The 60,948-nt window shown below is 64.4% G+C and overlaps 1 protein-coding gene across 2 annotated transcripts; it reads right to left on the bottom strand.

The window, feature by feature from the left end:
* Nucleotides 1–12,941: 12,941 nt before the first annotated feature.
* On the bottom strand, nt 12,942–15,819 carry FADD (Fas associated via death domain). 2 transcript variants are annotated; one of them, XM_089307046.1, is made up of 3 exons: nt 15,446–15,819; nt 14,472–14,605; nt 12,942–13,241 (listed from the first exon to the last, which is right to left on the bottom strand). In XM_089307046.1, exons 1-3 carry the CDS (start codon nt 15,729–15,731, stop codon nt 13,092–13,094), a joined length of 570 nt encoding a protein of 189 aa, XP_089163172.1. In that variant the 5' UTR covers nt 15,732–15,819; the 3' UTR covers nt 12,942–13,091. The 2 variants fall into 2 exon arrangements, with proteins under 2 accessions (XP_089163172.1, XP_069918063.1); XM_070061962.2 differs by lacking the exon at nt 12,942–13,241 and having other exon boundaries at nt 14,146–14,605; nt 15,446–15,818.
* Nucleotides 15,820–60,948: the final 45,129 nt, after the last annotated feature.

Genomic DNA, 60,948 nt, shown 5'->3' with positions numbered 1-60,948 from the left:
GGGATGACGAGCTGACGGCTCACAGGCTGCCCGGGGAACCCAGTCCTTGCGCCTGCAGCCTGGCGTCTGAGAACCCGCTCGCTGAGATCCAGAACAAAGCCGGGGAAGTGGAGCCAGGCTCTCGGGGTGGGGGTGGGGACTCCCTCTCGGCCTCTTGCCCGAGTGAAATGTTTCATTCTGAGTAAGCGGCCCCTGAGCCGGGAGGGCGGCACCCGTGGTGCAGATGGAGCCGAGCAGGCCCTGGGCCGGGCGGCCGGAGAGAGTTCCCAGAAGCAGAGCCCTGAGTGGACTCGCTGAGCTCCCGGAAGAAGGGAAACCCACATCACGCCAAAGCCGGCGGCCACCCCCTGCGAGGAAGCCGCGCCCGGGGCCGGGAGGCGCTGCCACAGCAGGTTTCCAAGAACTGCGTCCCAAAGAGAAGCCTGGCAGGGCTCCCAGCCCCGGCTCCGGGAATGCACAGGGTCGGGGGCTCCTTGTCGCCCTGGAAGAGGCGGCTCCTGGCAGGAGCCTGCCCGCATCCACTCCCGGCATGCCGTGGTCCTGGCCCTCACAGCGCACCGCCTGGGGGTCTTCCCGGGACCCTCTGACTTTACCACGGCGGTGATGCTAACAGGTGCTCACCCACGTGTGAGGAGCTCGGAGAGGCTTTAACCAGCGCGGTGACAAAGCAGGTCAGGGCAGGGCCCTGGGGTCAGGAGGCAGGGTCCTCACCCCAGCCGCGAGCAGGGCGTGGACAGCTGTCTGTCTGTCCATCTGTCTCGCTCTCTGGCACAGACCAGTGCTGTCATCGTCTGTAGAGCAGCTGCTGCCCCGGGGACCTCCGACGTAAGAGGCGGCCAGGCTGTGAGTCGCCCGACGCCAGGAGCTGGGAGCAGGTCCTGCAGCCGCGCCCCAGCCCACCCCGCAGGCTCCTTGGGAGGGTCTGCATCAGCCAGGTGCACCCACTCATTAGATCAGGAGGACCTCTTGGTGGCCAGCCTCGAGGACCTGGGCAGGCAGGGTCGGGGCAGGTAAGCCTGAAGCAAGTGTCGCACCTGCCGTGTCTTTAATCACACGGTGAAACACACCCCACCAGACAAGCCCGGGGTGCCGGGAGAGGCGACAGCCAAGGCAGACCACACTGGAAAGCTAGTCTGACAGGGGAGGGCTGTGGGCAAAAACGGGCTCTGAGCTCAGCAGTGCGGTGGCGGGGAGACCTGGCCACCCCCTGCACACTCGGCAGCGTCCCAGTGCCCCGCACAGCACCCTGGACAATGTTTCCCGCAGCAGGGGGCCAGCCAGAGGCCTTAGGCATGGCCCTGCCCTGGCTCTCCCATCATTGAGTAAATTGTGGGTATGGGACGCCGGCACTGTGGCCTAGCAGGTTAAGCTGCAGCCTGCGGCACCGGCATCCCAAATGGGCCCCGGTTCTAGTCCACTTCCACCTGGGAAAGCAGCAGAGGATGGCCCGAGTGCTTGGGCCCCTGCACCCACTGGCAGAAGCTCCTGGCTCCTGGCTTCAGCCTGGCCCAGCCCACACCATTGCAGCCATTTGGGAAGTGAACCAGCGGATGTAACTGTGCCTTTCAAATAAATAAAAATAAGTCTCTGAAAAAAATTGTGGGTAAGGCTCCCAAAAGCCAGGCACGGATCCCCGCCCTTGGCACCCACGCACCTGACCCTGTGAGCCTTTGCAAATGCAGTAAGGGTCTCGGGGTGAAACCACCCTGGGCTCGGGGGGACCCCAGATGTAGGGACGGGGCCCTTACGAGGCAAAGGGCAGACGCAGAGGCACACGGAGGGAAAGGCCCTGGGTAGACAGAAGCGGGGACTGCGGGGTGCGTGCCCAGGGCTGCCAGCCGCCAGCAGAGGTGGCCGGGAAGCCTGGCTCGGGTCTGCCTCGCAGCCTCCAGGGGAACCACCCTGCCCACGCCTGCGCTGCGGACCTGGGGCCTGGGGAGCGCGGGGAGGGGGTCCCTGCAGGGGATTCCCCAGGTGAACGCACCGTGCGCTCTGGGAAATCGCGAGGCAGGGGAGCTGGGGCCAGGGCAAGACGTGGTCCCGGTGGCCTCGGGGCGGGCCGCGGCTGCCGTGAGTCAGGAGCGGGAGGGGAGGCTGGTCCGGGCACATTGCATTTCTCAAGGGGCAGCGGCGCGTGGGCGGCCGTGCTATGCGGCCCCGACCGGCAGCTGGCAGAACATCACCTCCATTGTTGTGTGTGAATGAAGTAGTTCACAATAAAAGGTTTGGTTTTGTTTTTTTAAAGGACCCAGGATGTGAAGTCAGGCGTTGGGTCCTTTGTGTGTGCGTGCGAGCCTGGGGCTGAAGTCGGTCCCCAATGCTGCCCGAGCCTTGGTCTCCTCCGGGACAGATCAGGGTGCCTGGCCGGGGTGGGTACACGGGGCAGTCCCTGGACAGCTGGGCGTGGAGCTGGCCCCGACGGGATGGCCCTTCTGCCTGCACTGCGGCCAGGGGGAGGCCTGCACGCTGCCCGGTGGACGGCTGGAGCCCAGGTCCCCGTGGCCCCGGCCTGGGTGCTGTCCCTCAGCCTCGGCTCACCACGCGGGGAGCTCACCAGGTCCAGTGCCTCCCCAGCTTCCGACACACCTGGACTAAGACCCACAGCTCATGCTGGCTGTCACTGTGGCCCTTTGCACCTGCTGCCCAAACACACTGGCCCGGTTCTGCACACGGCTGATGTCTTCCAGTCCTGGGTTCTCAGGCCATGGAGTCAGCACTCCCGGGAGCTGGCCCTCCGCGTCTCTCCTCCCTGGGCTCCCTGCTCTGTTTCTAGCTGGTGGGGGTCCCAGTGGGAAAGAAGAAGCCAGGAGCTGCAGGCAGTGAGGTGGCCGGCTTGGTCCTGGGAGGGGAAGGAGAGGAAGAGCCAGGTGGACATCTGGAGCAGGCACGGTAGACCTGGGCTGCCCCTGAGGTCGGTGCTGAGGGCACGGTGCCCGAGGAAGCCACATTCGGTGGTGAGGAAAACAGAAGGGCTGGGGCAGGGGTGGTGAGGTGTGTTAGAACCAGCTAGGCCGGGGGCAGCAGGGCGGTCTTCCTGGAAGAGGGTGCGGCAATGGGAAGAGTAAGAGTTAAGAGCGGGTCGCTGGAGCGGAGTGGACAGGGTCCCTGCAGAGGGGCAGGCGGGCGGGCAGACGCTGGGAGGCCAGGGTCCATCTGCCTCTGCCCGCAGGTCTCTGGGGCTCAGACTTGCTCTGCCTCTGCCACAGGACTAGACGTTTGGCACAGGGAGAAGGAAATCCCCCTCTCTTCTTTTGGGAGCTGCCCGGGCCCCCCGGGGACTCCCAGAGACCAGCTTGCGGTGCCCCTGGCTGGGCTGGCAGCTTGGGGCGCCCCCACCCCCATTCCCACGGCCCACAGGCAGCATTAGCTCAGGCTGCATGGGCGCGGGGGAGAAGGTGCTGGCTGTGCCCGGCTCCCGCCCACCGGCCAAGCAGGGACTTGTCCTGGGATAATGGGCTTCAGTCGGTCGTGAGAAAGAGAAAGAAGACCTGTAGTAAAAACTAAAAAAAAAAAAAAAAAAAAAAAAAAAAAAACAAGCAAGCAAAACAGCAGCTCACCTGGATGGAGCAGGTGAGCCACCCACCCCACCCCCCACCGCGTGCTGTCCAGGGAGGGATGGAGGGGGTCCCCCAGGCCTGAGTCTCCGCTCTGGAGGGGCCTCGGCTGGGAGGCCCGGAGCTGGTCATCAGGGCCATGGAGAGTGGACGCTGCGAGCTTCATGTCTGCCCACAGCACTCGGCCCACAGCCCCGCTCGGTCCCGGGAAGCAGAGAGCAGTGCGCAGCCTGGTGCCGCGCACAGTGACGGCAGAGCCAGACGACTGCCGGAGCCTGGGCTGGGGACCCCGGCCGAGGGAGCCCCTCTGGTGACAGGCAGGCATCGTAGTGTCCAGCCTGGCCCCTGGCCACCCTGCTTCCTGTGCAGTGGGACTTCTCAGCCTTGGGCTCCTCACCGGCCACCCAGCAGCACCCCCATGGTGGTCTCCGTGTCACGGTGCCCGGGCACCCCTAGAGGTTTGCAGTAGGATTTGAGGACGGCACTGGCAGCAGGAAGGGGTCAAAGGTCTCAGCTGGGGCCGGCACTGTGGCGCCACCGCCTGTGTCAGCGGCATCCCATTTGAGCACCGGCTTGAGTCCCGACTGCTCTGCTTCCAATCCAGCTCCCTGCTGATGCACCTGGGAGAGCAGCAGAAGCGGCCCAGGTGCTTGGGCCCTGCACCCACGTGGGAGACCCGGAAGAAGCTCCTGGCTCCATTTGGGGAGTGAACCAGAGGATGTCTGTCTATCCCTCTCTGTATAACTGCCATTCAAATACATACATACATACATATATACATCTTTTGGAAAAATAGACGTCAGCTGGAACCGGCTCCTTTCTGGCCTGGAACGGGGTAAGGGTCCCTTTCTCAGCGCAGTGGTGGCCACCCTAGGGGAGACAGAGCCGGGCCCCTTGAGCTGGGAGGGCAGGTGCTCACCGGAGGCCCTGCTGGGGGCTGGGACCATCGCAGGGGCTGAACCCTGTGGAAGCCCCATGGGAGCCGCCGGGCGCATTAGCAGAACCGATCCTAAGGGGTCTGCTTCTTCCAGCACAGCGGCCTTCCGGAAGGCTACAGCGAGCGTGTCTGCGGCGGGAACAGAGCTGCACCCAGGCTGCTCCCCCCCACTCCCCCCGACACCCCGCGAGATCTGCCAAGCCCAGGTGTGACGGCGTCTCCACCCTGCGCAACAGTGGTCTCCGGAAGGGGGGCTCGGGACTCTCGTCTCACAACGGTGGTCTCCGGACGGGGGGCTCGGGACTCTCGTCTCACAACGGTGGTCTCCGGGCGGGGGGCTCGGGACTCTCGTCTCACAACGGTGGTCTCCAGTCGGGGGGCTCGGGATTCTCATGTCACAAGCCTGGAGGAGGACCGGTGTTGCTCATGTCATCCACTTACTTCCATATTTTCCTTATTTTATAGGAAGGGTGTGTGTGTGTGTGTGTGTGTGTGTGTGTGTGGATGGACGGTTGGATGAATGAGTCGATGGGTGGGCGGGTGGTGGGAGACGGACGGTCGGATGGATGGATGACTGGTTGGGTAGGTGGATGGGGGACGATGGGCAGTAGAGGGCTGGCTGGCTGGGTGGGTGGGCGGATGGATGAATGGAGGCGCGGGTGATGCATGGGTGAGTAGGTGGAGGTTGGCTGCATGGGCGGATCGTGGGCTGAGTGAGTGGGCGGGCGGGCAAGTGTATGGATAAGCTGGTGCCCCAGACGTGGCCGGCCTGCCCGGGGGAGCCGGGGGCAGCATGCTGGCGTCAGTGGTGACTTAGCGAGCACTTCCCCCTGCCGGGCACCGTCCTGGCCCCGCATCTTCACGGCAGCCGCCCGGAATGAGTCCCGTCCCCAAGTCTCCTTTTGTTGGTCTTTGCTGCTTTTATAAAATCAGGAAACAAGTGACCTCCACACGTGCTGTGGCATCCAAAAGGCACAGAAGGCAGACGGTTAACATAAACGAGTAAACACGCCTCACTTTGCGATGCCCAGGCTGCTGCTGGCAGGGCAGGGGCCCCGGGACAGCGAGGCTCGGACAGGCCCAGCCGGCTCACCGCAAGGCCCGGTTCACCGGACTCCAAGGCTGCCCAGCCCTCCAGGGGCGATGCGGGCCGAAGGAGCCTGGTCAGAGCAGGGGGTGCAGAGGAAGTTGGCACTGAGGCCAGCCTGGGGGAAGAGCCGGGCAGAGGTGCACGGGAGACCGGAGGCTGGGGCGCTCCCACACGGCGGGCAAACAAGCCAAGCGTGGGCCTGGATGGAGCCCCAGCCGGAGCGCTGCGCCGGGTCTACCTGCCGCTCCCCGCCCAGTGCTCATCAATCACCCCCCCCACACACACAAGCTGGCGGGAACGCACCGCTCTGCGCACGCGCTGCGGCGGCCCCGCCGGCCCCGCCTCCGGCACCTCCTGCGGGCAGACGCACGGCCTTAGGTGCAGACCGGCCTCGGTTCTCGTGGGCCCCGCCCCTGACCGTCACGGGCAGGGAGGGGTGCCATGACCTAGAGTCCGAGGCCTGGCCCCCGGTGCTGCCTCTCCGTAGTTCTGTGACCCGCAGCCGAGGCCTCGGGCGCTGAGCTCGGCCGGTCTGTCTGGACCGTAGACGATGCGCCCCGCGCGGGGGTTTCGGGGCCGGGCAGACGGGGGTAGGGGGTGGGGTGGGGTGGGGGTGCTGCGCCTCGCCCCTCTGCCCTCTGAGCTTTGAGTCCCGCCTGCCTGGCCTGGGCGGGACTGGAGCCCCCGCTGAGCCGAAGCCCGGGCTGCCCTGGGCGGATTTCTTTATTCTTAAGATTTATTTTATTGATTTGAAAGGCGGTTAGAGAGAGAGAGAGAGAAAGAGAGAGAGAGAGAGAGAGGTCTTCCATCTGCTGGTTCACTCCCCAGATGGCTACGACGACTAGGGCCGAGCCAGGTCCGAAACCAGGAGCGGGGAGCCGGGAGCTTCTTCCGGGTCTCCCACGCGGGTGCAGGGGCCCGAGGACTTGGGCCCTCCGCTGTTGCTAAACTCGCACACTGGGTGTGCTGAACACACACACACACACACAACCGGCCGCACAGTCACGCCTCTGTGAGCAAGGTCCCGCGTACAATTATGCGTTTATTTGAGAATAAACGCCCGCCCCCCGCCCCGTGTCCACGACAGCCGGGGCCGCACCGGGCACCTGAGCCAAGCTTCTTGGGAAAGGGGGTCTCACCAGGCATTCTCGGGTTCTGGGGCACAGGAGGGCGCGGGACGGGGGTGGGGGTGGCGCGACCGCGGGGGCTTGCCCGCCACGCCCCCCCCCGCCCGCGGCCGGTCCCGCGCCAGGTGGATCCCGGGATCCCGTTGCTCCACCCGCGGTGCCGTGGGCACAGGAGGCCGCGGGGATCTCAAGGCGCCCGGCGTGGATGAGGGGCCCCGAGCGTCCCCCGTGGGCGCGGCAGGCTCCCGGAGGCCCCTGGCCCCGGGCTCACACCACGAGCTGCTGTCTGCCCCACGGTCGGCCACTCCAAGCCCCAGAGGGTCGTCGGCGCTTCCTGCCTGTCCCGGGATTAGCGCCCCGGGCTGCGGTGGACGGGGAGAGCACTCGCCACTTCCTCCGTGTCCACGCCCATCGGGGCGGGCGCCAGCGCGTCAGGGACGGCGGGGCCACCTCTCCCGAGGCCCCGCCCCTTGAACCTGGGCGGGCTGGGGGCGGGAGCTCGCCTGCAGCCACCCCCTCCCCACCCCCGCCGCCTAGAGACAAGCGCCGGCCGGAGGCGTCTGAGGTCCCGGGTGGGCTGCACACAGACCCTTGCGGTGCAGGCTCCGGAGCCGCCCTGCCCAGCGCCGCCCTGGCCCTCGGCGTCCACAGGGCGTGTCCCCTTGTCCCTCCTCTCCTCCCCACCTGGGCTCGGAAGCCACAGGTGAGTTGAATACGGAACTCCCTGGCACCAGGGCCCCCGGCTCCCGAAGGCAGGCAGGTCAGTCACCCTCAACACTGTCCCACCAGGACAGCATGTCCCCGGGGACAGGGACAGCAGAGCCCTGTGGCCCCCCTGCCCCCCGCACTGCACCTGTGACAGTAACGGCCAGGTGTCCTGGGGGCGGATGGGGCTGGAGCACCTGTCACCCTCACCTACAACCTCAAGGAGCCGTGTTGGTGTCCACGGAGGTGGGGGGTGTGTGGCCCGAGGGAGGCCCAGGGAGGGGGTGCCCATCGTCGGCTGGGGGACACTGGGCGCTTGCTATGTGTGCCTGTGCTTGGCGCCAGGGAGAGGGGTGGCTGGGGGCCCAGGCTCCAGGCGGGGGCAGGTCTCAGTGGCCCTGGGCGCGCTGTGGGAGGGACCTGGCCCTGAGTGACAGTGAGGGGCGGGAGCACAGCTCTGCCTTCCCATGGATGGGAAGACCCCGCCTCCGGCCAGGTCCAGAGCCTTGAAGGGCAGCCGCGTCTGTGGAGAGCCTCAGGATAGCACATTCCCGGCAGCCACCCTCACAGCCAGGGACGCTGGGTCTCCGTCAGTCAGGGGCTGAATGTCCAGCACTGAATCCCCACGTCGCCTCGCCCAATCCATCCCGACAGAACCTCCCAGGACTGACTTGACTCGACATAGCTGCCAGTGTTCCAGCTATCACACTTACATTCCAGCCAGGAAGGTCACATCCCTCTGGCTCCTAGGATACGTCCAGGACATTCCACAGGCTGCTTCTGCTCTCCTGCAGAACTCGACGGGATGGACAAACGCGGCCCCACCGGACACCGGGGGTCTCACAGGACAGACACCGGGGAGGAGTGACGGGGCCGGGTGGGGCTCACTACAGAAGCCAGGTGGCCTCTTCCTCCCGGCAGGGACGCAGGCCAGGGTCTGAGCCTACGTGTTCTGGAAGCAGGAGCCTAGGCCGCGGGCCGGCGGCACGTCCGTGAGGCCAGGCTTGGAGCCGTGACCCAGCAGGGAGGGCCTGGCCCGCTGCCCTGCAGCTCCATCTGGCTGGAGCGAGGCCGTGCCCACAGCGGGAGCCCGAGGGCCGGCCGTGGGCTCCGGCCAGCAGCCAGGGTGCTCGCCAGCGCCGGCCAGGGCTCCACAGTGGCCGGGGGTTTCTGGCGCACAGGAGCCTCACCGTAGCGCCCAGGGCTGCTCCTGGGCCAGGCAGCCCTCCCCAGGAGCCCCCGGCCTGGCCGCTTGTGGGGTTTGTGGGTCTGGGAGAACTTCCCGGTGGTCAGCACTCTGACCTCTCCCTTGCGTTGGGTGGACACCATGGCAACCAGCACCCCCCACCCCCCGAGAGAATCAAGAAGCTGCCCTGGTCACGGCTCGGGGGGCAGGAGGATGAAGCACGGTGCTGGCTCTCAAAGGACCCTGGGGACAAGGCCAAACCCCAAACTCCAAACTGCTCCCCCACCAGCCCAGCTCCGGCACAGCCCAGCCACCAGCACCCTGGAGTCTTCCCCACTGACAAGGGGCTGCACTTCCCGTGCAGCCCCCTAGGGGGCGTGCCTGGACCACACAGAGCGTCATTGACCTGTTCCAGGTCCTGAGCGGGGTCCTCTGCTCTAGCAGACGGGACCCAGGTCCTCCCCTCACCTGCAGGCTGCAGGGGCGCTCCTGCACCTGCCGGGCCCAGCCTGCCCTGCGTGCACCCTGGAGAACTCCTACTCACCCTGCAACACCCAACTTGAGACGCCCATCTCTGAAAAGGTAGTTTGGTCTCCTGGGGATGCCGGCAGGCCTCGCAGCCTGGGGCCCAAGTCCAGGCGCCACTGGTGGCTGGCAGGTCACTCCGGCCCCGGGTCTCACTCCCAGGGGCGACGGGGTGGTCTTTCCTCTCAGGAGCCAGGTGTTACTTTTCTCCAAGTCCCCGTGCCCAGAGCAGCTGCCAGCTGGGTTGATGAGGCCTCAGGCCAGCAGCCAAGGCTGGACCCCCGACTGCAAAGCCATGCTCTGCACCGGCCTCGTCCTACGCAGCCGCGGAGGGCCCGGGGCTGGGGGTGGTGGTGCCGGGGAGCAGTCAGGGCCCCTCTGCCATCGAGGGCCAGGGCTGTGGCGTCTGGCTGCGAGGGAGGCCGTGGGGGCACCGGGAACACACGGAGGCACACGCGTGCCCGTCCAGTGAGCCTGGAGCCCGTGTGACCCCGTGTGGGACAGGACTTGGCCTGTCGCCTCCCAGGTGAGTCTGGAGACAAAGCAGGAAGCCCAACCCACGGCTCGCCTCACGCTGAGGTCATGCCTCTGGGGTGGGCGGCTGGGAGAGCAGGGCTCAGTGCCCTGCGGCAGGGGCGGGAGGCCCAGACCCGGGGCCTCCTGAGATGGAAGGGAGCGAAGGCAGTTCCAGACGGCCCTGCGCTCCTGCTGGGGAGGCAGACGGAGCCAGGGCAGGGGGCAGTGCCCCGACCCGGCGCCTGCGCTGTGGACGCACCGCCTGCTGGGACTCTGCCAGGCCTGCTTTGAGCGTGTGGTCGCAGCAGGGGCGCGGTGCGACTCCGGCACCACCTCTGCCAGCCCCGATGCCCTGGGCACCCACTTCTCCGTGCCCTCTCCTTCCAGGACGGGACCCCACCTGTTCAGTTCTCCCTGGCCGGCTCAGCCCTGGGCTCACGGAAGCCCCGCCCCGCGGGAGCTAGGAGGGCATCGGCAGGGGCAGGAGACCTAAACCTTCACCCTGCTCTGTGAACCCGTGCCCCACCCCAGGCCCGCCCCTTCCCACTTCTCCGCCCCATGAGAACCCCGAGCCCCTCCTTCCGCTGCCGCCTCCAGCCTGGACCATCCACTGGCCTCCTGCCATGGCGTCCCTTGTCCCCTCTTGTTCCCCGGGGCCCAGCCTGTGGCCAGAGCTGTACCGGAAGTGTCCAGGCCTGACCTCCCTGGCTCTTAGAACAAGACTCAGAAAACAAAAGCCGCCCTCCGGACACCGGACGTCGCTGCTGCCCGCTGAGCGCACCGGTGTCCCCAGCTTCTGACCCGGGGCCCTCCTGGGTCCTGGCGCCTGCACCCTGGGCGGGAACCTCTTAGCCACGCAAGTGTGCTCTTCGCCCGCTGTGCCAGCCCTGCCCAGCCTCCCACACACCCCGCCCAGCTCGGCCCCGGGTTCTTCAGTCCCTGGGCCACTCCTGCCCCCTGCAGGCTCTGGCTGGGCACTTCCGGCGCCCCGGGAGGTGAGTGCCGGCTGTCACCGTGCTGCAGCCCCACCGGGAAGCTTCCCTGGAGAAGCCGTGTCCAGTCTCCCGGCTAGCCCGCGGACGCTGCTCTGTGCGCATCTGTGTGCTGGTCACGGGGTCCCTGTCTCCCGCTGAGAAGGAAACAGCAGGGAGACGGGGGGGGGGGCCCTCACTAAACGCCTGTTGCAAGTGGGCGCCTTTGCCCACACCGTGCAGAGTGGACACGCATCTTTCACACGTGATCGTCTTTGAGGCTCCTTTTAAGGCATGACTTTTTATTCATCTTTAAATAAATAGGCAGATTGATCCGGGTTTCATTTCACAGCCGCCTTCTCCCATTGGCGATTGTCAAGAGACTCTTCCAGGTTGGCTGCCACCTCCCCGCCCCCACCCAGGGACCCGAACCCTGGCAGGTGCCCCCGCCCTGAATCAGCCTCCTCCATTCTGGGTCCTTTGCCTCCACAAGGCCCCTGCTCCCCCCACCCGTTTTGTTGGCCACTTGAATTCTGATCAGGGCCACACTCCCTGCGGCTCCTGGTGCGGGGTCCAAGCCCCCGGCATCCGTGGAGCCCTGACAACGAGGGGCGTCGGGGCTCAGGAGCGGAGCTGGCTTTTAAACCAATTAAGTCACTCAGACGTGAACTGGCTACATGCACCACGTGTCTCAGCTGCTCCGCCCCGCCCTGCGCCTCATGCCCGTGTACTCTCTCTGGAAGCCAAGACCCTGACTCACAGGCCCACCACCTGCAAGTCCAGCATCAGCCCTGCCTGGGGAGAGCCACTCCCTGGGGTACCTGCATGGACCCCGGCTGTGGGGGCATAGTGTGTGGGGCGCAGGTGCACGGAGGGGCAGGCACCCCCGACCCTAGCTACCGCAGCTCCTTGCCTGGAGTGGGGTGGGGGAAATGCAAGCCCAAGGGAACCCTCCCCCACCCCCCCGCATTTGTTTTCCCACGGTCCAGGCACAGGGGCCTCCGCCACACTGCAGACAGGAGCCGGGGGCAGGCGCAGGGGGCGGCCCTCGGGAGCTGAGCGGGGTGGGACCAGGGGGCAGGCGGCTGGGCAGAGCGAGGCGGGTGTGGGGCAGGGCTGTGGGGAGGGCGGCTGCCCACCGCCGAGCGCCTGGTCCTGCATCTCACGGTGTCCTGAGAATCCCGCTGGAAGGGGCGGTGCCGACCCGGGCCTCCAGGCCCGGCCGGGCTTTGATTTCTAACACAGGTGCCCATCAGACAGGTGCGAGGCTGGGAACTGCTGCTGAGCAGAGGGAGGGAAAGGCCCACGAAGCGAACGCGGCTCAGGCCAATCGCACCCTGAACGCGTGGTTTCTTTAACATGATCTTCCCAGCCACGGCAAAACAGGCAACACGGCAAAGCACGCGATGCGGCCATTCCAGCTGCGACTTCAGTGCACAGCTCAGGGCCACTGAGGACGTCCACAGTCGTCAGCATCCTGAAGCCACCCCCACAGGTCTCCCCCATCCCGAGCACAAGCTCTGTCCCAGGCACACACACGCGTGCACGCAGGATCATGTGTGCACACACACGGGGTCTCACACACACGGGACCACATGTACATACACAGGCACACATAGGCTCACACGTGCATGCAGGATCGTGCATGCGCACACGGGATCACACATGGGATCACATGTAAACATGCACACATAGGATCACATGTGTGCATGCAGGGTCATGTGTGCACACACAAGTACACAGACCACACGCATATACACAGGATCGCGTGTGCACACACATGCAAAGATCACATGCACACAGGATCACATGTGTGCATGCAGGGTCATGTGTGCACACACAAGTACACAGACCACACACACAGGATCACACGCTTATACACAGGATTGTGTGTGCACACACATGCAAAGATCACACGCACACAGGATCACATGTGTGCATCCAGGGTCATGTGTGCACACACAAGTACACAGACCACGTACACAGGATCACACGCATATACACAGGATCATGTGTGCACACACACGGGACCACATGTACATTCACATGCACACATAGGCTCACACGTGCATGCAGGGTCATGTGTGCACACACAAGTACACAGACCACACACACAGGACCACACGCATATACACAGGATCATGTGTGCACACACAAGTACACAGACCACACACAGGATCACATGCATATACACAGGATCGTGTATGCACACACGTGCAAAGATCACATGCACACAGGATCACATGCGTGCATGCAGGGTCATGTGTGCACACGGGATCACAAGTGCACACAGGATTACACACATAACCACGCACACACACACAGGATCACACATGCATAGGATTGCAGTACATATACATGTACGCAAGATTATGCGTGCAGAGATCACAGGTGCACACACAGGATCACATGTCATGCACAATCACGTGAACAGGTGAGTCCACACACATATGTACACACGCTCATGCGTGCACACAGGATCACACATGCGCACACGTACCCAGGGCCCCAGGTGTGCCCACACGATCGCACCTGCCAGGCGGCCGTGAGGACCCAAATGGCCGCTGCCCTGGAAACGGCACTCGCCCAGGACCTGCTCCGCGTGCGCCCCACGCTGCTGCTGCTGCTCCCTGCGGGGGCCACGGAGCCGGGACACGGCGACTAAGGGGCGGGTTCAGGATGGCCAAGTCTGTGGGTCGCTTCTGGCTGCCGATGGGGGACAGGCTGCGGGGCTGGCTCGGAGGAGGGGAGCGGCAGGGGGCCTGTGGGGAACCAGGCGCAAGGCCTGGGCTCAGCTGCACCTGCCGGGGGCGGGGAAGCTGCCGGGCAGTGCCGCTCTGTGCTGTGCGCAGTGTGTGCGGGGGTCGGGCCCCAGACGGTCACCGCGGCCCAGCACCGCCAGGCCCTGTTCTTGGCCACCAGCGCCCGCCCCTCATGGGGTGCCTGGCACCTGCTGAAGGTGAGGAGGGGGGCCTCAGCCGGCCCACAGCTCACTGGGGACAGGGATCCCCATGACCCTGGCCCAGGCCTTGGCCAGCCAGAGTCAGGGTGACATGGCCCTCGGGCCAGGCACATCCCAAGGCTGGTGGTCACTCCCGAGCGCTCTGCCCGGGGCAGTTCCCGCCCTAAGGCACTTGCGTGGACAGGACGAGCTGGGGAGCCAGAGGATGGCCCCCCGACAGTCAGTAGAAAAATAGAGACTGATTCAGATTAGGAAACCACAGCACCACAGCGGCCGGTCCTCACGGGAACCGCCACGGCCAGAGCCACGGCCGGAGCCACGGCCGGAGCCACGGCCGAAGCGGGCGCCAACCCTGGCGAGCACGGCCCAGGAGCTGGACAGCTGCCGAGCCAGGCCCCCAGGTCTGTCCTGAGGGCTTCGCAGGAACCGGCGGGGGCAACAGCAGGACACCACGGGCTCAGCTGCCCGCTCTCATGTCTGCTCGGCCCCCCGCAGCCCCCGACCACCCTCCTCACGCCCATTCGCTCGGTCGCCCGCACCAAAGGAAGGCAATGGAAACGCTCTCCGGGGGCCGGAGCGGGACAGAGGCGCAAGCCTGCAGTGCCCGGACCCCGGCGGCACGGAGCGGGGCTCAGCAGGTGCAGCTCTGGTCCACCGGGGGCAGGCTCGGGCCGCCTCCTGGACAGAAGCCAGCGCCGACGCCACGTCAGGGTGCTCCGGAGTCCCACGACATCGGGGACACGGCCCCGCCCTGGTCCCGGGCGCCCCGGGCCTGCTGCTCCTCCTCCACCAGGTCGGCCACCAGGTTCATGCCGCAGCGCCTGAGCGCCTCCACGAGGCGGGCCACGGTGGCACCCTCCTTCTGCGCGTCCTTCCAGACTCTCAGCGCCGCCCTCACCCGCTCCGACAGGTTCCGGGGAAAGCGCTCCTCGATGCCGTCGATCTTGGCGTCCGAGACCTGGAGCTGCCGGGCCAGCCTCCGCCACTCCCTGCCCACGTTGTCGCACACGATGTCGAAGGCCACACGCAGGTCTGCGAGGCAAAGGACAACGGCTTTACTGGGGGCCCCCAGGAGACGGCGACCTCCGCGGTCTCTCAGTGCCCGGAAAGCCCCAGGACGGCCTCGGGTCCTGCTGCAGCCCCGGGCGGCCAGAGGGAGGGAAAGGGGGCTGCCCCCGACCCCGACGGCGTTCCGCAGGGCGGCGCTGCCCGGGTGCCGCGCCGGTCCAGTCTGGCTCCCTCCCCGCGCTGTGCCCGGTCCCACTGTTACCCCGGGAGCCCTGCAAGCCACAGCAGGCGGCGGGGGACCCCGCGGGGCAGCCGCACCCACACAGGGTGTGACGCTCGTCCGCGAGATGCACCTGACCGACTCCCCGAGAGTCATTTCACACAACGCTTTATTTAGAAATTCCGTTTATCCGAAAGGAGGAAGACAAGACATCTCCTATGTGCCGGGTCAGTCCCCAAATGCCAGCAACAGCAGGAGCTGGGCCAGGCCAAAGTCGGGACCCGGGGACTTGAGCCGTCACCTGCTGCCCCCCCCCCCCCGGGGGCTGGAAGTGGGGGCAGAGTCAGGACTCCAATCCCGGCACCCCAATGTGGGATGCTGGCGCCCCAGGGCCTTCGGGTCACAACCCGCACCCCCGTGCCCCCAGCCGCCCCGGCTCCCGCAGCGACCACCGCTCTGCTCTGCGGAAGGACCGCGGGAGGTCGGGCTCCCAGGGTCAAGGCGCGTCGGGGGCCGACGGCGGGCGGAGGCTGGCACCCAGCTCCGCCCGCCGCCCTCCGGGGCTCCCTCCTCTTCCGGGGGCGCCATCGAGGGGCCCAGCCCGTCCAGAGCGCGCCCGCCCCCCCCCCCCGGCCCCGGCCCACCTTCGGCCCCCGGCGCCGGCCCGCCCGCCGCCCCCGCCTCGAAGGCGTCCAGGCGCCGCAGCAGGTCGTGGCGCCGCAGCTCGGTCAGCAGCTCGCGCAGCAGCTCGGTGCGCTCGGGCTCCAGGTCGCTCTGCTCCAGCAGCACCGAGAAGAGGTCCAGGCCGCTCTGCACGCGCTCCAGCTTCCGCTTGCCCACGCGCCCGTGGCACAGGAACTTGAGCTCGGTCAGCTCGCTGCTCGACAGCCCGGACGACAGCGAGTGCAGCAGCCCCAGAAACGGATCCATGGCGGCGGGGCTCGCCGGCCGGGACCACCGCCGTCCAGGAGACGCCCAGCCGGGACGAACCGGAAGTGGCTGCGAGTCTCTCGCGAGAGCTCCGGGGCTGCGCGTGCGCCCTGAGCGCGGTCGTGGCCAGTTCCGCCCGGACGTCGGCGGCCATAGCGCCTGCGCCTGCGCCCGCGCCTGCGCCCAATGGATCCGCTCGCTTCCGGTGGGAAGATGTGCCCTCGGCGGTTCCAGACCGGCTTTTGCTACCGGCGAGGCCGCCTCCGCCTCTCCGGACTTTGCCCGTTAGCCAAAGGCGGTGGAGGCCGGCCATTCCTAGCTGGCGTGCTCCCCGGTTCGAGTCCCGGCTGGTCCACTTCCGATCCAGCGCTCTGCTGTGGCCTGGGAAAGCAGTGGAGGATGGCCCGTGTGCCTGGGCCCCTGCACCCGCGGGAGACCCGGAAGAGGCTCCTGGCTCCTGGCTTTGGACCTGGGCCAGCTCCGGCTGTCCTGGCCATTTGGGAAGTGAACCAACGGATGAAAGATCTCTCTAACTCTGCCTCTCAAATAAATAAATAATATATATTTATACACACACACACAAACACACACCCCTTTAGATCTGTGCTAACACACACCGCCTGGGTTTCCTGTCGTTATTCCTGAATAATGCAGGAATGTGTGTTCCATTTGCATTGTGTCAGGTGTTAGAAGCCCACGGGCCTCCTGCGGGTACGCGGGACGGCTGTGCTGCAGCCTGCACCTGCCAGAGCTCACCGCGGCTGGGGAGAGCTCCCGGCGATGGGCGTGGAGGGTGGGAGCGGCCTCGCCGCCAGAGGCGCGCAGGGGCGGTGGGGCCGGGCGCGCAGGTGAGGGTGGGAGGAAGCGCAGAGCCGAGGCGGAGGGGCCGGGCGCGCAGGTGTGGGTGGGAGGAAGCGCAGAGCCGGGGCGGAGGGGCCGGGCGCGCAGGTGTGGGTGGGAGGAAGCGCAGAGCCGGGGCGGAGGGGCCGGGCGCGCAGGTGTGGGTGGGAGGAAGCGCAGAGCCGAGGCGGAGGGCCGGGCGCGCAGGTGCGGGTGTGAGGAAGCGCAGAGCCGGGGCGGTGGGGCCGGGCGCGCAGGTGCGGGTGGGAGGAAGCGCAGAGCCGGGGCGGAGGGGCCGGGCGCGCAGGTGTGTGTGGGAGGAAGCCGCCAGGTGCGCGCAGAGGCGGTGGGGTCGGGCGCGCAGGTGTGGGTGGGAGGAAGCGCAGAGCCGAGGCGGTGGGGCCGGGCGCGCAGGTGCGGGTGGGAGGAAGCGCAGAGGCGGTGGGGCCGGGCGTGCAGGTGTGGGTGGGAGGAAGCGCAGAGGCGGTGGGGCCGGGCGCGCAGGTGCGGGTGGGAGGAAGCGCAGAGGCGGTGGGGCCGGGCGCGCAGGTGTGGGTGGGAGGAAGCGCAGAGCCAGGGCGGAGGGGCCGGGCGCGCAGGTGTGGGTGGGAGGAAGCGCAGAGGCGGTGGGGCCGGGCGCGCAGGTGTGGGTGGGAGGAAGCGCAGAGGCGGTGGGGCCGGGCGCGCAGGTGCGGGTGGGAGGAAGCGCAGAGCCGAGGCGGTGGGGCCGGGCGCGCAGGTGCGGGTGGGAGGAAGCGCAGAGCCGGGGCGGTGGGGCCGGGCGCGCAGGTGCGGGTGGGAGGAAGCGCAGAGCCGAGGCGGTGGGGCCGGGCGCGCAGGTGCGGGTGGGAGGAAGCGCAGAGCCGGGGCGGTGGGGCCGGGCGCGCAGGTGCGGGTGGGAGGAAGCGCAGAGGCGGGGCGGTGGGGCCGGGCGCGCAGGTGCGGGTGGGAGGAAGCGCAGAGCCGGGGCGGTGGGGCCGGGCGCGCAGGTGCGGGTGGGAGGAAGCGCAGAGCCGGGGCGGTGGGGCCGGGCGCGCAGGTGCGGGTGGGAGGAAGCGCAGAGCCGGGGCGGTGGGGCCGGGCGCGCAGGTGCGGGTGGGAGGAAGCGCAGAGCCGGGGCTCAGCCAGGTGAGTGCGGAGGCTCGGGTGTGAACCCGGCGACGAGGGAGAATGGGGCGAGGAAGGAGCTGGCGGCTGTGGCCTGCTTAATTGCAGAAAATGAGGAGAGGAGCAGGCGGCTGAGCGCTCAGACTGCGGTTTCACGGACGCCAGTGTGGGTCCCCGTGTCTTCTCCCTCCCCCTCTTCTGGGAAAGTCTGGGTGGGGGACTTTTGGATGTGGAAGTCCCCCAAACAACCCCTCCGGGCGACACTGGCTGTCAGGGGAAGCTTCGCCGGGGACCAGGGCTGGGGGGCCGCTGTGTCGCTCCCTCCGCACGGAGTTCCTCTCCTGAGCTCCCGGCAAGGACGCCGTGGGCTCGGGGAGTCCGACCGAGGCCGGCGCCTGCCTCGTTCGGGCCATTGCACATGCATCTCTTTTCTTTGAAACCCCCATTTTCTTCGGCCCCTCTTATGCACGTAGCTAACACCCACCTGGCTGTCTTCACCCGGGGGCAGCAAGACCAGTGGGTCAGCAGTGGGGGGGGCGTGGTCACACAGCCAGTGCAGAGGGGGGACACGTGACCTCTGCATTTTTTTAAAATTGAGATATATATCATACAATTCACCTTTTTTTTTTTTAATATTTATTTGAAAGGCAGCATTACAGAGAGGGAGAGAGAGTCAGAGAGATCTTCCAACTGCTTGTTCACTCCTCAAATGGCCACAATGGCTGGGGCTGGCCCTTGCTGGAGCCAGGAGCCAGGAGCTTCTTCCGGGTCTCCCATGCGGGTGCAGGGGCCCAAGGTGGGCCATCTTCTACTGTCTTCCCAGGTGCACTAGCAGGGATTTTTTTTTTTTAAGATTTATTTATTTATTTGAAAGTCAGCGTGACACAGAGAGAGGAGAGGCAGAGAGAGAGAGAGAAAGAGAGAGGTCTTCCATCCGCTGATTCACTCCCCAGTTGGCCTTAATGTCCGGGGCTGCGCTGATCCAAAGCCAGGAGCCAGAAGCTTCTTCTGGGTCTTCCACACGGGTGCAGGGGCCCAAGGACTTGGGCCATCTTCTACTGCTTTCCCAGGCCACAACAGAGAGCTGGATCGGAAGTGGAGCCACTGGGACTCCTACCGGCACCCATATGGGATGCTGGCCCTGCAGGCAGTGGCTTTACCCACTACGCCACAGCGCCAACCCCATTGCAGGGATTGTTGTATATTAATGTTAGCTGTCACAAAGCACACCGGACACCGGAGTAAGGGAAAGGATTTATTGGGGAACACCCTACAGACCGGAGTGAAGGGGCGGCGAAGGAAAAAGAGAGAAGGAGACTATAAGAGAGAGAGACAGAGAGGAGGAGAGGAGACAAGAGAGTGCAGGAGAGAAGGGCCAAGAGAAGAGCCAAGAGCCAAGAGACCGGAGGAGGAGGCTAGAGAGAGGAACCGAGAGAGAAGGACCAAGAGCCAAAGAGCACGTGTGCAGGAACAGGCCCTTTTAAAACTTCCCCTGAGGGCGGGCAGGGAAGCAGGAGCAGCGAATCCCATCAGGATGGGGGTGGAGCCTGTTCAGGTAGCGGGGCCATGCGGCCACCTGGCCACGACTATGCCAGTTTCCTAACAGGGATTCTTAAAACTTTTTTTCTTGTCTTTCTCTGTGTCTAACAAAGAAATCTATATATTTTTTTTTTTAAAAGGGGGCCAGTCTTGTGGTTCAGTGGGTTAAGCAGCTTCCAGGGACGCCAGCATCCGTGGCTCGAGTCCAGATGTCTCTGCTCCTGATCCGGCTCTCTGCTGTGGCCTGGGAAACCTGCGGAAGACGGCCCAGTGCTTGGGCCCCTGCACCCGCATGGGAGACCTGGCTGGAGCTTCCGGCTCCTGGCTTTGGCCTGGCCCGGATCTGGGGAGTGAAACAAGGGATGGAAAATCTTTCTTTCTGTCTCTCCCTCTCTCTAACTCTGCCTTTATTTTCCTTCATCCTTTTCTTAAAAAAAATCATTTATTTATTTGAAAGGCGGAGTTACAAAGACAGAGGGAGAGATGGAGAGTTTGCCTTTCAAACAAATATCTTTGGAAAAAAAAGTTTTTAAAATAAGATTGGGCATCTGAACAGGCAGACACAAGGTAATAGAGGGTGGAGCCTAATCCAGCAGGGGTGGGTGGGGGCACCCTCGGCAGGGGGTCCCTGGGGAGGGCTGAGAGGGGCCCTGGAAGGAGGGAGGGGAGGGGCAGCTCCTCCCCTGTGCAGGCTCAGTTGTGCTCGCGGGAGGCTGAGGCCATCGGGCGTGTGCGTGGGAGCCGGCGGCCTGCAGCCCAGGTGAGGCCGTGAGGCTGGGAGGCACTGGACTGGCTGAGGCCATCTCTCGGCTGACACTGAGGGCTTAGCCGCGGCCCTGTAGCTGGGAGGAAGGGGGATCTCTCTTGCCTGGGGAGTCCCCGCACTGGAAAAGCTTCCCTGGAGGAAGCTCCTGAGGCACTTCCCAAACCATGGCCTCACTGCCTCCCTCGGAAACATCCGGGACCTGGGAGCCTGGAACCTGCATGGCCGCTGCCTGCCAGCCTGCAGGCCTCCAGGCTGCGGACGTCACTCATCTGACCCCCAGGATTCGGGCAGGCCGAGGACCCAGGCCTGGGCCACGCCTCCCCGAGGGACAGCTCCACACCACGCCTCGCAGGAGACCTCAGTGTGGAAAGGCCCAATACAGGGGCAGGATCCACGGGAAACTCAGCAGCGCCCAGGCCACCTCGGTGACTCCCTGCAGGGCCTGGGTCTTGGGACTTTGTCATCGGGCAGGATGCAGATGGCCAGCAGGAGCTGGTGTCCCCGCTGGGCCCCCTGTGTCGGGAGCTCACGGTGTCTGCACCCGGCTCGCCCTGGCCTGCAGGCATCTGTTACTCTGTGTGTCCCAGAACGTTCTCCGAAGCCACTTTTCCTTGTAGCTTTTCAGAGGTGCTCCGAGGGTGACGTCACGTCCGGCTCCAGCCAGAGCCCGCGCAGCCCGGGTTCTGACCCGGGAGGATGAACGGCAACAGAGCTGGGGTCTGTTTTGGGGGGCACCCATTTTACTGTCAGATTTGGAAGACAGGGTCAGTGTGGGGAGCAACTGGGAGCAACTCGGACTAGACTAAGTTACTGGAATTAAGACTTATTCTATGCATCTGCTCTCCCACAATATGGCGCTGGGAGAGGAGGAAACAGCTTCTACACAGCTGCCTCCAGTTCAACCAATAAACTGTGGGACCTGCTCCTGATTGGAGGAGAGCAGCGTACTCGGCGTGTGGGTAGCAGAGTTGGGATTGGTGGAAGAGGACTATAAAGGAGGAGAGAGACAACATGCATAAGGAACATCTAAGGGGAACATCTATCTGAAGGAACACCTGTGCAGCCCCCGAGAGAGCTGGCCGGCGGTGTGCCGCTCCCCTGCGGAAGTGGGGAAAGTGGCAGGGGGAACCGCCCTTCCACGGAGGTGGAAGGGTCGGTAGCCAACCCAGGAAGAACCAGCAGCAAACCCGGGGAGGGCCGAGCAGACGAAAGAACAGCGCAGGGTCCTATGTCGTTCCTCCACGAAGACGGGGAGCGACAGGTCAGCACTCAGCACAAGGATGGGAAGACGAAGGGGGTGGGGTGGGCCCAGCACATCCACGTCCCCAGGTGGGGCCACAGCCCTCCTGCTCTGTGGCTTCGGCAGGCCAGGTGCGGCCAGGTGTGGCCAGGTGCTCAACTGACCTGCACACCTGGCAGGGAAGCCCCAGGTCCTGGGCCCACCCCTGCCCTCGACAGATCCCAGGCTGGGCGTGCCAGGCACGCAGCAGGTGAACCTCCCAGCCGCTCCCACCTACAGCTGTGGAGTCCATGCCTGGCCCATCCCCCACGCCATGATGTCAGCGTCCACGGTCCTCAGGGGTCTCGCTCTCCACTGACAATGCAGGGGACACTGGCGTGGACACTGAGCCCTGTTGCAAATGCATTGCTGTGGACCAGGAGACACCCGCGGGTGCACGTGCACCTGCACTGCTTTGAGCCTCTCCCACTGCCCTCCCTGCCTGGCCTCTGGGAGCCATCATTCCCTTCCCTGCTTCTGTGAGGGCAACCTCGAGGGACGCTCTGCACAGCTGAGACCAACAGCATCTGCGTCCACGGTGATCCACACGCTGCCCCCAGCTGAGTGCACACAGGGACCCCGCACACCACACTGGGCCCAGTCCATGCACGCAGCATTTGCAAAAGGAAATGGGAAAATGGGGCCTACAGCAGCTCGATTGCCACAGCAGGGCCGCTTCTCAGCTGTGGAGGCCAGGGCCCGTGGTAGGGGCCAGCACACCCCTACTGAGGATCCTCCTGGGACTCTCTGGGGGCCCGGGGGGCAGCTGGGGTCCCAGCCTCCCCAGGCTCCCTGGCTGGGACTGCTTCCGGCTGCGCATGGTTCCTACTGCTCCTGGTATTGGGGGCGGAGGAGGTAGCCACAGGGACTGGCTCCGGGAGGGGGCGTCTGGAGCCTGGGCCCCTCTCCTCCTGCAGTTGGCCAGGTGGGGGGAGTCAGGTGTGTGGGCTCCCCGGGGCTGGGGGGGGGGGCTCGGACTCGGGCTCCTGGAGTCCCCTGGGCGGCAGGGGCTGGGCGGCGGCAGGGACAGACCCACTGTGCGTTTGGATTGACACCACAGCAGTGGCGCCTTGTGAAGCCAGAGCAAGGCTTGGGCCAACCACAGCCCAGCCAAGGAACTGTCCATCACAGTGGCCAGAGCAGGAAATGGACCAATCACAGCTGCAGGTAACCCCTGGGGCTTTGCTCAGGGACCTCCCACTTAAATAAAAACGGGGCCCCAAAAGCTCTGGCTTAGCTTGATAGAGATTGGTGTTTGTATTCCCCAGAAAATAGAGCCCATGGGATGCTTTGATGACCCTTTGTTTTCCGGTTGCAAAAAGTGATAATAACTTCAGTCTTTGAAGACCTCCTCATGTCTGCGCTGAAGGTGTCCGGTCCTTTTCCTTTACCCTCTGAACATCAGGTCTCAACAGGATGGTGACCCGTGCTCCGCGCCCAGGGCGCCGTCAGGCCGCCACTCCCAGCTGCAGAGCTGGGCCGAGGGATCTTTGTCACCTCCCTCTCACATCATCAGCCGATTCCTGGAGCACCAGAGCGGGTGGGGCTGACACAGTCCAGCGGGGGAAGCTGTCACCTCCCTCTGTCCTCCGGGCAGTGAGGAGCATCGAGGTGTTTCGGATGTCTTAGGTTTCTCTGGACGGCTCCAGCAAAATACCTCGACCTGGGTAATTGAACAAGAACAGAAACCTGGCCGGCGCCGTGGCTCACTTGGCTAATCCTCCACCTGCAGCGCCGGTAGCCCGGGTTCTAGTCCCGGTTGGGGCTCTGGGTTCTGTCCGGTTGCCCCTCTTCCAGGCCAGCTCTCTGCTGTGGCCCGGGAAGGCAGTGGAGGATGGCCCAAGTGCTTGGGCCCTGCACCCCATGGGAGACCAGGAGAAGCACCTGGCTCCTGGCTTCCGATCGGTGCAGCGCTGGCCATAGCAGCCATTTGGGGGGTGAACCAACGGAAGGAAGACCTTTCTCTCTGTCTCTCTCCCACTGTCTAACTCTGCCTGTCAAAACAAGCAAACAAAACAAAAACCACAGAAACTTACTTCCCCGTGCCCTGGAGGCTGGGAAGCCGCACGGCCAAGGCACCAGCAGGCCGGATTTCTGGGAGGAGCTCACTCTGCTTCCAAGGAAGCGCCTTCTTCCCAGCACTGGGGGCGGGGACGGCTGGCGCGCTCGGCTGAGGCTGCGCGGGCTGCTGGAAGGTGCACTGAGCCGGTTACAAATGCGTGCGTTACACATCTTACCCCAAACTCCACGTCCTCAAAACCCGCACGTGGCTTAGTGGGCTGTCTCCGCCTGAGGTGCCAGCATCCCATATGGGAGTCAGTTCGTGTCCCGGCTGCTCCACTTCCTATCCAGCTCTCTGCTATGGCCTGGGAGAGCAATGGAAGATGGCCCAAGTCTTGGGTCCCTGCACCCATGTGGGAGACCCAGAAAAGCTCCTGGCTCCTGGCTTCAGATCGGCCCAGCTCCAGCCATTGTGGCCATCTGGGGAGTGAACCAGTGGATGGAAGACCTCTCTCTGTCTCTGTCTCTCTCTGTCTTTATCTCTGTCTTGCAAATAAATTTTTAAAAAAGTGTCATCTTGGGGTGCCCTCTAGTGGAGGGGGAGAGCGCACACCCCCTTCCAGCCCCTTCACGCTGTCAGCATCCTGGGGCCGGCACTGTGGCTCCGCCAGGTGAACCCCGCCATCAACCTGGCTTCCTGTGTGAGCCCCAGCTACAACCCTGGCTGCTCCACTTCCGATCCAGCACCCTGCTGATGCACCTGGGGTAGCAGTGGAGGATGCCCCAAGTGCCTGGGCCCCTGCACCCATGTGGGAGACCTGGAAGAAGCTCCTGGCTCCCAGCTTTGGCCTGGCCCAGCCCTGGCCTTTGCGGCCATCTGGGGAATGAACCAGCTGATGGAAGACCTCTCTCTCTCTCTCCCTCTCTCCCCCTCTGTAACTCTGCCTTCAAGTAAATAAATACACCTTAAAAAAAAAACAACAACAAGAAATAGTGTACAAGTGTCACATGCTGAAACCAGATTTAAAACATCCTTCAATGTTTTTTTTTTTTTACATTTATTTATTTATTTGAAAGGCAGAGTTATAGAGAGGCAGAGAGAGAGAGAGGGAGAGAGAGAGTCTTCCATCTGCTGGTTCACTCCCCAAATGGCTGCAACAGCTGGAGCTGCACCAATCCAAAGCCAGGAGCCAGGAGCTTCCTCCAGGTCTCCCACGCGGGTGCAGGGGCCCAAGGACTTGGCCATCTTCTGCTGCTCTCCCAGGCCACAGCAGAGAGCTGGATCAGAAATGGAGCAGCCGGGACGCGAACTGGTGCCCATGTGGGATGCCCACTAGGCCACAGTGCTGGCCCCTGTCCTGATATCTTTAACACAATCAGAATCCGTATTAAAATCAGAAAAGAAAACAGAAACAACATTTTGTGTTTAGCTTTTAATTTAGAAGCAAAACCATTTCCATAGAACACACCCCTGGCCCGGGGCGCTTCCCAGGGAACAACTGGGACCAGCACCCTTTCCAGGGTCACCGCAGAGTCAGAAAGGGGGTCTCCCCTTTCTGGGGTGCTTGGTGGCTCCCAGGGCCCCGCAGGGTGCTCAGTGGCTCCCAGGGCTTGTGATGAGCGTCTCCGTCCCCACATTCACCCAGCGCAGCTGTGGCAGGAGGGCCGCGGGCAGGTGGCCCAGGAAGAGCCGCCGGCACGGAGGAAGCCACCGCGGCGTGAGGACCTCAGAGGACGCTCTGGGCTGCCGGCCGCGGGGCTGCACCAGGTGAGGGGCTGCTCTCCAGGGAGTCAGCCTCCTCCTGCCCACGGCAGGTCCCGGGCGCGGGAGGCAGGCGGGCAGGGGCCCAGGGCAGCCGTGCCGCTCCCCTGTGCTCCGTGGCCTGCTGCCTGCTGGCGCTGGGCCCTCCGGCTCCGCTCACGCCTCTGCTGTGTCAGGCGCCGCCCTCACCCCTCCGAGCAGGAAACCCCCCCGCCACCCCACCCCCCCCGCGGACAGCGCAGCCCGGGCCCAGGCGCAGTGTGGCTGTCACTCTGGTCACAGCACTGCGGCCGCTGCTGCCATGGGCGCAGCAGGACATGGGCGGTGAATCTGTCTGCCATCGGCGTGGGGCCGGCGGTTGGTGCTCCCGCGGCTCTGCTCTCCGCTGGGAAAGACCTCCCCCTCCCGGCCGCCCCTCGCCCAGTCCCGGCCCCTCCTGGCCGCCCCTCGCCCAGTCCCGGCCCCTCCTGGCCGCCCCTCGCCCGGTCCCGGCCCCTCCTGGCCGCCCCTCGCCCGGTCCCGGCCCCTCCTGGCCGCCCCTCGCCCGGGCCGCCCCTCTCCCGGTCCCGGCCCCTCCCGGTCACCCCTCGCCCAGTCCCGGCCCCTCCCAGCCGCCCCTCGCCCAGTCCCGGCCCCTCCCGGCCGCCCCTCGCCCGGTCCCGGCCCCTCCCGGCCACCCCTCGCCCAGTCCCGGCCCCTCCCGGCCGCCCCTCGCCCGGTCCCGGCCCCTCCCGGCCGCCCCTCGCCCCGTCCCGGCCCCTCCTGGGCCATGGGGATGCTCTCCACGCCGGCCCCTGCAGCTACCCGGCAGCCAGCAGCTCCCGTGGGCTGGTCCGTTCTCCAGGTGCTTGGCCCCCTGCTGGGGGGTGGGCTGACCGCTGTTGCTCCCTGACCCCTGACCCCTGACCCCTGACCTCCAGAAGCCTGGGCCACGGGTGCTGCTGCTGGAGGCCGAGAGGGGGAGCAAGGAGCAGACACTGAAAGATGACATCCGGGGCCTGCGGGAAAGCTGACCCGCTGGGGAGGGGGAGGGGCAGGGAGGCCACCCAGACCAGGGAGGGGCTCCCGGAGTCACCCAGGAACCGTGAAGTCACCGCGCAAGCTGATTCCCAAGGACACGGGGCGGGGGGGGGGGGGCATGGCAGGTGCGGCGTGGGCGGTCCAGATTGGCTGGACTGGTCTGGACTGGTCTGGACTGGTCTGGATGGGTCAGCCTCCCCTCACTGTGAGGAAGGGCCTGAGGCCCTGGGGCTGGGCGCCGGCTCTAGCAGAGGTGGCCGGGGCTCGTGCAGGGAGCAGAGAGGGGGACAATGGAACAGCCTCTGCCGAGGGGCACCCACAGGGTCACACAGGGACCTCCTCCTGCAGGTGGCACCCCCAGGGCCCCCACACTGGGCCCTGCCTCCCCGCCGGCCACCCTGGGGACCACGCGTGCAGCCCACGGACCCCTGGGGGACCCAGGAACCATTTGCAAGGCACAGCCCCGTGTGCCCCGGCCGGAGCTGGGGGAGTCAGGTCAGGCAGTGAGCTCGCGGTGCCAGACTCAAGGGAGCTCGGCCAGGCGGCAGGGCCCACGGCCCGGCTCCCGCAGTGGGCGCTCCCACGCCGGCCCCAGCAGCAGACAGGCCCGCGGCCGGCCGTCTCCCCCGGCCTGGGGTCCGTCCCGGTGTGAGCAGGATCCTGGCTCTGAGCCGAGTCCCAGAGACAGGGGTTGGGGCAGGCGGGGGACAGTGGTCTCACAGGGCAGACCCCTCCCCACAGTGTCCCCCGGTGGATGGAGGATGGAGTGGGGAAGCTGCCCCAGTGGCCCCGCGCAGGCCCTGCAGGGTTCACAGGCCGCGGGCGGGCCAGGCGCGGGTCTTGGCTCAGGCTCGGCGCTGGGAGGTCACCGCCGGCCGCCCAGCGGCCTTCAGGTCCCCCCATGGCGGGCACACGTGCTTGGGGCCAGACCCTCCGCGGTGCTGGCGGCTCCGCGGGCGTGGGAGTGACGGGGTGGGGTGGGGAGCTGGGGCCCCGCACGGGGCCGTGGGAGTGACCAGGAGGAGCTGGGCCCTGCGCAGGGCCGTGGGAGTGACTGGGGGGAGCCGGGGTGGCACCGAGTGCCCCACGCGCAGCGGCGGGAAATGGGGGCGACCCCGCATCTGGGGGCCTGAGACCCTGTGAGGGCCCACGGGCGGCTCCCGGGACGCACGCAGGCTTATGCAGGCACGCACGTGCGTGCCCGCCGCCCCGCACGGGTCGCGGTGGTCGAGGCGCTGCTGCCTCAGGGCCCGGCTGCTGGGCGCGAGGACAGGTGCGGGGCGCGGGTGCAGAAGTCACGGAGCCCGTGCGGGGCAGCCCAAAGCCCAGGTGTGCCCCGAGCGGAGCCGGCGTCCGGACCTCGAATCCCGGCCCCGGAGTCCTGTCTGAGGGAGGAGGCTCGGGCCTGTCCTGCGGGAGCCCCCGTCTGAAGGGGGAGGCGGCCCATCCTCAGAACCTGGTGCGAAGGGGGTGGCAGCGCTGTCCCCTGGGAACCCTCCTCCAGGGTTTCACCCCAGGAGCTTGGACCCAGGGCCGATGTGGCCTCTGCCTGTCCTGGGGCTTGGAGCCCGCGGGCCCCATGGGAAGACGTCGCCATCTAGTGGGCGAGCTGGGAACTGGCCCGGCCCGGGGCGCCCATGGCAGGACGAGGCCCACGTGCAGGTTAGGGCGCCCTGGGCCGGGTGGGGTCCTCCCGTGGGGTGGACCTGGGGGGGTCGCAGAGCAGGAGGCATCGTGGGAGCCGCGAGGCTGCAGCGCCAGGCCCTGGGGGCCTCCTGCCCTGGGACCCTCGCTGCCCTCCCCTGGAGAGAGCCTCGTGACAAATGCGTGCCTCCGGGGGTCCAGAGAAATCCAGACCTCAGAAAGCAGTGGCGGCCCTGTGGCAGCGAGGGAGCCCTTACCCTTCCAGGACTTTCCTGAGCGTGTATGCGTGTGTCCGTGCGTGGAGGCGCGCACGTGGGCCCCTGGCCGAGTTCTGGGCACAGTGGAGTGAAAGCGAGTTGAAGGGCTGGCGTGGGGGCGGGGGCCAGGGCGGGTTCCACGCCCGGCTCCGGCTGCGGCTCCCCCAGCGCAGGCCCGGGCAGGAAGCTGCGTCCCTCCCGGCCGTGTGGGAGGCTGGATTGACCTCGGGCGTCTGGGTGTGACCCACGGATGAGAGAACTCCGGCCTCTCTGCCCCCTGCCTCAGATAAATAAGTTTTTCTTTTTTTTCAAAAACGTGTCATTTGCTACAAAAATTTGTATGTTTTTTCATAGTAGGCGTTTTCCATGAACTGTGCATGGATTTCAAAATTTTTGCCCCCAAACAACCTCCTTCTTTAATTCCGTTTTCCATGGTCATTTGAAAAAGCCGCTCTTCCGTGGGCACCGTTGACCCTCGCCATCCGAGGCCCCGCACGCACACTGCCCACCTGCTAGAGTGTGTGTGCCACGGTCCGCCCGGACCTGGCGAGGCCGCCGGCAGGCTCGTCGGGGAGGCGGGCGCCGAGCCAGCTGTGGGTCCCGCCGCAGGCTGGCCAGGCACGGCGCTGCCGTCCTGTGTTCCACACACGGCGCCGCGTCCCGACACCGAACACGCGGAGGCCGGAACGCAGGCCGCTGTCTCCGTGAGGCTCCCCGGCCCACACGGAGACCCCGCCGTAACCAGACTGCGAGACGTGGGCAGGACGGCCTCTAGGCGGTGTCTGCGCACCGACCGTGGTGCTGTCAGGAGCGGGTGAACGCGGCCTCTGAGGCTGCGGGGAGCTGCCGTGTCTGATGTGTGGTTTCCCGTGCACAGCGGTTTGTGTGTGTGTGTGTGTGTGTGTGTGTGTGTTTTTGACAGGCAGAGTGAACAGTGAGAGAGACAGACAGAGAGAAAGGTCTTCCTTTTGCCGTTGGTTCACCCTCCAATGGCTGCCGCGGCTGGCGCACCGCGATGATCCAATGGCAGGAGCCAGGAGCCAGGTACTTTTCCTGGTCTCCCATGGGGTGCAGGGCCCAAGCACTTGGGCCATCCTCCACTGCACTCCCGGGCCACAGCAGAGAGCTGGCCTGGAAGAGGGGCAACCGGGACAGAATCCGGTGCCCCAACCGGGACTAGAACCCGGTGTGCCGGCGCCGCTAGGCGGAGGATTAGCCTAGTGAGCTGCGGCGCTGGCCTACAGCGGTTTTTAAAAAAAAAAAATATTTATTTGTTCAAAAGAGAGAGAGACAGAGACAGAGAGAGAGGGGTCTTCCATCTGCTGGTTCACTCCCCAGATGGGTGCAACGTCTGGAACTGGACCAATCCGAAGCCGGGAGCGAGGAGCTTCTTCCAGGTCTCGCACGTGGGTGCAGGGGCCCAAGGACTTGGACCATCTTCCACTGCTTTCCCAGGCCACAGCAGAGAGCTGGATGGGAAGTGGAGCAGCTGGACTTGAACTGGCGCCCATATGAGACTTACCCACTGTATGTAGCACAGCGCCAGCCCCGTGTACAGCTGTTATTTAGAAGCCATTTGGAACTCTGAGAGCAGTGGCGACGCGGCAGTGTCTGGAACGTCACGGTGCCGTCTCCCCGCAGCGTTCCCGGGCCTGCTGCCCGTTTTCTGCGTGTGGATGTGTGGTTGGTGCCTCCCAGAGCTCACGCAAAGGAGTACAAAGGTCAGTTTATTTCCATGTGAAACATCCTGAAATCATTTATGTGAGAGGTCGTCACAAGGTGATCGAAACGCCTACTCTAAAGATCGATTCAGGGATTTCAGAATTTTTTTGCAACAAATATCTTTTGTTTTCAAAGATCTGTTTATTTATTTGCAAGGTGGAGTTAGAGGGAGAAGGGGAGAGAGAGAGAGAGAGAGAGAGAGAGAGAGAGAGAGAGAGGTCTTCCATGCACTGGTTCACTCTCCAAATGGCCACAATGGCTGTGGCTGGACCAAGCCGAAGCCAGGAGCCAGGAGCCTCTTCCAGGTCTCCCAAGCAGGTGCAGGGGCCCAAGGACTTGGGCATCCTCCACTGCTTTCCCAGGCCACAGCAGAGAGCTGGATTGGAAGAGGAGCAGCTGGGACTCGAACCGGAGCCCATATGGGATGCGGGCACCGCAGGTGGTGGCTTTACCTGCTATACCACAGCGCCAGCCCCACCAAAATACTGTTTTAAAAATGATTTATTGCAGAGAGACAGAGCATTCCTATGCGCTTGTCCACTCCCCCAAATGCCCATAATGGCCAGGGCTGGGCCGGGCTGGAGCTGAGGGCTGGGGGCTCCGTCCAGGTCTCCCACGTGGGTGGCAGGGACCCAGGCACCCGAGTCCTCACCGCTGCCTCCCAGGGGCTGCATTAGCGGGAGCCTGGAGTCAGGAGCCAGCAGCGAGGTCGGCACCCAGGCCCTCTGATGTGGGGCCCAGCGTCCTAACCGTGGAGAAGCTGCCGGCCTGGCCAGCTGGGCTCTTCCTGGGCCCCTCTCTGGAAATGCAGTTTTTAGACACAAAAGGCCAAGGCTGGGGAGCTGGGCCCCAGGGACCGCCCAGGACACGGGAGGGCGCGGGGGACCCGGTCTGCGTCCCGGGACAGATCCAGGCTGGACTCTCGGCACCCGCTCCCCAGCTGCTGCCACGCGGGGTGTCCGTGGCCCCTGCCTGGCCCAGCGGTGCAGCGTTCCGGGGGCTTCTGCACACAGACCCCCACCCTCTGTCTCTGCTGCATTGGCCCCTGGCACTGGCTTAGCCCAGTGCCCCGGCCGACGCGGCCCTGGCACAGGGTGCTGGGGACACGAGCCGCCCACTCACACGTGCCCACAGGGCCAGAGCCGCCCCGGCCGGCCATCCCCTCACCCTCATGTGACGGCCATGAAGAGGAGGGTGTGGTGTGGGAGGAAGGCCTGGCGGGGCAGAGGCCTAGGGAAGAGGAAGGGGGGACCGGCTGGGGCGCAGTGCCGGCCGGCGGTCGTCAGGACAGAGGGCTTGAGACCCGGGCCAGGCGGCGAAGGAGCCCGGGTCTCCTGGACGAGCCCCCCGAGCCCTCATCTGCCCAGGCCTGGGTGCTCAGGAGGTGCTGGGCGTGTCTGTGGGCGTGGTGCAGCAGGGTGTGGGCGTGGCAGGGGTGTAGGGGGTGTGAACACGGGGGTCCAGACTCTTCCAGACTTGAAATCCTTCCCGGGCAGCACAGAAAGAGGGTTGTGGACAAGGCTTGCTCACGGGTGCCCGATGGGTGGGTCAGCAAGGACGGGGCAGCAGCCCTCACTCACCCCGAGGCACGCGGGGACAAAGGCTCAGCCGGACTCGGAGGGAGTCGGGAGGCCAGCCCCGGCTCAGCCCGGCTTCCTCTGAGGCTGGGCCGGCCTCAGAGCAGCCTCTGCTTCCCGAGAGCTGGGGGCAGGGCTGGGTGCCGTCCGGGTCTGCTGTCCGGGTCTGCCTGCGGCTGCAGGGCCAGGCCCACCGGTGTGTGGATGCCTCTCTCTGCTCATCCTCAGTGGGTTCAGACACTGGGGGAGGGGCCTGCTGTGTAGGGAGCCCCCGGCCTCCCCTAGGAGCCCAGAATCAGCAGCTGAGGGGGCTTGTCCCAAGCCCTTGTCACAGTGAGTCACCCCCGAGAGAGAGGGAGGGGGACAGGGGCGGGACAGGTGGGAGGGGCCTGAAAGGCAGAGAGCCAGGGAGGAGGCTGGAGGCTCGGGAACTCAGGGGCTGAGGAGGGGGCTAGAGGCCCGGGGGCACGCAGAGGGTTTCAGCTCTCATCCTTGGCTGCAGGTGTGGCGGCCAGGGGGTCGCAGTGGCCGGCTGCAGGCTCCCGTCCCATGGCCTCCTGGCTTTGGGTTGTGTGTGACAAACGTGATCGCACTTAAACTGCGGCCACTTTCACAAGCTCAGGGTGGGGCCCGCGGTGGGGCCTGAGGGTCAGGACGGTGGAGCAGTCTACAGAGGCCACGCTTCGTGCCGCCGGCCGCCTGGCCGGTGCCTGCTCCTCGTCCCCTCTCTGCAGGGCCTGGCAGAGCCCAAGGTGTGCCGCCGGCATGCAGTACCGCTACAGAGCAGCAGGGGGAGCCAGAGGCGCTTGGCAGGCAGCCCCTTTCCTCTTGCAGATTTAGAGAGAAAGAAAACCTGTTTTCCGGTGGGGAGTGGGGGGTAGAATCCTTGGCGCAGATTTGGGGTTTCTGGGCTGCTGTCTGGTGATGGTCATGAGGTGGATTAACCCTTCCTTCTCACGCGGCTGCTGTCTCGGCCAGTACCAGGTGCGGCTGACCCCTGCTTGGCCGTAACCCCTACCAGCGGGGGCCTGGCGCAGTGCCGCCCCAGGTCTGTCTGTCACGCAGCTGCTGCACGTGGGCTCTGCACTGCAGGCCTGGCGTCAGGCCCGTGGACTGGCAGCTGGGAGCAGAAGGAGGTGGCTGGCCTCCATGATGGACACAGTGGGTTCCTGAGACGGTGAAGTGGGCCGAGTCCCCGGCCGCCGGGCCGCCAGAGCCCTGGGCCAGACTTAGGCAGGGTGGGTGCTGTGGCGCCACGGGCTGGGCCTCCGCGGGGACCGTGGTGTCCTGAGTCAGGGTGTCTGACAGGCAGAGGAAGCGGCCAGCAGATGCGGCTGGCCCTGCCCCCGGGCCTGCACAGCTCCCGGCGCAGCCGGCACGGAGCAGGACTCCCACAGCAGACCTGGCCCTCGTGGGCAGCGGCACCCCTACTGCTCAGGGCAGGAGGAGGTGGAAACAGCCCAGTGCCCGCTGGCCAGCCACGGGCCAGTCAGGGCCGCGTCTGCGTGCGGGGCCACATGCCCACAGCGGCGCACGGGGCTGAGGCCGCTTCGTCTACCGCCGGAAATCATGGCGTTCTGGGACGCCCTGGGCAGTGGTCGCCTCTGGGCTGAGGCCGGCCGGCAGGGCCCCATTCCACTGCCATGTTTGTTCCCTGAAGCAAAAGGGTGCCTCGCCGATGCCGCCGGCTCCTCTGTTACTCTGTTCTTGGTGGCATTGGGCTCGCTCACGATAAAAACAGAGCGGGGCCATCCCCCAGGGGCGCCTCGAGCCACGGTGGGCCGGCCGGGATGCAACCCACGTCCTTGCCTCTTCTACCTCTGCCAGGCCCCGTCGCTGTGTGGGTCCTTGGGGACCCCCCCCCGGCTCCCCCACACCAGGGACCCAAGGCCAGGGCTGAGCAGGGCGCACGGTGTGACTGGCTCTGAGACCCTCAGGATGCAGGCAGACCCCGGAGGGGGCCCCACCGAGGCTCGCTGGGTGAACTCCACCAGCCACCCCTGGGCCCACGGCCTGCTGAGCCCCTGCAGGGCGGAGGCCCCCCGGGACACAGGCGCACCCGTGGCCTCCGCAGAGCACACAGGGAGAAGCGCCACCTGCTGACCCTCCAGGGAGCTGCATGGCCGGAGGACATAGTGGGCATCGCATCCCTGTGGGGAGCGCTCGCCTGACGAGCTGGGGGTGCTGATGGCAAGGTCGTCGTGGGCCACGTGCTGGCCCCTCCTCACTGTTCTGCGGAGCCGCTGTGCGGGCGGTGAGCTCAGGTGACAGACGGCACGCGTGGGTGAAGGGACGAGGCTGCCCCTCACCTCTGTGCTCAGGGGACCCCACTCTGCCCAGCTGTCTTGGGGACGGTAGCAGTCCCCGGATGTGAGCCAGAGACCACTTGTCCTTGTCCCATTGGGCTCGAATGCCACGTCCAGCCTCAGTCCAACCTCAGTCAGGGCCTGTGCTTGGACCGTGGCCTCTCGCCTTTCCCTCCTGGCTGTCTCTAAGCCGGGAGAACGAGCCAAATCCACTTCCTGCCTGTGTTATCAGAAGTCTGCCACCCGAGCCCTTGAGTGACAGCCAGGGAGACCGTGGGGCTGTCACTGCGAGGGGTGGGGCCCTGCCGGGCTGCGGAAGGCAGAGGCCTCTTATCTTGGGGCTGCACTGGCCTGTCTCACGGGCCACGACACTGCGGCTTATCGCAGTCTTGGGGTTGGTGAGTCGCTTCCTGCGCAGGGGAGGGTGGCCCCTGCTGGCCAGGAACACCGAGTGTGGCTTGGCTCTGGCTCTGCAGGGTGAGTCGTGCCACTGCCACACCCCACAGCTCCTAGGGCCTCCCAGGGGGACAGAGACCCAAGGCCACTACCTAGACCTGACCCCTTGATCCAATCCTGGGACAGGACCAGAGGCCCTGCTGACCCCTGTGTCTGGGATGGAGCACTGTTGGCCTGTTCTGGCCCGCGGGACAGCCTGTGTGGCCACACTGAGAGAGCTGCTGGGGTGTCGAGGTCCCCTTCTGCCTGGCTGGCTGGCCAGGGTGGTGCACTGGCCAGTGCTGGGGCCCCTGGAGCCATAGGCAGGCTTTTCCCCTGAGTCTCTGCCTGCCAGGCTCCCAGGGGACCCTGCATGGCCGACCCCACCCTTTGTGCCCCCCTTTGTGCAGGGCCACTGGGACACACTGGGACACAGGCGCACCTGTGGCCTCCGCAGAGCACACAGGGAGAAGGCGCCATCTGCTGACCCTCCAGGGAGCTGCATGGCCGGAGGACCGAGTGGGCATCGCATCCCCGTGGGGAGCCCCCCACTACTCCCTCTGCTGTCCATGCTGGGATGCCCTCCTACCTCTGCCCAGGGAGCCTGGACTTGAGCCCCAGGATGTGTGGTGTGGTCCCCACACACTCCTGCCTTGTGCCAAGGCTGGAATCCCTCCCTCCCCAGGAAGGCAGAGGGGACAGGGCCTCTGGGGTGCAGGGGGTGCATGCTGCACCAGACACCATAGTCCCCCAGGAAGGCAGAGGAGACAGGGCCTCCGGGGTGCAGGGGGTGCGTCCTGCACCAGACACCATAGTCCCGGTGGGGCTGCCCATGAAATCAGGGTTCACACAAGACCCAGCCCCGGAACAGCCCGATGTGGCCAAACCGCAGGCGTCCTAGCCCTTCCTGCCCGGCTGTTATGGGCCCTGCTCCAGGCCACGGAGGCTCACCTGGTGCCAGAGAGGACTCTGTATCCCCTCCTGTGGCCACCTGTTTGCTGTCCCCGATAAAGCACATGAAAGCAGGCCGGCGCCGCGGCTCACTAGGCTAATCCTCCGCCTAGCGGCGCCGGCACACCGGGTTCTAGTCCCGGTCGGGGCGCCGGATTCTGTCCCGGTTGCCCCTCTTCCAGGCCAGCCCTCTGCTGTGGCCAGGGAGTGCAGTGGAGGATGGCCCAGGTGCTTGGGCCCTGCACCCCCATGGGAGACCAGGAAAAGCACCTGGATCCTGGCTCCTGCCATCGGATCAGCGCGGTGTGCCGGCTGCAGCACGCCGGCCGCGGCGGCCATTGGAGGGTGAACCAACGGCAAAAGAAGACCTTTCTCTCTGTCTCTCTCTCTCACTGTCCACTCTGCCTGTCAAAAAAAAAAAAAAAAAAAAAAAGCACATGAAAGCTCACCAGGAAACCCAGGGTTGGGCTGGACATGGCAGCCTCCAGGGCTCTCCCCAGGGTGGGAGTGGCTCTGCCTGTGGCTGGGCTGCCCATGTGGCTGTGCCGAGCTTGAGGCCCTGCAGCCCAACTCCAGCCCCTGCCTGCAGGGGCCCATGGGTGCCCTCAGACACATGGAGGTCACATCCTGGTGCCCAGACACTGAGAGGACCTTGAGGGCTGGACTCCAGGCCCGGGCCAGAGCCAGCAGCCTCAGGGTGCGGGGGTTGGATTCCTCCATAGCCCCTGTGGGGAACTCCAGTTCTGTCTTCCAGAGGGCCAGGTTGCCTTCTTGGATTTGGCTTCCTGTTTCGAGGGCCAGCCTGAGGCTTGCTAGGGTTGTCTTCTCACCCTTGGGTGATGTGTGCTTGGTGGTGTGTCAGGGTGGTTCCCTGGCATTTGACTGCCTCCTTGGAAGTCTTGGCATGACTCCATGGCGACCCCGGGCACCTCGGAGACCAGAGAGTAGTTAGTACTTCCTCGTGTGTGAGCAATAGTTCAGCTGGGTATAAAAATCCAGGTTCGAAGGTCTTTTCTTTCAGCTGTGGGGCAGGCATTTGGCTTAGTGGTTAAGACTCTGCTTGGGACACCTGTAGGGTTTTTCAAATGAGGAGACAGGACATGGGAGTGTCCATTCTAGGAGCGCACCCCTAGGTAGCTATGCACTTGCACTTTTATTTAGAGGGTACCAGCAAGTCTACAAGTCAGCAGGCACGTAGGCAGGGTTATACATCAACTTAAGGATTTGGGAAAAGGAATTTGGTCTGGTGGTCTGAGATAGGGATTAGAGCTGTGTTGTAAATCTTCAGAGAGAGGCCCATATAGATGCTTGTACAAATGTACAGATTCCTGAAAATATTTCTGGTACCATTTCATGTCCATTAGCCCCCTGCTGCTCCGGCTGCCACATTCCTTTGGGGTGGGTGTGCCCCTCCCCAGCGTGGGCAGAAACTGCAGCCGTGCCTCTAATTTCAGGCATGGCCGGAGGACATAGTGGGCATCGCGTCCCTGTGGGGAGCGCTCGCCTGACAAGCTGGGGGTGCTGATGGCAAGGTCGTCGTGGGCACACCCCCAGAAATGCTCCCCCCCCGGAGGCATTTATGCAGCCTCTGCACAGACACCTGCATTCCTTGTGGGAGTACCTGGGTTCGAGTCCCAGCTCCACTCCCCACTCCAGCTTCCTCTTAATGTGCATGCTGGCAATGATGGCTCCTGGAGTTGGGGCCTTGCCACCCACGTGGGAGATCTGGATGGAGCCCCTGGCTTCGGGCTGACCCAGTCGTGAGAGTGAGCCAGTGGATGAGGGAGCTCTCTGTCTCCACCTCTCTGTGTTTCTGTGTCTTGCGTAAATAAGAAGGAATCAGAACTCACGTCACCACTGTGCTGGGCAGACAGCTGAGGCTGTGGGATCCTTCTCGGAATCACAGGGCATCCTGCCCGCTCTCCTCAGCCGAGGCTGCACGTCTCAGCTGGGCCGGGTGTGCGCCCGTGCAGCCACCCACGGGGCAGGCCCCAGAGCCCTTTGCGCACCGGGAGGGTCCCGTCTCTCAGCTTCCCATCCGTGCCTCTCCCACCAGTGCGCTGGGAGGAGTCCATTCTTAGACTGCTGGGTTCACTGCTGTGTTTCTCTCTGCTCTACTGGCCACGGATGTCTCGGCTAGTCCCAGGGTCAGGGTCAGTTTCTGTGTCTCCATCTCTCTGTCTTGCTCCCTCCCCTTCCTGTGGATCTCAGTCTCTCTGTTTCTCTCCACTTCTCTGTCTCCCTCCCTCTGCCTCTCTGTCGACCCTGTCTCTCTGTTTCTGTCTCCCTCTCCTTCCAGGAGTCCGTCGGGCCCTGACTCCCCTCCCCCCTGCCTGCATGTTTGTATTGGGCGCCGCTCTGGCAGTGGTCCCTGTTGCGTTTCCACAGGAAGCAGAGGCCCGGTCCCCAGGGCAGGATGGGGCTGGGTGACTGCTGGGTGCCCCCAGCCGTCCTGGCCAGCACAGCTGTCCTGAGCGCCTGCCCAAGTCTGCAGCTGTGGCTTGCCCTCGGCTCTGCTGACCACCTGAGCTCCGGGCAGCTCTGCCTTTGACCCTGGCCCTCGTGGTCCCTGTGGCATCCAGCTCAGCCCTAGGGTCAAGTCCCCTGCTTCCCAGGAGCTCTGGTCTGGGCAGGCCTAGGTCTCCATGGTTTCCTCCCTGGCTCTTTACCCAGGCCACACGGGAAGTGGACGAGGCAGCCCCCTCCCGATTCCCAGGGATCTGGCCTGTGGTATGGGACGTGGCAGGATGTGCAGTGGGCACCGCTGTCTTCCTCGTGGCTCTCGGCCCTGGGCTCGGGAGGGGCTGGGATCTAGGGAGGCATCGGGAAAACCCCAGGACCGCAGGGCACTCCCAGCCCAAAATAGGGTGCTGACCATGACCGCGTCATAGACGGGGTTGAATTAAAGCCCCGTAAATCTCATAACCAAATAAGGCGGCTAGGCCAGCCCCATGTGCAAACACGGAGCCTGCTGCATGGTCGCGCCCACTGCGGGGAACCCAGGACCCCTCCTGTTCTCCCCTCCTTTCCCCTCCCCCAGCATCCCTCAGGGCCCAAGGTCTCGGCCTTATTTGGGGCGGGTGTGTGTGGCCAGGACCCTGGGGCTGCCACAGCCTTGCCCAGGCCCAGAGCAGGGCCTCGGCTGCTCCCTGTGGCCCCAGAGGGGGAAAGCGGGGCCAGCCTTGGGTGGGGACAGGACCCTCATCATGAACGCCTGCCCGTTCCCAGCCCCACTTCCTGTTGCTCGGACCCGACTGCCCACCCTCGCCTACTGGAGGCATCTGCAGTTGCCGTCTGACCTCTTGGGGCCGGCCTCCTGCCTGCCCTCCCGCCCTGTGCCCTCGCCTCCGGTCCGGCCCTGTCAGTGAGTCCCTGCCACGGAGGAGGGCAGGACGGTGCCCGTCTTTCACCCGGGTCTGGCGCATCAGGGCATCTGCAGGACGAGGGCCTGTTCACCTTGACGTCGCCGTGGGCAGCCAGGCAGAGCCATGTGACCTCAGGACTGGGGGTGCTCAGAGGAGGCTGAGGGTGGCGAGGTGGCCCCCAGCCTCATCGTAGGGGTGGCTGGGAGCAGCTCCTGCCGCTGTCGGAGCCTGCCGTCCAGAGGGGGAGGGGGGCGTCTGCCAGAGTGGGGTCCCCGGCCTCCCTGCCTGTCCCCCGGCTGAGGCCCCGGCCGGCTGGGTCTGGGGCAGCGTGGGCCCCCGGCAGCCAGTGCAGGCAGCCCGGGCGCTGGTATATACCAGGAAGGAGAGTTCCTGTCCTGAGAAGGTGTCTCTTGCTGGCACGGTGCCTGGGTGTGCGGCTCCCACGGCCCACCACCCGGAATCCTCCCGGGCTGCAGCCTGTCACTGCGGGCTGCAGAGAACCGGAGCCACCCAGCCAGACGCCCTCGCCTCTGTCACCTCTCTGTCACCCTGAGGCCCATCCCAAACTGCCTTCCGGGCAAGCAGTGGGAGGTTAGAGGAGCCGGCTGCGGGAGGACACCTCCTGAGGTCTGGAGGGAAGGGGCCGTCCACTGGGCGTGGGTCCCTTCCAGCGACAGGCAGTGTCCGACCAAGTCCTGGGGAGCACACGGCCTGGCAGGGCTGTCCCCGCCTCCCCTCACGCACCCTGCTGACCCCTTCTCTCCCCGGCACCGCATCCTCTTGTCCAGGCCATGGAGACGTGGCTCCCGTTCTGGCTGTGGACGCTCTGTGTCGCCTGGGCGCCAGGGTCCAGCACGGGCTCTGTCTGGGGCACACAGAGGGACGGGGTTCGGAGATGGACAGCAGATGCACTCTTGGCCCAGCGGTGCTAAAAGTTACGGCTCAGATGGAAACTTGCAACGTGGGTGCGTTTTCCTGATACAAAGCAGGATCTCTAGGGGAAGCGGGAGAAACTCCCCTGCACCGTCCAAGCGCCCGGCTCAGCGGCACGGAGCCCAGCCATGGCGCTGTGCAGCCGTCACCAATCCACCTCCGAGACGCTCACCTCTCTGCGTGCTGAGCCCGGCCCCTCCCCCCGCCCCGGCGCCCCTGCATTCCGCGTCCATCTCTCGGGTCTCTGCTTGTCTTTCATGCCGGGCGTGATGCCCGTGATGTCATCAAGGTCCACTCAACTGGGCCTGGCAGACAACCCCCTCCACCCTGTGTGAGGCAGAGAAAGGCACCCACGTGGACACTGCGCAGTGCCCCGTGTGTGTGTGTGTGCGCTGAGCAGTGCCCCGTGTGTGTGTGTGTGTACTGAGCAGTGTGTGTGTGTGTGTGTGTATACTGCGCAGTGCCCTGTGTGTGTGTGTGTATACTGCGCAGTGCCCCGTGTGTGTGTGTGTGCGCTGAGCAGTGCCCCGTGTGTGTGTACTGAGCAGTGTGTGTGTGTGTACTGAGCAGTGTGTGTGTGTGTGTACTGAGCAGTGCCCCGTGTGTGTGTGTGTGTGTACAGAGCAGTGCCCCCGTGTGTGTGTGTGTGTGTGCTGAGCAGTGCCCCGTCTGTGCGTGTGTACTGAGCAGTGTGTGTGTGTGTGTGTGTGTGTACAGAGCAGTGCCCCCGTGTGTGTATGTATGTGTGTGTGTACAGAGCAGTGCCCCCGTGTGTGTATGTATGTGTGTGTGTACTGAGCAGTGACCCGTGTGTGTGTGTGTGTGTACTGAGCACTGTCCCCGTGTGTGTGTGTGTACTGAGCAGTGTGTGTATGTATGTGTGTGTGTATACTGCGCAATGCCCCGTGTGTGTGTGTGTGTGTGTGTACTGAGCACAGTCCCCGTGTGTGTGTGTGTGTACTGAGCAGCGCCCCCCGTGTGTGTATGTATGTGTGTGTGTGTACTGAGCAGTGTGTGTGTGTGTACTGAGCACTGTCCCCGTGTGTGTGTGTGTACTGAGCACTGTCCCCGTGTGTGTGTGTGTACTGAGCAGTGTGTGTGTGTGTGTACTGAGCACTGTCCCCGTGTGTGTATGTATGTGTGAGGTGTGTACTGAGCACTGTCCCCGTGTGTGTGTGTGTGTGTGTGTACGGAGCACTGTCCCCGTGTGTGTGTGTATGTGTGTGTGTGTGTACTGAGCACTGTCCCCGTGTGTGTGTGTATGTGTGTGTGTGTACTGAGCACTGTCCCCGTGTGTGTATGTATGTGTGTGTACTGAGCACTGTCCCCGTGTGTGTATGTATGTGTGTGTGTGTGTACTGAGCACTGTCCCCGTGTGTGTGTGTGTGTGTGTGTACGGAGCACTGTCCCCGTGTGTGTGTGTATGCGTGTGTGTGTGTACTGAGCACTGTCCCCGTGTGTGTGTATGCGTGTGTGTGAGCACGGAGCAGTGCCCCCGTGTGTGTGTATGCGTGTGTGTGTGTACGGAGCAGTGCCCCCGTGTGTGTATGCGTGTGTGTGTGTACGGAGCAGTGCCCCCGTGTGTGTATGCGTGTGTGTGTGTACGGAGCAGTGCCCCCGTGTGTGTGTATGCGTGTGTGTGTGTACGGAGCAGTGCCCCCGTGTGTGTGTATGCGTGTGTGTGTGTACTGAGCAGTGTGTGTGTGTGTGTACGGAGCACTGTCCCCGTGTGTGTGTGCGTGTGTGTGAGCACGGAGCACTGCCCCCATGTGTGTGTGTGTGTGTGTGTGTGTACGGAGCACTGCCCCCGTGTGTGTGTGTGTGTGTGTGTGTGTACTGAGCACTGTCCCCGTGTGTGTGTGTGTGTGTGTGTACGGAGCAGTGCCCCCGTGTGTGTGTATGCGTGTGTGTGTGTACTGAGCAGTGTGTGTGTGTGTACGGAGCAGTGTGTGTGTGTGTGTACTGAGCAGTGTGTGTGTGTGTGTACGGAGCAGTGTGTGTGTGTGTGTACTGAGCAGTGTGTGTGTGTGTGTACGGAGCAGTGTGTGTGTGTGTGTACTGAGCAGTGTGTGTGTGTGTGTACGGAGCAGTGTGTGTGTGTGTGTACTGAGCAGTGTGTGTGTGTGTGTGTACTGAGCAGTGTGTGTGTGTGTGTACGGAGCAGTGTGTGTGTGTGTGTACTGAGCAGTGTGTGTGTGTGTGTACGGAGCAGTGTGTGTGTGTGTGTACTGAGCAGTGTGTGTGTGTGTGTGTACGGAGCAGTGTGTGTGTGTGTGTGTACTGAGCAGTGTGTGTGTGTGTGTACTGAGCACTGTCCCCGTGTGTGTGTGTGTGTGTGTGTACGGAGCACTGTCCCCGTGTGTGTGTGTATGCGTGTGTGTGTGTACTGAGCACTGTCCCCGTGTGTGTGTATGCGTGTGTGTGAGCACGGAGCAGTGCCCCCGTGTGTGTGTATGCGTGTGTGTGTGTACGGAGCAGTGCCCCCGTGTGTGTATGCGTGTGTGTGTGTACGGAGCAGTGCCCCCGTGTGTGTATGCGTGTGTGTGTGTACGGAGCAGTGCCCCCGTGTGTGTGTATGCGTGTGTGTGTGTACGGAGCAGTGCCCCCGTGTGTGTGTATGCGTGTGTGTGTGTACTGAGCAGTGTGTGTGTGTGTGTACGGAGCACTGTCCCCGTGTGTGTGTGCGTGTGTGTGAGCACGGAGCACTGCCCCCATGTGTGTGTGTGTGTGTGTGTGTGTGTGTACGGAGCACTGCCCCCGTGTGTGTGTGTGTGTGTGTGTGTACTGAGCACTGTCCCCGTGTGTGTGTGTGTGTGTGTACGGAGCAGTGCCCCCGTGTGTGTGTATGCGTGTGTGTGTGTACTGAGCAGTGTGTGTGTGTGTACGGAGCAGTGTGTGTGTGTGTGTACTGAGCAGTGTGTGTGTGTGTGTACGGAGCAGTGTGTGTGTGTGTGTACTGAGCAGTGTGTGTGTGTGTGTACGGAGCAGTGTGTGTGTGTGTGTACTGAGCAGTGTGTGTGTGTGTGTACGGAGCAGTGTGTGTGTGTGTGTACTGAGCAGTGTGTGTGTGTGTGTACGGAGCAGTGTGTGTGTGTGTGTACTGAGCAGTGTGTGTGTGTGTGTACGGAGCAGTGTGTGTGTGTGTGTACTGAGCAGTGTGTGTGTGTGTGTGTACGGAGCAGTGTGTGTGTGTGTGTACTGAGCAGTGTGTGTGTGTGTGTGTACGGAGCAGTGTGTGTGTGTGTGTGTACTGAGCAGTGTGTGTGTGTGTGTACGGAGCAGTGTGTGTGTGTGTGTGTATGGAGCAGTGTGTGTGTGTGTACTGAGCAGTGTGTGTGTGTGTGTACGGAGCAGCGCCCCCGTGTGTGTGTGTGTGTGTGTGTGTGTGTACGGAGCAGCGCCCCCGTGTGTGTGTGTGTGTGTGTGTGTGTACGGAGCAGCGCCCCCGTGTGTGTGTATGTGTGTGTGTGTGTGTACTGAGCAGTGTGTGTGTGTGTGTACGGAGCAGTGTGTGTGTGTGTGTACTGAGCAGTGTGTGTGTGTGTACGGAGCAGTGTGTGTGTGTGTGTACTGAGCAGTGTGTGTGTGTGTGTACGGAGCAGTGTGTGTGTGTGTGTACGGAGCAGTGTGTGTGTGTGTGTACTGAGCAGTGTGTGTGTGTGTGTACTGAGCAGTGTGTGTGTGTGTGTACGGAGCAGTGTGTGTGTGTGTGTACTGAGCAGTGTGTGTGTGTGTGTGTACTGAGCAGTGTGTGTGTGTGTGTACGGAGCAGTGTGTGTGTGTGTGTACTGAGCAGTGTGTGTGTGTGTGTACGGAGCAGTGTGTGTGTGTGTGTACTGAGCAGTGTGTGTGTGTGTGTACGGAGCAGTGTGTGTGTGTGTGTACTGAGCAGCGCCCCCGTGTGTGTGTGTGTGTGTGTGTGTACGGAGCAGCGCCCCCGTGTGTGTGTATGCGTGTGTGTGTGTACGGAGCAGCGCCCCCGTGTGTGTGTATGCGTGTGTGTGAGCACGGAGCAGCGCCCCCGTGTGTGTGTATGTATGTGTGAGCACGGAGCAGCGCCCCCGTGTGTGTGTATGTATGTGTGAGCACGGAGCAGCGCCCCCGTGGCCGGCAGCCCCTGGTCCCTCTGGAGGGCGCCGGCTGCCTGTCCTCTGTTCTCTGGACGATGCCGTGAGACGTGGCTTGCAGGGCGCTGCTTGTGTGGGAGGCAGCCCCCAAGGGTTCGGTGCTCCCACGGGAACAGGAAGGCGCTGGGGCAGGGGCTCAGTGGAGAGGGCTCCTGAGACCTCACTGGAATTCGGGGGCCCCTCGGCCAGGCTGCAGGGGCAGCAGACGGGGTTGCTGACCTGGCTCCTGTGTCTGCAGGAGCCGGCCCCAGCCGTGTTGTGTCCGCCTGCCGTCTTAGGACTGGGCGGCCGGGAGGCTTGTCCAGCAGGCCGGGCACTCCCCAGCAGAGTAGCTTCAGGGGGGGCCTGTCCGTGGGCTCTGCCGCCCGCTGCCGCCCTCCCCCCAGCCTCTGTCCCTCACCCTTCTCAGGCCTGCAGGCCTCCTGGTTCCCGCCTCGTGCCCAGCCCGGCCACATCCTGCACCCCTGGGCCGCTTGTCTGGACAGCAGGATGGGGACAGAGGCTCAGCCTGGACAGGGCGGGGCGGCTCCGAGGGTGGCCCCAGGCTGCACTGCCAGTGGCTAAGCGGGGTCTCGATCCAGGTGGCCCTCAGCCGGCTCTCTGCTGGGAGATGATGGGGAACTCCCTAGAACTCTCTGGGACGTCGGCTCGGCCTTTTAGGCTCCGCAGCAACAGAGCAGGTGTGGGGACTTCGCTCGCAGGCGGGGCTGGGCTGTGCCTGGGATGCACCTGGAGCCCACCCTGCCCTGCTCCTGTGAGGGTCTTCCCCCAGTTACCAGGGAGCTGCCCGAGGGGGTGACATTTCCCACCCCCAGGGGGCTCATGAGCGTTGTGGCGTGAACAAGTGAATGAGCGTGTGGGCGAATGAGTGAATGAAGATGAACGTGGAGGACGGATTTGTGGCTGGAGATGAATGAGTGAATGAGGAAATGAATGACAAACCACAGGTGCACGGCCGCCTCGGAGGCAGAGGCAGAGCCGTCTGCGGGGCCAGCCTGGCTCCTGTGCAGCCCCCGGGGAGACCCTACCTGCTCTGCTCACCAAGTGCCTGCCCTGATCACGTATGTACCTGCACCTGCTCCCTGTGTACCTGCACCTGCTCCCTGTGTACCTGTGCCTGCTCACGTATGTACCTGCACCTGCTCCCTGTGTACCTGCACCTGCTCCCTGTGTACCTGTGCCTACTCCCTGTGTACCTGTACCTGCTCCCTGTGTACCTGCTCCCTGTGTACCTGCACCTGCTCCCTGTGTACCTGTGCCTGCTCCCTGTGTACCTGTACCTGCTCCCTGTGTACCTGCACCTGCTCCCTGTGTACCTGCACCTGCTCCCTGTGTGCCTGCACCTGCTCCCTGTGTGCCTGCCCTGCTCACCTGTGTACCTGCGCCTGCTCCCTGTGTACCTGCGCCTGCTCCCTGTGTACCTGTGCCTGCTCCCTGTGTACCTGCGCCTGCTCCCTGTGTACCTGCACCTGCCCTGCTCCCTGTGTACCTGCGCCTGCTCCCTGTGTACCTGTTCCTGCCCTGCTCACCTGTGTACCTGCGCCTGCTCCCTGTGTACCTGCGCCTGCTCCCTGTGTACCTGTTCCTGCCCTGCTCACCTGTGTACCTGCACCTGCTCCCTGTGTACCTGCGCCTGCTCCCTGTGTGCCTGCACCTGCTCCCTGTGTACCTGTACCTGCTCCCTGTGTACCTGCACCTGCTCCCTGTGTACCTGTTCCTGCCCTGCTCACCTGTGTACCTGTGCCTGCTCCCTGTGTGCCTGCACCTGCTCCCTGTGTACCTGCACCTGCTCCCTGTGTACCTGCGCCTGCTCCCTGTGTACCTGCGCCTGCTCCCTGTGTACCTGTTCCTGCCCTGCTCACCTGTGTACCTGCGCCTGCTCCCTGTGTACCTGCGCCTGCTCCCTGTGTACCTGTTCCTGCCCTGCTCACCTGTGTACCTGCGCCTGCTCCCTGTGTACCTGCACCTGCTCCCTGTGTACCTGTACCTGCTCCCTGTGTACCTGCACCTGCTCCCTGTGTACCTGCGCCTGCTCCCTGTGTACCTGCACCTGCTCCCTGTGCACCTGCACCTGCTCCCTGTGTACCTGCACCTGCTCCCTGTGTACCTGCACCTGCTCCCTGTGTACCTGTTCCTGCCCTGCTCACCTGTGTGCCTGCAGCTGCTCCCTGTGTACCTGCACCTGCTCCCTGTGTACCTGCACCTGCTCCCTGTGTACCTGCTCCCTGTGTACCTGCACCTGCTCCCTGTGTACCTGTACCTGCTCCCTGTGTACCTGTACCTGCTCCCTGTGTACCTGTGCCTGCTCCCTGTGTACCTGCACCTGCTCCCTGTGTACCTGCACCTGCTCCCTGTGTACCTGCACCTGCTCCCTGTGTACCTGTTCCTGCCCTGCTCACCTGTGTGCCTGCAGCTGCTCCCTGTGTACCTGCACCTGCTCCCTGTGTACCTGCACCTGCTCCCTGTGTACCTGCGCCTGCTCCCTGTGTACCTGCACCTGCTCCCTGTGTACCTGCTCCCTGTGTACCTGCACCTGCTCCCTGTGTACCTGCACCTGCCCTGCTCCCTGTGTACCTGCACCTGCTCCCTGTGTACCTGCGCCTGCTCCCTGTGTACCTGCACCTGCTCCCTGTGTACCTGCACCTGCTCCCTGTGTACCTGTACCTGCTCCCTGTGTACCTGCACCTGCTCCCTGTGTACCTGTGCCTGCTCCCTGTGTACCTGCCCTGCTCACGTGTACCTGTGCCTGCTCCCTGTGTACCTGCGCCTGCTCACCTGTGTACCTGTACCTGCTCACGTGTACCTGCACCTGCTCCCTGTGTACCTGCGCCTGCTCCCTGTGTACCTGCGCCTGCTCCCTGTGTACCTGTACCTGCTCCCTGTGTACCTGCACCTGCTCCCTGTGTACCTGCTCCCTGTGTACCTGCGCCTGCTCCCTGTGTACCTGCACCTGCTCACGTGTACCTGCACCTGCTCCCTGTGTACCTGTGCCTGCTCCCTGTGTACCTGCACCTGCTCCCTGTGTACCTGTGCCTGCTCCCTGTGTACCTGTACCTGCTCCCTGTGTACCTGCACCTGCTCCCTGTGTACCTGTGCCTGCTCCCTGTGTGCCTGCACCTGCTCCCTGTGTACCTGCGCCTGCTCCCTGTGTACCTGCACCTGCTCCCTGTGTGCCTGCACCTGCTCCCTGTGTGCCTGCCCTGCTCACCTGTGTACCTGCGCCTGCTCCCTGTGTACCTGTACCTGCTCACCTGTGTACCTGCACCTGCTCCCTGTGTACCTGTACCTGCTCCCTGTGTACCTGCACCTGCTCCCTGTGTACCTGTGCCTGCTCCCTGTGTACCTGCCCTGCTCACGTGTACCTGTGCCTGCTCCCTGTGTACCTGCGCCTGCTCACCTGTGTACCTGCACCTGCTCCCTGTGTACCTGCGCCTGCTCCCTGTGTACCTGTGCCTGCTCCCTGTGTACCTGCGCCTGCTCCCTGTGTGCCTGCGCCTGCTCCCTGTGTACCTGTTCCTGCCCTGCTCACCTGTGTGCCTGCAGCTGCTCCCTGTGTACCTGCACCTGCTCCCTGTGTACCTGCACCTGCTCCCTGTGTACCTGCGCCTGCTCCCTGTGTACCTGCGCCTGCTCCCTGTGTACCTGTTCCTGCCCTGCTCCCTGTGTACCTGCGCCTGCTCCCTGTGTACCTGCACCTGCTCCCTGTGTACCTGCACCTGCTCCCTGTGTACCTGCGCCTGCTCCCTGTGTACCTGCGCCTGCTCCCTGTGTACCTGCGCCTGCTCCCTGTGTACCTGCACCTGCTCCCTGTGTCCTGCGCCTGCTCCCTGTGTACCTGCGCCTGCTCCCTGTGTCCTGCGCCTGCTCACTGTGTACCTGTGCCTGCACCTGCTCCCTGTGTACCTGCACCTGCTCCCTGTGTACCTGCGCCTGCTCCCTGTGTACCTGCGCCTGCTCCCTGTGTACCTGTACCTACACCTGCTCCCTGTGTACCTGTACCTACACCTGCTCCCTGTGTACCTGTACCTACACCTGCTCCCTGTGTACCTGCACCTGCCCTGCTCACCTGTGTGCCTGCACCTGCTCCCTTTTGCCTGTACCTGCTCATCTCTGTACCTGAGTGCCTGCACTTGCTCACCTGAGTCAGGGCTGGGCTCCCATGGGTGCTCTCAGGTGGGGGCATCTCAGGGGGCCCTTGTGCTGGACCCCAGGCCACTCTAGTCTGACCCAAACAAGCCCATGTGAGGGCAGCACTGGTCCTGGCTTGGAGTGGACAGTGTCCCACGGGGTGGGTGGGGTCCACCCTCTGCCCACCCTCTGCCCACCCTCTGCCCACCCTCTGCCCACGCCCCCTAGAGCAAGCCTCTGGTTCCAGGCTGGGGAGACAGCAGATAATGTGCCAAGGTCACTCTGTCCTTGAGATGAATCGCCAAGGGGCCGTGCTCTGGAGAGGGTGGGCCCACAGCCGGCCGCACCCCTCCCCCCACCGAGTGGCTCCAGAGTGCAAGCCGTGCCTCTGCCCCCCCAGCCTTCCCCGTCACCCAGGAGGACACTGACCAAGGTTGGGCAGCCCTGCTTGCCCCGACCACTTGGCTGAGGGTCTCAGGAGCCCCATGTGCCCCCATCCTGACTACGTGTGGGCTCTGCCAGGTGCATGGGGTCACGGGCCTGTCTAGAGCTTCTCACTGACCTGAGGCCCCGTGACCAGAAGCCCCTGAAGTAGCCACGTTGATTTCTCGCCAGCTGATGTCCCGTGTCCTGCCGTGAGCCTGTGGGTGTCTTCTCTGTCCCCCGGGAACTAAGCACTGTGAGAGCCAGGATCTTCGTCCTGGGGTACACCCCAAAAGCCTGGGTCAGCTCCAGCCAGAGAGCTCCTTGTCTGGAACAGGCCAGGGGAGGGGTTGAAGGAGGGGCTCACCTTTCACCTCTTATAGCCCCTGCTCAGCCACCCCTGGGGGTGGGTGACATCCTGGCCCCTCCCAAGTGCCTTTGGTTGGGAGAGGCGCTGGACTTTGTGTGACGCTGAGCAGCACAGCTGTGACCTCTGACCTCTGGGACACGCCAGGTTCCAGGTGGTCACACGTGAGCACACGTGAGCACGGGCCAGGCCCCAGCACTGAGAGCCAGCGAGACTCATCGGCAGCTGGGGCCCTGCCCTAAGGCCCAGTGCGTGTGGGGAAGGCGGGGCAGGGGACCGGGGACTCAGGGGCCTTGGGGAGCAGAGAGGCGGGGACAGGGCAGGGATGGAGTGGTGACCTCAGCTCAGGACGCCCAGCGCAGGGGAGGCCGCAGGGGCCCACCTGCCCCAGGCCCCAGAGGGGCTGACCCTGCCTCTCAGCCCGGGACCCGCCACCCACACCCCTCTGCCACTCACCTGTGCTCTACCTACTCCCACTTCCTTCAGAGGGGCTTCTCAAATGGGTGGCCCGCACCTGCTCCAGGAAGGGGCCCAGGCCTGCGGGGTCTTGCCCCCCACCGCCGCCGCGTGCTCCTCTGGCCATCGGAGGTCACGTGAGGGCTGTCTGGGCTCCGAGGTTTGTGGGAAGGGGTCAGTGTGGCCTCTGAGACGGGCTGAGCTGTGGCCTGCAGGGCAGGCGTCAGGTGCAGGGCTGGGCGACTGTGGGGGACGTGGCTCTCCTGGGAGGGCAGAGCACTTGGTGGCTGGAGTCTGAGGCCGGGGGACGAGGCTTTCAACTGAGAAGGGCCGGGGGAGGAGCCTGGGGCCTCCCACACAGGCTGTGTCTTCTTCACCTCCCCGGCACTCACGCCAATCTGGAGCCACTCTCAGTGAGTGGCTGGGGGCAGAGGGCCAAGGTCACCAAGCAGGTTCCTCTGCGCTGGCCTCACACTGGCCACCTGGTGCGGGGTGGACAGCGAGGTGACCCCTGGTCACAGGCCCAGGGAGCTACAACACCCCACACCTGCCCTGCCACGGAGAGGTGGGCTCGGCCACGGCCATGGCCAGGAGGCCGGCTCCTAGGGCAGCCATCCTGCGGCTGGAAGTGGCTCCAAAAGGCCCAGGGGATGTGGAGTAAGGGGAGGCGTCGGGGCAGAGGGGAAGCCTGCTGGGTCCTGGGCACTGGCTCGGGGACAGCGAGTGACCCCACCCCCACCCGTCCCCTTATCTCTGCCTCTTGTGGGCTCCTGAGGGGTGCGGCTTTGTGGGAGATAAGCAGATTAGCACCGTGTGTGGTGTGTGCCCCTGAGCGTGATGGGCGGCTTTATCAGCCCAGGATGTTGTCTCAGGTGGAGCTGGGCAGGCCCGGTGACCGGGCGTTCCCCCTGCCGGGCAGCACAGCCAGCCCCAGCACACGGGGGAGGGCGGGTGCCGGCCGTGCGGCTCCCCACCTGCTATCTGGTCCTGTTGTCTACATCCCTGTGCATGGGGTGGGGGAGGGGTCGGGGGGGAGCCCCGGGGAGGGGTAGGGTCTGCAGCTGGGCCAGGGCTCCCTTGCCAAGGGTGAGATCCCTCAGGACAGACCCTGCCTGCCACGGGGACCCTGGGACCTGGGAGCCTTCACTCCTGGGTCTGAGGGCCTAGGAGCAAAACGGGACCGCGTCGGGCGGGAGAGCTGCAGGTGGGGCCCCAGTGTGGGCCCACGCCGGAGCTTCTGAGAGGGGGGAGGGGCCCAGGGGCCTTGGAGAGGCACAGGGCAGGGGCCTGGGGGCTCAGGAGCCGGGGTGGTCTCACACAGACCCCAGCTGCTGGGCCCTCCTTGCCTGGCCGCCCCATGCCTACGTGTATCCAGCCTCACCCACAGTCAGTCCTGGCTGACCACCCAGACCCGCCTCGGTGAGGCGACCCCTGCCTGTGACTCCCCCAATAAACCCCACCCCAGGTCCACTTGTCCGGGTCCTACCCACACCCAAGCCTCGCTAGAGGCCCTTCCCCACCCCTGCCACCCCCACGGGGGTCTGTTCTCCCCTACTCCTGCCCCCACCGGCCCGAGTGTTCCCGCAGGTGTGGGGGGAGCAGCCTTTGGTGTCGGTGCCTCTGGGTGGTGGGCCTGGGGCCCCAGGCTGGCCCGGAGCCAAGGGGAAGATGGCAAACACGCCTTTGTCTGCAGCCTGGGCTCATGCCGCAGGTGCTCTGGGGACAAAGCCCGGGGGGCTCAGGAGCCCCCCACCCCCGTCTAGACAGCCCCACCCTGGTGGCCGGCAGTGGGACAGGGCGCCTGGGTGGAGAGGCAGCTGCCGCCTGAGCCAGTGCCCAGGTGTCCCCAAGATGCCGGCCCCAGCCCGGGCGGGCAGAGCGATGAGGCCGGCAGGAGAGCGCTATGGCCCGTGTGTCTCAGGGCCTCCGAGGCTCTGTGGACTGCTGAGGGGCTGGGGAGGGATGGCCAGGCCACAGCCCTGGGCCCTGGGGCGGCTCCTCTGCCCTCTCTGAGCAGGGCCCGCAGGTGTCTGGGTTGGGTCAGGTCAGCCCTGTGCTCTGGTGGGGGCCCCTCTCCCAGCCTTGTGCTGCTCCTCCCACAGCCTCTTCTTCCATGGAGCCTGCTGGTCCCGCCCCGGCCTGCTGAGGCCCACCCGACCCGCTGGCCTCCCACTCCTCTACCAGGGCAGCTGTGGCGGGAGTGGTCCCCGCGGGACCTGGCTGAGAGGCCGGGTGTGGGGGCAGCGGGGCAGTGCCTGAGCCTGGGGCCAGGCTGACACAGTCGTCTCCAGCTGCCCTGGCAGTGCCCACTGCTGCCCGGTGTCCGCCCAGCGATTCAGGCCCTGCTGGCTTCTAGAATGTCCCCTTCTCCCCTTCACCCTCTCACTGCCTCCTGGCTCCGTCTGCATGTGGCCCTGCATGAGGAGCGCCCGCGGTGCCCCCCGCCCCGTGTGCACACGCTCCTGGGGGAGGCTCAGTGGCCCCCAGGCCCCCCTGCTCCAGGGAGCGCTGCCGCTCCCTCCCCTCCCGCCGCCTCCTCTCCCTTCTGTGGGATGGGACCATGCTCGTGTCTGAGACGCAGCCCTGACTCGTCAGACCATCAGCCCCTGGGGCTGCTGCCCCCTTGGAACCTGGCTATTTCATCTTCACACTCGGCTCTCCGAATTTGCCTACCGAGGGAATTAAAAGCGTGGGTCCCCTGGGCTAATTTCACAGCGACCTTCAATCAGTCCTGCCCCAGCGGCTCCTCAGGACGTGGCCGCAGGAACCTCCGGCAGTCACAGACTTCTCAGGAGGTGCCTGGAACACCTGCCCACGGGAGACCAGGCACCGGCGGCACCCACAGCCCCCGCCAGGGCTCCAGAGGCTCCTGGACGGCCCCTGAGGACAAACCCACTGGGGTGAGGCTGTGGGGAGAAATGGGAGATACAGAAAAGTCAAAACACAGGGCACGTCTCCTGTGGAGCTCATAAAAGACCTAAGCGGAAACCAGACACCTGAGTGTACGTATCTATTATTGATTCATTCCAGGAAACACTGAACCGGAGGAATGAGGACGAAAGACCATGGGTGGAGAGGGAGAAGGGTGGTGGTGGCAGGCAGAGCACCGGGCCGTGGACCACGGTGACGCCGGCGGCCGGGGGACAGCGAATCTCTGTGCTGGGAGGACCCTACGGGGACCGGAGTGAGGAGGGGGCAGCAAGGAGGAGAGGGCAGCAGCTGGGCGGTGTGAGTGCCGTCCGTGCGTGCGGACCAGCTCGGCCGGGTGAACACGGGCTGCTCACCACGGTGAGCACGGGACCAAGCTGGGCAGGCTGGCGAGAGTGCCGAGGACAAGCCCCTTGGAAAAGGGACGCAAACGAGGGAGTGTCACTTGCAGCCGCTCTCCCCGCAGGGCCCCCGCCCCCTCCCCCAGCGTGCAGGCTGGGGCAGCACAGCCCTGAGCAGCGTGCCCGCTGGGCAGAGAGCTTAGGGAGGAGACTATGGGGAGGACGGGGTCCCCAGAGAGCTGGATGTTCCTAAAGGTCCACGTAGGGTGAGACCCGACAGTGGGCTGACCGGACCCAGCAGATGGAGGAGCGGAGCCCAGGCACTTGCCGTTCAAGTCGGCCAAGCGAGGGCTGCCAGACAGACGCCTGGACTTCCCATGGGAACGCAGGGGTGGGGAGCACAGCCCGGGACAAAGGAGCCTCGGGAACCAGGGTGAAGCTGAAGGCACCCCGGACAGGAAGCCGGGGAGGGAGCTTCGGGATGGATGGGTCCTCGGGCACTTCGACTTCCTGCCGTGGGTGCTCCCGGGGGGGGGGGGCATTGCACAGGGCGCCCGGTGTCAGGGGGGCATTGCACAGGACGCCCGGTGTCAGGGGGGCATTGCACAGGACGCCCGGTGTCAGGGGGGCATTGCACAGGACGCCCGGTGTCAGGGGGGCACTGCACAGGATGCCCAGTGTCAGGGGGGCATTGCACAGGACGCCCGGTGTCAGGGGGGCATTGCACAGGGCGCCCAGTGTCAGGGGGGCATTGCACAGGGCGCCCGGTGTCAGGGGGGCATTGCACAGGGCACCCGGTGTCAGGGGGGCATTGCACAGGACGCCCGGTGTCAGGGGGGCATTGCACAGGGCGCCCGGTGTCAGGGGGGTATTGTACAGTGTCGCTCCCCCTCTTCATGGAGGAACGACACAGGACCCTGCGCTGTTCTTTTGTCTGCTCGGCCCTCCCCGGGTTTGCTGCTGGTTCTTCCCGGGTTGGCTACTATCCCTTCCACCTCCGTGGAAGGGCGGTTCCCCCTGCCACATTCCCCACTTCCGCGGGGGAGTGGCACACCGCCGGCCGGCTCTCTCGGGGGCTGCACAGGTGTTCCTTCAGATAGATGTTCCCCTTAGATGTTCCTGGTGCATGCTGTCTCTCTCCTCCTTTATAGTCCTCTTTCACCAATCCCAACTCTGCTACCCACACGCCGAGTACGCTGCTCTCCTCCAATCAGGAGCAGGTCCTACAGTTTATTGGTTGAACTGGAGGCAGCTGTGTAGAAGCTGTTTCTCCCTTCTCAGCACCATATTGTGGGAGAGCAGATGCATAGAATAAGTCTTAATTCCAGTAACTTAGTCTAGTCCGGGTTGCTCCCCACACACAGGACGCCCGGTGTCAGGGGGGCATTGCACAGGACACCTGGTGTTAGGGGGGCATTGCACAGGATGCCCGGTGTCAGGGGGGCACTGCACAGGACGCCCGGTGTCCAGCAAGGCCTGGTGGACACAGTGACATGAGCCCCAGTGGTCAGGAACACGCCCGCAGAGACCCGCCGCGGCACCGTGGCGGACGCGTGCGGTGACTCAAGGGGAAATGGATACAGCAGGAAAGGCCGGGGCGTGGCAGGGCGGCCGGGGCGCCCTAGGAAGACCCACGCGAGACCTTGAAACTGAAATCAAGCAAATCCCAGAGTTTGCAATACAGGCTCCCCAGAAGAGGAGGTTAGGGGAGGAAAGCGGCCAAGTGTTTCCACGTTTGACTGGAAGCATCAACCACAAATACCACAGAGGAACGCGTATAAACCCGCACGCTTGGCCGGCGCCGCGGCTCACTAGGCTAATCCTCCGCCTAGCGGCGCCGGCACACCAGGTTCTAGTCCTGGTCGGGGCACCGGATTCTGTCCCGGTTGCTCCTCTTCCAGGCCAGCTCTCTGCTGTGGCCCGGGAGTGCAGTGGAGGATGGCCCAGGTGCTTGGGCCCTGCACCCCACGGGAGACCAGGAGAAGCACCTGGCTCCTGGCTTCAGATCAGCGCGGTGCGCCGGCCGCGGCGGCCATTGGAGGGTGAACCAACGGCAAAGGAAGACCTTTCTCTCTGTCTCTCTCTCACTGTCCACTCTGCCTGTCAAAAAACAAAACAAAACAAAAAAAACCCCGCACGCTTGCACAGGGCGGTCGGATGGAGGGGCGCCTACGGCAGTTGGGCAGAACACACTGCACACAGGGTGCACAAGACAGCTGTGAGCCCAGTCGTAGAAAAATGCACCTCAGCGGAAGAGGACCCAGGCCTGCGGGTTTGCGACTGAGTCCCAGCGCCCGAGCCAGTTGTGCACCGCCTGTCAGAGGCACAGGGCGAATCGGACACCCAGACAAGGGTAGGAGCAAAGGGCAGAGAGGTGGTGAGGCCGGCAGCCGGACGAGGCGCGGGAGGCTCTGCTGGCATCGGAGCCGAGCGCGAGACGGAGACGGAGACGGAGACGGAGACGTTTTGTCATGACAGCAAGGGTGCTTCCGCAGCCGCGTTCTTCGCTGCGTGTGCGGGTGCACCTGATCATGACGCCCCACAGTCCGCGCAGGCGCAGTGGATGAAACGAGGGAGAGCCGGGCCCAGCCCCGGAAGCAGCGAGTCCAGCACCTTGTTTCAATAGTTGCTGACTAAGCAGCAATCAGACCGAGAGGGGAAAACGAGCAGACGGAGGCACGGACGCCAGCGCCCTCCAAGCCACGGGACAGCTCAGGACACGGAGCAGCTGATTGCCATCACCAACAAGGTCGGCCCTCCGCCCACAGCGAGCCCCACCCGGCCGCAGCAGAACGCACAGGAGGGCTGTACAGGGCCTGGCAACAGGGCCACCAGCCTGGCCGCATTGTCACTCACGGGACACACGTGTGGGGTTGTAGAAAGCCAAGTCTTAGAAGCTTCGAAGGATTAAAATCACTAACGCCTCGATGAAAAACCCAAATCAGTAAAGTACCAGGGAAAATTCAAACTACTCGGAAAACCACGCCATTCAGTGAGTTCCAAACAACCTACGCGCCGAAGTCTCCCTAATGATCAGGGTTGGCTTCTCCTTAGACATAGCAGGGCCCGGAGCACCGTGGAAGGCGTCTTCGTCGTGTGGAGAGGACGAAGCTGTCGGTCCGCACGGCCGCGTGGAGGCACAGGCAGGCAGGGGGAGCGGCGGCCGCGGCCAAGGCCAGGCCTGCTGTGTCCTGCCTCCTTCCAGGCACTGTTACTGCGCAAGGTGCCCGGCACCAGACAGCACCGAGGATGGAAGACTCGCGAGATGAGACTGGCAGGAAGCTCTTCGGTTCTACAGGAAGTGCGTTGCAATCATCTAGGGACGCACGCTACGGTTTTCAGAGACAGCTCTGAGTATATACAGGTGCACAGGTAAAAAGCAAGCGGAATAGTGAGGAACGCTCAACTGAGCCGCGCCAAGTGCTGGCCGGGATGTGGAGAGACTGGTGCTCCCCGATACGGCAGCGATCGCTTTGGAAAGCTGCCTGGAGTTTTGTCACGAAGTTAAGCCCGTGCTTAGCGAACAGCCCAGCAGTTCTGTTCCTAGACACATTCTCCCAGGGAACGGGAACGTGCGCTGGCACGAGGGGCTGGCGCTGTGGCACTGCTGGCCACTCCGGCATCCCATGTTGGAGTCCCGGGCCAAGTCCTGGCTGCTCTGTTTCTGATCCAGCTCCCTGCTCATGCGCCTGGGAAGGCAGCGGAGACTGGCCCCCATGTTTGGGTCCCTGCCACCCACGTGGGAGACCTGGATGGAACTCCTAGCTCCTGGCCTCAGCCTGGTCCGGACTCAGACTCTGGGCATTTGGCGAGTGAACCAGTGGGTGGAAGACACTCTGTCTCGTGGCCATTTTGTGCTCCAAATATAATGAAAAAGCTTGCAGAAGCCTCGTGCAAAGACGCACCCAGCAGCAGCCTTCATACTTACGAGGGCAGTGTGGACTCCGTGCTCACAGGAGTTACATGGAACGTCCACGTGTGGTGACACCATTCAGCCACGGGGAGAGGATGAGGAGACACGCCACGGCCCGGACCAGTCCGCAGCCCAAAGCAGGGACAGAGACAGCTCCTCACCAGAGGTGTTCCCGACGTCTGCAAACTCCATGGCCGGAAACCCAATCAGACCGAGAGGGGAAAACGAGCAGACGGAGGCACGGACGCCAGCGCCCTCCAAGCCACGGGACAGCTCAGGACACGGAGCAGCTGACTGCCATCACCAACAAGGTCGGCCCTCCGCCCACAGCGAGCCCCACCCGGCCGCAGCAGAACGCACGCGGCTTCTGTCTTTTAATTAAAAAGATGGAGTTATTTGAAAGGCAGAGTTACAGGGGGAGACAGAGCTAGGTCTTCGGCGTGTTGGTTCACTCCCCAGATGGCTGCACTGAGCAGGAGACTGGACTCCAGGCAGGTGGCGGGGCGTCAGTGGGGAGCCGACTGGAAGTGGAGCAGCCGGCACTTGAAGCAGTGCCCACGTGGGATGCCGCATCACAGGTGGTGGCTGAACCCGCAGTGCCGCAGCACCAGCCCCTCACACGGCTTTTCAAGTGCCCGCGGAACAGCCACGGCAGACCGTAGCCACGGCCACCCCACGTGCTGCTGAGAGTGTGTTCCCCGACTGCAGTGGGCTCGGGTTAGACACCTGCAAGGGGGAGCAGACGGGGCTCCCTCGGGCGCCTGGAGACGGAGCTCCCAGTCAGCAGCCGTGGGCCACCGGGGGGTGGGGGTCTCAGGAGATGAAACTGTGAACAGAAGGACATGGAGACATGAAATCCAAAAGGGAGGGGCAGCAGACCCCAGCCCAGGGCGCCAGACGGGCTCACGGAACACGGCAGAGAGGGAAGCAGGTCGGCGAGCCTGCAGACAGAGCAACAGGGAAGACCATCGACAGCCGGGAAAATGCCGGTGATGGCAAACGCCTAGCGAGACGGCGAACGCAAGAGCAGAGCCGGAAGTGAGCAACAGCTCAGGAACAAACGGGGCACGAGGCATCCTGGGGGTGGTGAGGGAGGCGGCCACCACGAGGCGTCCGGGGGGTGGTGAGGGAGGCGGCCACCACGAGGCGTCCGGGGGGTGGTGAGGGAGGCGGCCACCACGAGGCGTCCGGGGGGTGGTGAGGGAGGCGGCCACCACGAGGCGTCCGGGGGGTGGTGAGGGAGGCGGCCACCACGAGGCGTCCGGGGGGTGGTGAGGGAGGCGGCCACCACGAGGCGTCCGGGGGTGGTGAGGGAGGCGGCCACCACGAGGCGTCCGGGGGGTGGTGAGGGAGGCGGCCACCACGAGGCGTCCGGGGGTGGTGAGGGAGGCGGCCACCACGAGGCGTCCGGGGGGTGGTGGGGGAGGCGGCATCAGCTCCTCGCTGCGGGCTGGGCACCGAGAGCCGTCCGTTCCTCCACTCAGACCTGCACCGCGTCCAACACAGGCTCGCGACGTCCCCACCAGAACAAACCGCACCACTGAGCTCCAGCGAAATACAGCAGGGCCCTGGTGGATGCAGACAAGGTTATTTTTTTTTAAAGATTTATTTATTTGAAAGAGTTACACAGAGAAAAAAGGAGAGGCAGCGAGAGAGAGAGAGAGAGAGAGAGAGAGAGAGAGAGAGGTCTTCCGTCTGCTGGTTCACACCCCAGATGGCTACAACAGCTGGAGCTGTGCCGATCTGAAGCCAGGAGCCAGGAGCTTCTTCCGGGTCTCCCACACGGGTGCAGGAGCCCAAGGACTTGGGCCATCTTCCACTGCCTTCCCAGGCCACAGCAGAGAGCTGGATCAGAAGTGGAGCAAACGGGACTTGAACCTGTGCCCACGTGGGATGCCGGCACTGCAGCCAGTGGCTTTACTCCCTACACCGTAACACCAGCCCTGATAGATTATTTTAAAATGCACGGTGTGTGTGTGAGTGTGCGGTGAGGTGACGGGGCCAGCACTGTGGCGTAGAGGGTAAAGCCGCCACCCTCGATGCCCACATCCCATATGGGTGCTAGTTTGAGCCCCAGCTGCTCGGCTTATGGTCCAGCTCTCTGCTAATGGCCTGGGAGAGCAGCAGAAGACGGCCCAGGTCCTTGGGCCCCTGCACCCACATGGGAGATCCTGATGAAGCTCCTGGCTGCCGGCTCCAGCCTGGCCCAGCACTGGCCGTTGAGGCCATCAGGGGAGTGAACCAGCAGATGGAAGACCCCTCTCTCTCTCTCTCTCTCTGGAACTCTGACTTTCAAATAAATAAATAATATTTAAAATAAACACCCTGTGATATTAGAAAAGAAAAGCTGGTGGGGACACCTTTGGGGTCGAGGGCCGCTCTGAGCTGTGAGACTTCACACCAAGAATGGGACGCAAACAGGAAACAGTGCTACGCCGGCTTGATCAAGATGATGGCTCCGGCCCCGGGACCCGCCCGTTCAGAGCATGAAGCCACGAGGCCCAGCGGCAGGAGAGACGTGTAGCACGCCCGGGGACCGGGAGCCCCGAGCCCCGTTCCAACCCCACAGTGCAGACAGGGAGGCCAATGGGCTCTCGCCAAGGTGCTTACCGTGGCTCCCCGTGAGGGGACCCAGAGACACGGCTGCACACCGCCTGGGTGGCCGAGACTGAAGTGACCACGCAGGTGCTGGCGACGGTGGAGGGCTGGGGTGGGCACCTGCTGGTCACTGCTGTGGCAAACGAGATGGTGCAGCCGCTCCCGAAACTGGTGGCTTCTCAGAAACCCGAACGTCAACCTCAGAAAACCCGATGACGCCCCAGGCACACACGCAGAAGCCGTCGCACAGGCGGTCCCAGCAGCTCCGCAGGTGACCGGACCCCCGGGGTCCCTGCTCAGCCACGAACCTGAGCGGGAAGAGGCCGACCCCCAAACCTTACACGCTGGGTGGGCCAATTGTACAGACACGGATGCCAGGGCCGGGGGTGACGAGGGCAGGGGAGGGGCGAGGGGGGCAGGCCGCACACCTGCAGCTGACCGGGCCTCGCCGTGGGCCTGTGTGAGAGCTGTGGGATGCGGGGCGTGCCCACGCCTCTGGGTTCCTCGTCGTCTTCCTTGTAACAAACGTCGCTAACCAGCTCCTGGTGAAAACCCGGTTCCGGCCACAGCCCTCACTCTCTTTTCCTCTTTATTATCTTTTAAAGCAGTCATTTGAGTTTAGTTTTCACAAAAGAGATTTGTGTATTTACTCACTCACTTGAAAGGTAGAGTTACAGACAGGGAGAGACACAGAGATGCTCCCGCTGCTGACGGTGCGCGCTTGGGGGTCGGGGCCGCAGCTTAACCACGAAACCAGTGCTGCCCCAGGACCGAGTGAACCCGGTCACCTCACATAAAAGCTTAGTTATGGACATGCAAGCAGCAACTTGGGTAGAGTATTTATTTCCACAAATATTGCTGGAGCCACTGGACACGTCTGCACACATATGCACACGTACACATGTGTGCACACACGTATGCACACACGTGCACAGAATACACATCTACACACGCATCCCCTCCACACATGTGTACACACACCCGTGGACACACGCAGAGTGCACACACACGCATGCACCTAACACAACACGGTAATCTCAGTCTGAAGTTTTTTTTTTAACTTAGGTGAAAGACAGCAACACACAGCGAGATCCCTCCTCCCCGCCCCAGCTCACTCCCCGCTGGGCAGGGCCCGACTGCAGCCAGAAGGTGAGAACACAGGGGCCTAGCCCCTCGGCCACGGGTGGCTGCCCGTGCCTGCAGTGGCCGGACGCCGGAGCTGGGTGGGGAGCTCGACACTGTGATGGGGGACGCCGTGTCTTGGCTGCGGGGCTCCACGCAGGCTCAGGGCTCTGCACCTCCGTGTGAGCGGCCGCCACCGCGCCTGCGCCCGCAGGTCCTCGTCTCCCAGCCCTGGCTCCCACTCTGCTTTGCGTCTCTGTGGGTCTGACTGCTCCAGGGACCGCTTGTGAGTGCCACCACCCAGGATTGTCCCTGGTGTCTGGCGCGTGTCCCTCAGCATAACGTCCCCAAGCTGCGTCTGTGTGGGAGCCGTGGCAGGATTCCTTCAAGCTGAGCCCGCGCTCCCACGGGGGTGAACATGGCCGTCGCCGGGGAGGGCTGAGTGGCGCTTCCGCGAGTGTGATGGGGAGGCCTCCCCGTGCACCTGTGCCCGTGCACACACAGGTGTGCTTCACCTTCCAGAGAGATTTTCTGCTGAGTGCAGGCCTTTTGCGTGCTGGGACCCTGCCGGTGGACTTCCCAGCTGCGGACCCTCCTCTGCCCTGGGCAGCAGCACTAACTGCCCCACGCCTGGCCGGGGCTCACGGAGGCCACTGTCCCATGTGCTCCCTAAAGGCTGACCCTGAAGGTGGCCCTCAGAGGTCGCACCTGGCCCAGGTAGGGGACAGTGTGAGAGTAGGAACTTGGCAAGGTGACATCAGCACGGTCCCACGGGACTGTTGAGGTCAGGGGACAGAACAGGCTTGGCGAAATGGCCCGGTGATGGCCACAGAGGGGACCTTGGGTCTGCCCCAGGGCCTGTGACCCCCTTCCCCCCTCTAAAGTTACATGCAAGGGCACCCCGACTTGCGAGAGGCGCTTTGAAGGTGTTCAGTGGCCAGGCAGCGAGTCACCCGGGGCTGAAACAGGGGGAACCTAGGGGCCGAGGGGAGGAGGAGGGTACCCGCCCTGGGCAGACCGGGCGACCGGCAGCCTCGCTGGGCACGGACACGGGTGCCTGGAGCAGGTCCCCCGGCCGGGGCCCGGGCTTGCGCAGGCGGCCAGCGCTTGGGAGGGCATCCTGTTTGCCCAGTGATTCAGAGAAGACAAACAGTTGTGGGACGGCTCCAATCAGTGCAGCCCCGCCACAAAACCAAATTTGCTCGGAGCCCTCTCCCCAGCCCTGGCCGCCTCGCACATCCGCGCGCGGGGCAGGCCGGCCCGCCACAGCTCCCCGCGGCCCCCGCGGCCCCACACAGTAAGGCCAGGGA

The sequence above is a fragment of the Oryctolagus cuniculus genome, chromosome 1 (genome assembly GCF_051225735.1).
Source record: "Oryctolagus cuniculus isolate XC-2025 breed Fujian yellow rabbit chromosome 1, ASM5122573v1, whole genome shotgun sequence".
Classification (NCBI taxonomy): domain Eukaryota; kingdom Metazoa; phylum Chordata; class Mammalia; order Lagomorpha; family Leporidae; genus Oryctolagus; species Oryctolagus cuniculus.
Note: the sequence above shows the minus strand (reverse complement) of the source record. Positions and strands in the feature narration are given on the sequence as shown.

Excerpts from the sequence above, each read along its gene's own strand:
- FADD (XM_070061962.2), bottom strand. The coding sequence starts at position 15,731 with ATGGATCCGTTTCTGGGGCTGCTGCACTCGCTGTCGTCCGGGCTGTCG. Across the intron at positions 14,606-15,445 it reads GCCGGCGCCGGGGGCCGAAG|ACCTGCGTGTGGCCTTCGAC; the intron begins GTGGGCCGGGGC and ends TTTGCCTCGCAG.